This window comes from Sus scrofa, chromosome 13 (assembly GCF_000003025.6).
Source record: "Sus scrofa isolate TJ Tabasco breed Duroc chromosome 13, Sscrofa11.1, whole genome shotgun sequence".
NCBI classification, from domain to species: domain Eukaryota; kingdom Metazoa; phylum Chordata; class Mammalia; order Artiodactyla; family Suidae; genus Sus; species Sus scrofa.
In genome coordinates this window covers 161,270,270-161,342,358 of record NC_010455.5, presented here as the reverse complement: position 1 = coordinate 161,342,358, position 72,089 = coordinate 161,270,270, and the positions used below count along the sequence as shown (strand labels likewise).

The 72,089-nt window shown below is 36.1% G+C and overlaps 3 protein-coding genes and 1 pseudogene across 3 annotated transcripts; all 4 read left to right on the top strand.

Moving 5' to 3' along the window:
• On the top strand, positions 7,503–8,479 carry LOC110256350 (annotated as a pseudogene).
• On the top strand, positions 17,458–18,426 carry LOC100623013 (olfactory receptor 5H8-like). Its single transcript, XM_005657125.2, has one exon. The coding sequence runs from the start codon at positions 17,497–17,499 to the stop codon at positions 18,424–18,426; it is 930 nt and encodes a 309-aa protein (XP_005657182.2). The 5' UTR covers positions 17,458–17,496.
• Positions 31,788–32,762, top strand: LOC110256349 (olfactory receptor 5H8-like). The gene has a single exon (XM_021069831.1). The coding sequence runs from the start codon at positions 31,827–31,829 to the stop codon at positions 32,760–32,762; it is 936 nt and encodes a 311-aa protein (XP_020925490.1). The 5' UTR covers positions 31,788–31,826.
• On the top strand, positions 46,746–59,420 carry LOC110256348 (olfactory receptor 5H8-like). The gene is made up of 3 exons (XM_021069830.1): positions 46,746–46,815; positions 58,437–58,884; positions 59,012–59,420. The coding sequence occupies exons 1-3, from the start codon at positions 46,746–46,748 to the stop codon at positions 59,418–59,420; spliced, it is 927 nt and encodes a 308-aa protein (XP_020925489.1).

Sequence of the window (72,089 nt, the reverse complement as noted above, 5' to 3'; positions counted from 1 at the left end):
GCTACATGTAAAAGAAACTAGAAAATGTTCTTACACTATCAACAAAAATAAACAAACAGTACCTAATTAAACTTAAAAGCTTTTGTGCAGCAAAGAAGCCATCAATCATATTAAAAGATGGCAGAGGACATGAATATCACTTTTCCAAAGAAGTCAACAGGGATATGAAAAGACACTCAACTCTGATAATCATCAGAGAAATGCAAATCAAATCACAATGAGCTATCAACTCACACCTGTCAGAATAACCATCATCAGAAAGACCACAAATAATGTTAGTGACAGTGTGGAGAAAACAGAATCCTTTTACACTGTTAATGGGAGTATATATTGGTGCAGCCACTGTGGAAAATAGTAGGGAGTCTCCTGAAAAAAAAATCAAAAATCAAAAAACAAAAAACAAATAAAGACTACTATATGACTCAGCAATTCTCCATTTGGATATATATCCAAAGAAAAGTAAAACTCTACTTTTAAAAACACATAGTTCATAGCAGCATAATTTATAAATGCCAACATTAAGAAGCAACATAGGGCATATCTTCTTTAGTTGTCTACTCTCCGATGGTATTGGATGTGGTACAGAAGCATTGGTAAATCAGGTCCAGGTAAAAACTTCCTCTATTTATTATAGAGAATGCTCCCCACACCACTATGAGCCCATAGTACAGGCTGGGATAGAGAAGCCAGTGTGGCAGGTATGGGGACCATGGGCATTTCAACCACTGCTTCAAGAAACTTACTGGTACCCTCAGGGCTTGCTCAGACCAGAGCATGTCCATACCACTGCCACTTGAGAAAGGTGTGGCCTTGTCCTGCCAATTTTATAGCTTGGTGGGTCATATACCAAGTTCATGAAAGGCACCTCTGATCCCATGGAAAACTGGTGGCCCATAGTTAAGCATTCAGTCTCTAATAAGTCCAGTAGTGGCTCAATAGTTGTTTCTCACACAGGGAATAGTGAATTATCTGCAGTGTATGGTAGGGCATTGGTCCAGATCTAAGAGTATACCCTTTTTTTTTTTTTAACTTATATGGACCTGTCCAAGGCACTAAGCAGCATCCATACATGCCACTAACATTCTTAGCACCACTGTCTGTGTTGGATCCTGTGGCTCAAGTGGCTGAACGGCTTGCACAGCAGCCTAGACTACTGGCAAACCATTCTCCTCTTTGAGCTCCACTTAAAACTACCAGACCTCCTGGATACATTGTACATGGGTTGGAATGGCACACCCAAATGCAGATGGTGTTGCTCTAAAATCCACAGGGGATCATTAGATGTTGTGCCTCCTTCTGGTTGTAAGATGGACCAGATACAAATTCTTATCCTTCCCCTTAGAAGGTATATCTCCCCATGACCCAGACTAGTGGACCCCTAGAAATTTCACTGAGTTAAATGGCCCTGGAGTTTGGATAGATACATTTTTCACCTTCTTGCTGCAAATGTCTACCAATAAGCCTACAGGAGTTGCTACTTCTTGCTCACCAGGTCCAGCAGGCACGGTGAACCAGAGTGATAACAAATCAAAATCCTAGACAAAATATTTGCAACTCCTATATTTTTACAAAAGCTGTGAATTTAGGACATATGGAAAATTTCAAAACCCTGTCATAAGAAACTATATAACTACATTAAAAATGGGCACACACTTTGAACAGATTTTACTAAATAAGGTATATCACATATGCCAAATAACAGAAAACTATGCTCACTATAATAATACCAGGGAAAGGCAAAGGAAGAACACAATGTGACAACATGAGGCACCTATTAAAATAACTAAAATTGAAAAGGCTACTCATACACAGAATTCCCATGTGGCAAGGTGGAAATGAATCCAATTAGGAACCATGAGGTTGCAGGTTTGATTCCTGGCCTTGCTTAGTGGCTTGAAGATCTGGTATTGCCTTGAGGTTGATGTAGGTCACAGATGCTAATCAGATCTGGTGTTACTGTGGCTGTGGCTAGGCTGACAGCTTATCTCTAATTAGGCCCCTTGCCTGGAAACCTCCCTGTACCATGGGTACAGTCCTTAATAAAAGGAAAAGAAAAGACTAGTTATACTGAAAGCAGCAATGCAGACCTTTGTACTCATCCATAGGCAGGAAAATAATTACACAAAATTGACAGGGATAGTAAATTTATGTCAGGTTTGGGTTATGTCAAAGCTACTAATAGACATTCCATTACTTACACCACCCATCTGCTGAGGTTTCAGTGACTTGTCTTTGGTCTACAGAGTTTTTTCATGCCTTTTTTAGTTTTCACTAGAACACAGGATAATGAATTAATGAGTGTACCAAAGTTGATGTCCTTTGCCTTTTCCCCATCTGACAAGATAGTTCCAAATACAGATGAAATATTTTCCTATTTTCAGAATCAAAACAAAACATTACCATTTCTGTGTTATACTATTTTGACCCAAATAATGTCATTATTTATATTTCTTAATGAAAGTTCAATGGCAAAGTCTCTGTTGATAGTAAAGTCAAATAGGAACATGAGGCTACTATGTTTAACATCCCTCAATAGTTTTCCTTTAAGTTGGGATAAAGAACAAAGTCTCTGATTTGGCCTCTAGCTTTTCTGAGGTCCAATCCATGTTGGCCTTCATTGTCTATTCTGTCTCCACTTTGCCTCTCTCTTTGCACACCAGCTGTACTTGCCATGTTTTTGTTGTTGTTGTTGTTGTTTTTTCTGCAATAATCTAGCTCTTACTAAGCTGGCTTGCAAATAAAGGAAGATCTTGGGGATGGCAAATGTCCAGAGGCATCATCTTGTTGGAAATTAAGAGCTTCAGACCCCACCCTGACCTAGTGAAACAGAATGTGAATTTTAAGAAAATCACCAGGAGAGTCACAGGAACAGAAGTCTGAGGAACATTCATCTTGGCTACCTCCTACTGTGTTCTTTCCTTTTGTATTTTCCTTTGTTCCTTCCCTTGATTGATACCAAATAAGATTCCTCAACAGTTTTCAGTGGAAAGTGGAAAGTTAGGTGTAAGTCTGGATGTGAGCTACAGTTTCCATGAGGAGGACAACCTTCTTGGGGCTGGCTCCTGAGGAGAATTTAGAACTTTGATGTCATGAAAATCAAGCATGATTAGCTAAGGCAGACCATCCTGAACAAAGCACTCAGAGTATCACAGTTCATAGATTAATTTGGAGTTTGCATAAACATGTTAGAAATGTCATGTCTGTTGGAATCCAGTGCAATTTCTTTTAAAAAAATTTTATTGTTATTTCCCCAATACAATTTTGTTACTACTGTAAAGCATGGTGATACAGTTACACATATGTGTATACATTCTTTTTTTCTCACATAATCATGCTCCATCAGAAGTGACCAGTCCTAGTTCCCAGTGCGACACAGCAGAATCCCATTGCTTATCCATACTAAAGGCGACATTCTGCATCTATTAACCCCAAGCTCACAATCCCTTCCCCTCCCTCCCCCTGTCCCTTGGCAACCACAAGTCTATTCTCCAAGTCCATGATTTTCATTTCTGTGGAAAGGTTCATTTGTGCCTGATATTAGATTCCAGACATAAGTGATATCATATGGTATTTTTTGTTCTCCTTCTGACTTACTTCACTCAGTATGAGAGTCTCTAGTTCCATCCATGTTGCTGCAAATAGCATTATTTCATTTTTTATGGCTGAATAGTATTCCATTGTGTATATATACCACATCTTCCTAATCTAATCATCTGTTGATGGACATTTGGGTTGTTTCCATATCTTGACTATTGTGAATTGTGCTGCAAAGAATTGTAAGCTGATACAACCACTATTGAGAACAGTATGGAGGTACTTTAGAAAACTATACACGGAACTATCATATGACCCAACCTGTATATCCAGACAAAACTTTCCTTAAGGAAAGGCACATGCACTCGCATGTTCATTGCAGCAATTTTAATTGTTAAAACTGGCACTGTCAACAGTGACTTGATATTTATAGCTTCAGAGTCTGTGATGCCTTATTAAATAGCCTGAATTCCTCATATATTGCCTGGTGCATAATGCCCAGTAGAAAAGCTTAATTTTGTCCTAAAAGGAATCCAATGGCATAATCAGGGGAATTTCAGTTCTTCTCCCCTTCCTCTTCTGGGAAAAGCACACAGTTGTACAACTGGATGACTCTGTATTCAAAACAAATTCATATAAACAACATTTTCCTGAGCTTGGAAAATAAAGCTTCCAAAATGAATCAGTGTGGAAAATACTGTTGCTGTGCCCTTATTAAATTCTACTTCATAAAACTGAACACTGAATATTTCTCAACAATTACTTAACATATATTGGTAAGAGAAAGTTATTTCTATGATATTCTTATTTTAATATGAAGTAAATTAGTAGTAAATTATAATTAATTTGTTTTACATGTTATCAAAATACCCAGGTTAAAACAGAAAATAGTGAATAATTTGTGTATTTGATTATTGCAAATAAAACCTGGATAAGTAACTAGCTCTAAGACTATACTGTAATCTTTAATGATATATAATGATCTCATTAAAATAATTATAATGACTCCATAGGATATATTTTGGTGAATTAGAATGTTAAACAATTAAAGTTTAGGGATTTATGTCATAATATTTCCTACATTAGAAATCTTTCTGATAATTGTCTTTAAAATCCTTATTCCATTGAGTTACTAACATTCTATGATAAAATTTTAAGTTAGTTTACTTAAATAGTACCTCTCTATCTCCTTTCACCCACTTCTGACAATAAGGTTGTTGAAAAAAATACTTATATGGAAAATATCAGAAAATATTTCCCTCTTTTCATCTTCATGACTTAATAAGTACTCTCATATTGAATGGAAAAATTTGATTGTTTAATTTTGGAAGAGTATGAAAGAAAGCTTATTCCAAATAAATGTAAAGTAACAATGCAGTTATTGATATTGTTTATTTAAACTGCTTGTATTCAGTTGCAGTCTTTGGCTCAATTATTTTCTGCTGTCAAACTGCTGGAAAGGCAAAATCTGTCCAGTAAATTCAGCAGGATTTCTAGGGAGAGTCAGCTCTCATCACAGTAATAGCAAAGATAGGAGGCGGTGGTAGTATATTTAATAACAATACAAATTTATTAAGTAAAATTAAAATGAAAGTCTTTATTTCATATAAAAATTCCATGGAAAAATAATCTTAGAATTTTGAAAAAAGGAAAAAGGAAGGATTCCTATTGCTGACAACTTTTTAATGAAAACCAAAGTTAAGATGAATATTTGAGCCCTACTGCACAGTGTTTTCTCTTATCTCATCTAAGCATTTCTCTGGTACCTCACTCCCTCCCTCTTCAATGCCTTCTCTGTCCTGTAAGTATCCATCAATGTCCTTTCATCTCTTCCTGCTTCTTGATTTCTCCTTTCCTACCCCAATTTCACATTTCACTGCTTATCCTCTTTCCTATCAATGCTGGCCCCCCTCTCTTTTGACACATTAACTGACATTGTTCCTCAAGACAAGAAATTCACCTCTGTTCTCCACATCTCAGATGCTCTGTTTCATTCTCCACCCTGCTGTGCCACTTGCTTCCCATTCACTTTTCATTATTCTCTGGCTCATCTATATAAAAATTGGAAGCTGCTCTTACTAAAACCACTAAAATCTCCTAAATCCTACTCTCAGTGATCTCTGTTAACTCCTTACCCTATCAGAGCATTTGTTTTGCTTTAAGCATGGCATTCTCTTTGTCCTTCAGATTATTTTCCTTTCTTTGAGTTTCCGACACTGAGAATTCCAATTCCCTCCCTCTTTCTTCTCTGATCATTCTGTTCAGTAGACTTTTCTGGTCTTTCCTTTCCTTTCCTTTTCTTTCTTTCCTTCCTTCATTCTTTCTTTTTTTCTTTCTACATAATTCTGGGTAGAAGAGGTTTCTTGGTAGAAGATACAATGAATTAACTGGATGGAAATGCCTCTAAAAAAATTAATGCTAAAGAAGTTAGAAAAATTCATTGGAGAAATGTACTGAAACACATACAAAAAAAAATCTATTTAAACAGCCAAAAACCAAAAGCATGTCTCAGCTCTGGCTTATTAGGTGTTGCTGTTATTGCTACTCAACTTGAATGCTACAGCTCACACTAATCAGACCATTTTTGTGGGCACAGCATGCTTTTTGGTGTCATGGTACTTGCTTGTAACCAAAAATCTCTTGTAACCGAAATATCTTTGGTCCAAATTTGACATTTTTCTCTCATGTTCATATTCCAAATCCAGTGTAGGTGATATTGACTGGTTAAACCTAGTTCTGGCCCTTCACTTGAGGATTAAGAGGAGTGATAAAGTCAGTATTCAGAATTTTAGTTCTAGTGTGAAATACAGCATATGTCTACCACCAAGAATTAGGTGGTAGAAAAGAATAGCAGAAGTTATCCATCTAAAAAATGATGTGTATACATTTTAATTTAATATAACTGTCGCTCATTTATTTTCATTAATTCATTTTTAACCTCATGCACATTGTCTACTGGGTAGGTCATACATACTATGCTTTCAGACACCTCAGTGGCTTCCAGCCATTATTTCTATTAAGCATTTGTACAATCATATTGTGAAGTTTACATCATTTTGATGTTTACAAGATGTTCTTTGCAAAAAGTGGCTGCTGTATCTGAGTTCTCAACCTCCATTTTCCACGATCATCTACCCAGACACCAAGTGAATGTTTCACCTTTAGGAACCAACCCTTCACATTTAAGATGTCACCGAATTCTAGGGGGTCTACATTTTGATTTATTTTGATCTATCTCTTTGCCTTCCTCAGAACTCCTAATGTCCTATCACACATGGACTAAGAAGCTCACATGCATTTTAATCACCTGGGGAGCATTTGGAAAATACATATTACTAGATACCACTTATGACCTACTCAATCAAATTCCATAGTTATACCTCAGAATCTATATTTTATACCACGACTCCCCCAGAAAACTCTGATATGTAATCTGAATTTGGAATAATTGGACAATGGTCCCAGCTTCTTGTTAGAATTTCTGAGCCCAAGTTCGTCAACCTCCAGCCTGTATTCTACAAGCAATTATTTATTTTAAAAAGCAAGTACTGATTCCCCTATTAAAATTTTCACAGTTTTCCTGCTTCATGAAAAATAAAATTAAAGTTTCTTCACATCTAATTCAATTCACTTAAAAATCCAGGCCCGTCTAACATTTTCTTTTGATGCTACTTCCATGAACTAAACAAAGGATTTCACTACCTCATGCAATAATTTCCCCATACATTTGCTCATGTTCAGAACGGCTTTCTTCTCTTCTACATATGTTCATTCCTATGCATATTTGAAATACAACAAATGCATGTTTTCAATATAACAATTTCCATAATACCCTCATGTTTAGTAAGAATAAATAACATAAAGGCATTTAGGCTGGTGTAGGTTTTATTTAAATTATCCCCACCAAATTTTAATTGTTAAATTCTTAATAATTGTCTTTTCGCATTTCCTTCATTTTATTTCAGAGGCCATTCATTAAGGATATGGGAACCAAGAATGCAACAGAACTGACAGAGTTTGTTCTCACAGGACTGACATATCCACCAGCTTGGCAAATCCTACTGTTCCTGCTTTTCCTGATGCTGTATCTTGTCACGATCATGGGGAACCTCGGTCTGATTACTCTCATTTATAATGACCCTCACCTTCACATCCCCATGTATTTATTTCTTGCGAACTTGGCATTTGTGGATACTTGGTTGTCCTCCACAGTGACCCCCAAGATGCTGGTCAACATCATTACCAAGAACAAGATGATATCTCTCCATGAATGCATGGTACAATTTTTTTTTCCTTTGTAGTCAGTGCAACCACAGAATGTTTTCTGCTGGCAACAATGGCATATGATCGTTATGTAGCCATATGCAACCCGTTATTTTATCCAGTGGTTATGACTAACAGACTATGCCTGAGAATGCTGGTCTCATCATTTGTAGGTGGTCTTAGTCATGCCTTAATTCATACAGGATTTTTATTCAGATTAACCTTCTGTAATTACAACATAATTCATCATTTTTATTGTGACATCATGCCATTGTTGAAAATTTCTTGTACTGATCCTTCCGTTAATGTTCTGATGATATTTATTTTCTCTGGCTCAATTCAGGTGTTCACAATTCTCATTGTTCTTGTCTCTTATACATGCGTACTCTTTACGATCTTAAGAAAGAGGTCTGCACAAGGTATAAGGAAGGCCTTCTCCACCTGTGGAGCCCACCTCCTATCTGTCTCTTTATACTATGGGTCTCTTCTCTTCATGTCTGTGCGCCCTGGGTCTGCACAAGCAGATGATCAAGATACAGTTGACTCTCTATTTTACACTGTCATAATCCCTTTCTTAAACCCAATTATCTACAGCCTGAGAAACAAGAAAGTCATAGATTTGGTGAGAAAAGTTTTTGAGGGAAAATTTAGATGGAGGAAGAATATGTGTTCCTTTACATGAAAAGAAAACAAACTTGAACAGATTACATATTGTTATGTGTAGATTAGTGCTTAACATTTTCTTTCATCATACTTGTCCTGTTACCTTAACGACTTCAAATGTCAATGCCTCATAAATTCTTTAAAATACTTGTGTATGTTTTGCAAAACAGAGAGGCCATTTAATCAAGTGTTCATGCCACACTAAATTAACTTCAGCAGAAATTAAGTTGAAAATATTTTATGTGTCTTTATATTTTTCATTGTGGCTTGATAAGTACAATTATTAAACAGTTGTGAAGCATTAAAATAGTCCTGTGCCAATGAAAACTACTTGAGTTTGAGGTGCTTAATAGTAATATAGGTGTACAGCCTGAAGAGTCATACCTCATTTAGCTCCACAGAGTGGGCATGTTTGTAGTTGAGTGAACAAACATAAATTCTAGAAATTTTGCCAACCATCCAAAGATCTTATATTTGGTTCATGGTGAATCCACTTCCCAGAGATCCATCTCTCATGTCCAACAGAGAAATAAACAGAATAGGAAAGCAATGAGGAATACATGATAAGGGGTTCAAGACAGTGAAGGTCAGGCCAAATCATAAGAGGATGCTCTTAACTCTGTGTGCTTCTATGAGGAGATAGAAGCCTAGCGTTCCATCTCATTGTCTGTGATGCCTTCTGAGGCCCTTTCTGCCTATGTTGTTTGTTGCTGGTATTCTCAACATCTTCACTAATTCTGAGGGCCAAAAGTTTAGCTCAAAGAACTAAGTAGCAATGGGCATGGGGAAAAGATAAATGGCAGAACAGGAAGGAAATGGGTTCACTCTTCTAAGAACTAAAAAAAAAGGGGATATAACATGTACTATCACATTATTGATTGATTGATTTAAACTTCACTCCGCATTTGTTCCCTCTGACATTATTTGAAATCCTTTCAAAGAAAATCTTTTTTTTTTTTCTTTTGTCTTTTGTTGTTGTTGTTGTTGTTGTTGCTATTTCTTGGGCCGCTCCCATGGCATATGGAGCTTCCCAGGCTAGGGGTCGAATCGGAGCTGTAGCCACCATCCTACGCCAGAGCCACAGCAACGCAGGATCCGAGCCATGTCTGCAACCTACACCACAGCTCACTGGCAATGCCAGATCGTTAACCCACCAAGCAAGGGCAGGGACCAAACACACAACCTCATGGTTCCTAGTCGGATTCGTTAACTACTGCGCCACGACGGGAACTCCCTTTCTTTTTTTTTTTTTTTTTTTTTTTTTTTTAGAAAATCTTGATTTAACTTAGTTTAACCTGGAATGCCCTTCCTCCACAATTCTCCTGTGGACTCTACATTATACCCAAACTGAGTTACTGAAAGCCTTCTGGACAAACCTCTCTCTCTGACTGGTTCAAGCTTTTGTTCACAGAGGTCCCTCCACAGAGAATCCTCTCCACTCAAATGCTCCATCTTCATTTAACTTTGACCTGGTATCATTTTCTCAATCTCTCTCTCAAATGTTCCAACTTCCAAGATACATTCACAGATCCTCTCAAAGAAGATAGGAGTGCTCACTGATTTCAAGCATTTGCCAGTATATTTATTCTTCTTGGCCCCACTTGACCATGTGTGATAATATGATCATATTTTGGTCCATAAGCTCCTTTATATGACAATCCATTAGGCTTCTGTGTTTTGCAGTAGGTAGCACAGTAGCTTACAGACTTGAGCTCCTAAATAGGAATTTGTAAAATATGTATAATATGAAAATGATTGAAGGCACAAATACATAGCATGTGTAAGTGGCTATCTCTCTAATTTCATCCTTTTACACGTGCTGTCTGGTTTTTGCTGCACCACTTATTAAAGCTATTATCTTTCTTCAACTTTATATTCCTTCTCCTTTCTCAAATTTTAGATGACCATACGTGCTTGGATTTATTTCTGGGCTTTCTATCCTGTCCCATTGACTATATTTCTGTTTTTGTGCTATTACTGTATGGTTTGGATGACTATAACTTTGTAGTACAGTCTGAAATCAGGAAGCTTGTTTCTTCCAGTTCCATTTTTCTTTTTCAATAGTGCTTTGGCCCTTTTGGATCTTTCATGTTTCCATACAAATTTTAAAGTTGTTTGTTGTAGTCTGTGAAGAAGAATGTCCTTGGTATTTTTATATGGACTGCAATGAATCTGTAGATGGTTTGGGTTAATAGCCTTTTTGACAATATTGATTCTTCAAATATAAAGAGACATTTCTCCAAAGACAACATATGATTGGCCAGTAGGCATATGAAAAATGCTCAACATCACTCATTATTAGAGAAAAGCAAATCAAAATGACAATGAATGATGTATCACTTCACCTTAGTCAGAATGGTCATCACTTACAAGTCAACAAATAACAAGTTCTGGAGACTGTGTGGAGAAAAAGAAACTTTCCTTCACTGTTGGTTGAAATGTAAATTGGAACCACCACCAGGGGAAGATTCTTCAGAAAACTAAATATAGAACTACCATACAATCCAGCAATCCCACTCCTGGTCATATATCTGGACAAAACTTTCCTTCAAAGAATACGTGTAACTCTATATTAAGTGCAGCACTATTCACATTTGCCAAGACATGGAAACTACTTAAATGTCCTGTTGGGAGACATGTTTCTAAGACATTTTTTTTAAATAATTTTTTTTATTTTCCCACTGTACAGCAAGGGGGTCAGGTTATCCTTACATGTATACATTACAATTACATTTTTCCCCCACCCTTTGTTCTGTTGCAACATGAGTATCTAGACAAAGTTCTCAATGCTATTCAGCAGGATTTCCTTGTGAACCTGACTAGCATCCATGAGGATGTGGGTTCGATACTACCTGGCCTCTCTCAGTGGGTAAAGGATCCAGCGTGGCTGCAGCTCCAATTTGACACTTGGCCTGGGAACTTCCATATGCTGCAGGTGTGGCCCTAAAAAGGGGGAAAAAAAAAGTCACATCTAAGAAATTTTTAAAGCTTCTTTGCTTCTATTTTCTATGATGAAATCTCCATCTTTTCCTGTTACTTTACCCCATATTCCTGCTTGAAAAACAGTCACAGTGCTGGTAAAGACTTAAGCTTAAGAAGAAAGACCAAAAGGTATAAGTTATTCATATGGTCAGCTGAATGAGGACATAATGCATTGGTCTAGCCATGCTGGACCTATGCAGAATGGCACACCATTTGCACAGCATGATATGTCCTGTAAATCAAAGAAAGAGGAACCTCATAGCTCCAAGTGGTTTATGAGCATTCGTTAGGAGAATATGCATCAGCAAAGAGACCTGAGATGCAGACCTAGGCATACCCAGTTTCCCTTAGATAGGCATGCCATTTGCAGAAGCACAATGATGAGTCTATAGATGCTGTACATAGATAGCTGACACCAAGCTTCCTCAATGCCAAGGATTGTTAAATGCCTAAATGTCAGAATAAAAGCTTAACCATCTACCAGCTATGTGACTTTTAAAATAATAAAATAACTTTTTAAATAATAAAAAGAACCATATCCTGCATTGGCAACACACTGATCAATTAACATGATCCTAATAAGCACAATAAAAGCAGTGTAGTTTGTTGAGGCAGGGTTCTTAGTCCTCCAGAACTGGAGTTCCCCCAGTTCCCATCTTTAATTAAGATAAATGTCTCTGTGTCTTGTTTTATGTTAACTTTGCTTTTAGCCACCTCAATGATTACCAAATGATTATTCTTATTAAGCATTTGTGGAATCATAACACCAAGTATGTATCATGTGGATGTCAAGACTGCTCTGTGCAAAAACTGGCCATTGCATCTGAGTTTTCATCTCCATATTTTGTAACTTTCTTCTGAGCCATCATGTGATTCTCTCTGTAGTAGCACCCATTCATATCTAATATCTCACCAGTGCATGTGACTCTGTTCTCATTTGTTTGAATGATTATCTTTAATTCCTCCACATCCCCCAAAAATCACACAGAGAGTAAGAGTTTTGCATACAGTTTAATCACCTAGGAAACATTTTAAAAATGCACACTACTAGGTGACATTCATGATCTACTAAATCAATTTTTTACAGCACCTCTGAATCTATATTTTGTTCCAGAACCTCCCCCAGAAGATTCTGATATGTAATCTGAATTGAGAATCATGGGACAATAGTCACAGCTTCCTGATTAGTATTTCTGAAACCATGTTATGGTCTGCAAACACCTATTTAATTAAAAAAAAATACTTGATGATGCCACCTCCTATTTCAAAAACGTTCAGTGTTCGTATATGCCAAAGGGATAAAATTCAGTAAAGTTTCATGTAGACTGCCCCTATTGGAAGCAACAACACAGACCTTTTGGCTCACAGATAAGCAACCAGATGATTTAGGTGGTAAATGCACAAAATTTAAGGTGACAGTTAATTTACATTAAATGTTGGTTATGCTAAAGCAGCTGCTGTATATCACATTCCCCTACTCCACACTCATGTGTACTTTTCCCAGGATCTCCTCTCTCCTATGTTACTTTTCTTTTACAGTTTGGGTTCCCCCAACAAAATTGTAAGGAACCAGATGAGTGTTTAATCAGTCTACTGAAATGGCATAGTTGCTCTACTCTTATCCAGCCAAGGATATCCCAAGTGGAGAGTTCACATTTTTTTTTTCTATTCAAATATGACCTCAAAATACCAAAAACTAAATTATTGTTTCATTTTTTGAACAAGTGTTCACTGACAACTTCATTATTGCACAAAAGTCAAATCTAAGTATGTTAAAAATCCTTCTATAGTTTTCCTCTAAATTGAGGTGAAGTATGAACTCCATGACCCAGCCTCCAGACCCTGTGTTACTCACATATGCCACCTTCCCTGACCCCATCTGGCTCCTCCCTCATCCCTCTTTGCAAGTCACATTTACCATACTGTGCTTTTCCAATAATCTAGAATTTCTGTGATCATTTAGATCTGGAACAGAGATACATTTACAAGGGAAACTCAAATTTCTTAGAGTCACCACCTAAGGGAGTCTAGAATATTGGTCTCATTAAAATCATGTATGATTAGCTCAGACAAGATCATACTGAACAAAGTATGGTGCCAGGTACCATAAATACCTTGTAGTGTACCTAAAGATGTCAGAGTGTCCTCTGTGGTGGAACGTAATGGCATGAGGTAAAATTCCAGCTGTTAAAACTGGAGCTGTTTACAGTTTCTGATGTTTATGATTTCAGAGCCTGTGATGTCCTGGGAAACAAGCTGCATTTCTCATAAATGTCCAAGTCCAAAACGCCCAGGAGAATAGCTTAGTCTTTTGCTAATGGGAGGCCATGAGTGCTATCAGGGGAGTTTCAATTTGTTACTTCTCCCTCTTCTGCAAAAGCATATAGTTGTACTATTGGTTGAATCCTATGTTCAAAACAAGTTTTCTTTAGCTTGAATAATGAAGCCTCCAAAATTTATCACTGTGTAAATTATTGCTGCCTGTGTTATTGTCAATGCAGTGATGTTATTTTATTTTTGATTTCACAAAGCAAACACTAAAAGGATCTCAACAATTTAGTAATTATTGGTAAGAGAATTATTTATTTCTATAACATTCATTATATTTTTAGAGAAAGTTAAAATGCTGTTAAATTTATAATAATTTTGATTTGGTTTACAATATACCAAATTAACCAGTTAATGAAAACATAGTGAATAATCTGTATATTTTATTATTATGCATAAAACAGCTTTAAGACTATGCTGTGCTCTTTAATTGTATACACTTATCTAATTAGAATAATCATAATGACTCCAGAGGATATGTTTTGGTGAATTAGAATGTTAAACATTTCAAAAGTAAGTTTAGAGAGTTAGGTCATAATATTTCCTGTGTAAGAAATCTTTTGATAATTCTGTTGTAAATACATATTCCTTTAAATTAAACACATGCTGATTAAATTTTAAGATAAATCACTTAAATTGTCATCTCTCTATCCTTTAACCTAATTCCTTCAGTAATTTCTTTGGAAATTAAAATAACTTCATTGACATTTAGTGTCATACAAAGATACATATGTATACACACACACACACACACACATATATATATACATATATATATATATATACACAAAACCACAGAAAGGTTGTATATATATGTGTGTATAAATATATAAATCAATGTATTCATGAAATGTTTCTCAAGTGCTCTTTAAAGCTTTATTACCTAATAAGTTCTCACATGTTAAATTGATATTTTGATTACCTAGGTATCTGGGACTGTATGGGAGGAAGCCAATTCCAAGAAATATACATACAATAACTGCAGCTTTTGCCATAATTTATACTGTCTGTATTAATATTCTAGCTTGGGCTCAATTTTTTCACCTATACAACTAGTGGAGAGGCAAAAGCTATCAAGTAAAACCAGTAGGATTCTAGAGAAAGTCGGCTCTAATCATAGTGATAACAAAGATACTAGGTAGCAGTAGCACATACATCAACAATACACAGGTATCAAGTAAAGTTAAAAGGAAAGCCTGTATTCCATAGGAAAATAAACTTGGGATTTTTAGGAAAAGAAAGCATTCCTAGTGCTGATGACTTTCAATGAAAATTAGAGTGAAGACAAATATTTATGCCCTACCTTTAAGCCTTTCCCTTTATTTCCTCTTTATCCTTTCTCTGGTAATTCCTCTCTCCCTCTTCATTACCTTGTCCTTCCTACACTTATGCATCTATGTCCCTTTGTCTCTTTTGGCTTCTCTTTTCACCCTCCAAAGTTCCAGTTACTCTTCTTTATCCCCTTTCCTCTCAAACCGAGCTCTCTCTTTTCTGACAACTTTCATGACATCATCCTACAAGACAAATTCACATCTCTTCTCCACATCTTTGATACTTTATTTCATTCTCATAGTGCTGGGTCACTTTCTTCCTATTCATTTCTCATTATTCTAGAACTTCAACTCTATCACAAAATGGACACTGCTCTCACTAAAGCCACTGAAAGTCTCCTAATTCCTGCACTCAGTTATCTTGTTCAGTTGTTATCCCATCAGAAGATTCATTATGCTTTAGGCGCTGTACTTTCCTTTGTCTTTTCTGAGCATTTCTCTCTTTAAGTGACCATGTCTCAGCTTTCCAACTCCCTCCTGCTTTTCGGACCTCTCTGCTCAGCAGCCTTTTCTGGTTTTTTATTTTCTCCTTTTGAGCGAGCCAGAGCTCTGGGTTATAAGACACAATGGATTAACTGAATGGAAATTGGTTCAAACCTAGAATTGCTAGGGTAGTTAGAGAAGTTCATTGGTGAAATGGGTAGAAAACAGAGAATGAAGCTGACGCCCAAAACCATGTTCCAACTGTAGTTCAGTTAGAGTTGACCTTGAATGTCACAATTCACACTGACAATGCCACTGATGTGGGCACAGAATGCATTCTGGTGTCTTGCACCTCTGGTTCACTTGCAACCAAAAATCTCTTCCGTCCACTTTTGACTTCTTTCTCCCCTCTTCATATTGTCATTCCAGTATAGGTGAGTTTGAGTTGCTAACCCTGTATCTAGTCCCTTCCCTCTCAGGGCAAGATTAAAGTCAGTTTCTAGCCTTTTTGGCATCCTAGAATGGATGACAGCTTTTTTCCACTACTAACACTCATATGATAGAAAAGATGATCAGAGGTTATCCATCTAATAAATAATGTATCTCCATTTGTAATGTCTTTACTACAATGTTCCCATGCTAATTTTCATGGTTTACTTCTCTTTAGGCACATTGTCAAATGGAGAGGAATACATATTTTGATTTTAGCCACCTCAATGATTCCCAAATCATTATTGCTATTAAACACTTGTCCGCACCATAATGCTAAGTATGTATCACCTGGAGGTTGAGATTGTCCCTTGTAAAAACTAGCCACTGCATTTGATTCTCAATCTCAACTTCTGATTACTCTTCCAAGCTACCCAGTTACACTCTCTCCTTTACTAACCACCCTTCATAACTCATATGTCATCTGATCCTAATTACTTCATACTCTAATTTATTTTGATCTCTTTGTCTTCCTCAAAACTAAATATCCTATTACACAAAGAATTTAAAATACATTTTAATCACCTGAGAAGTATTTATAACATGAATATTAGCAGACAATTTTCATAACCTACTGAATCAGTTTCTATGCTAATACTTCAGAATCTATATTTTGACCAAAACTCCCCCAGACAATTCTGATGTGTAATCTGGTTTAGAAATCACTAGACAAAATCCCAGTCCTGATTAGTGTTTCTGACAGCAGGTTCTTCTCCCTGCAGCCTATTTCTACAACCAAATACTTAATTTCAAAAACAAGTGATGCCAGAGTACCCATCATGGCTTGGTGGTTAACAAATCCTACTAGGAATCATGAGGTCGTGTTTTGATATCTGGCCTTGCTCAGTGGGTTAAGGATCTGGCATTGCCATGAGCTGTGTTGTAGGTTTCAGACATGGCTTATATCCTGTGTCGCTGCGCCTCTGGCATAGGCCAGCAGCTACAGCTTTATTTAGACCCCTAGCATAGGAACCTCCATATGCTGTGGGAGTGGCCCTAAAAAAGACAAAAACAAAACAAAACAAAATGAACAAAATAAGTGATGCTGCTGTTCTCTGTTTTAGTTTTCAGTGAATGGTTATCCTTAAAGAATAACGTTTGAGATTGTTCATATGGCATTTGATTTATTTTTTAATCCAGGCTCCTCTAAACTCTTACTTTTGACACAGAATTCATGTCTTAAAAATAAGACTTCTCTACCTAGTTCAACAATTTTACCATAAATTTGCTCACTTTCAGAATGTCTCTTCTCTTCTACATCTGTCCATCCTGTACATATTTTGAATTAAAATAATCACATTTTTCCAGTGTAGCAATTTCTGCAAATACTTTTTATATTTTTGGTAAGAGTAAATTGAATAAAATGCATACAGGCTCTTCTATGCTTTTATTTATTTTAGCCTCATCAATTTTTCTTTAAATTATAGATAAATTTTCAGTTTCCATTTATTGCATTGTATTTCAGAGGCCATCTATTAAGCATATGGAAACAAAAAATGCAACAGAACTGACAGAGTTTGTTCTCACGGGACTAAAGTATCAGTCAGAGTGGCAAATCCCCCTGTTCCTGCTCTTCTTGATAATATACCTCATCACTCTCCTTGGAAACCTTGGTCTGATTGCTCTCATCTGCAATGACCCTCACCTTCATATCCCCATGTACTTATTCCTTGGGAACTTGGCCTTTGTGGATACTTGGTTATCATCCACAGTGACCCCCAACATGCTGGTCAACTTCTTTGCCAAGAGCAAAATGATCTCTTTCTCTGAATGCGTTGTACAGTTTTTTTCCTTTACACTCTGTGTAACCACAGAATGTTTTCTGTTGGCAACTATGGCATATGATCGCTATGTCGCCATATGCAAACCATTACTGTATCCAGTGATTATGACCAATAGACTATGCATGTGGCTGTTAGTTCTATCGTTTTTAGGTGACCTTTTCCATGCCACACTTCATAATTATTTTTTATTCAGATTAACCTTTTGTGATTCTATCATCCTACATCACTTTTACTGTGACATTATGCCACTGCTTAAGATATCCTGTACTGACCCTTCCATTAACTATCTGATGGTATTCATCTTCCCTGGGATAATACAGGTATTCACCATTTATGTTGTTCTTGTCTCTTATACACTTATTCTCTTTACAATCTTAAAAAGGAGGTCTTTACAAGGCATAAATAAAGCCTTCTCCACCTGTGGAGCCCACCTCCTATCTGTCTCTTTATACTATGGCCCTCTTCTCTTCATGTATGTGCTGCCTGGATCTGCACAAGAAAATGATCGAGATATGATGGACTCTCTATTTTACACTGTCATAATTCCTTTCTTAAATCCAGTTATCTACAGCCTGAGAAACAAGAAAGTCAGAGATTCCCTAACAAAAATGTTAAAGAGAAATGTTTAGATTTCTTACTAACATGTTCTCCTTGAATTAAAACAACACAAAATTGTGCAGGTTAAATTTTGCTATGTGTTCACTATTGTTTAAAAATTTTGCATTTGTAATCACCTTATTCTTTTAATGATTTTAGACATTAGTATCTAATAAATTCCTAAAAATAACTGCATATCTCAACTGTTTATATCATACTAAAATGGAGAATAAAACAAGTATGAAAACATTTTAAATATTTGTATGTTATTCAACATGGCTTTATAAATGCATTAAGCACTGAAATAGTACTGTTCCTCTGAATAGGACTTTCTGATATGCTTGATATTACTACAGTTATAGAGCTGAGAGACTGGTTCTGGTAGCCATCAAAAGGTTCACATGATTTGGGGCATGGTAAATTGTACTTCTTGAGAGCAACTCCACACCATAGAAAGAAATGTACAGGAGTGGTAAAGCAATGGGGGGGGGAATGACATGGGAGATAAGACGATGAGGACACAGCTATAGTGTAACTGATGCCCTCAGTGTTATTTTTAGAGAAAAGGATAGAGGCGAGTTGCCTCTCACTGTATTTGATTTTTCTAACGTCCTTTTTAGCTGTGTTTGTTGTGTTGTAGGCCAACCTTAAAACATTCACTAAATCATAAACCTAACCAATTAGACTGAATATTTAATTTGGAGAGACATAGAGAAGAAAGAAATGGCAGAATAAGAGGAAAATGGTCAAGTCTCTTAGAATTAAAAAAAATGAAGATAGGAATATAAAAAGCTTACTAGAATGTGTGCTTGACAAGGAGGATCTGTAAATGCACATTACCAAAATTCAAATAATATTAAGATGAGATGATATCATAAGGGTCAGTGAGTGGATGGGGAGGACATAAAGAGGAAAAAGAGGTTGGAAGTCTGTATCTTAAAATCTTCAAATGTTAATCTTTGTCACACTACATTCTCTAAGTAGAATGAGGGGTGCATCTTCAGGCTCACCCATTTTGTCTTCTCACTACTGATTCTGTGTACATTCTTACTTTGCCACTGAGACCCTCACCCTTCTAACTACCTTCTTCTTCCATGATTTGCAAAACTCTAGCTATGTATCTCCTCTATTTGGTTGATGCTTACTTCCCAACAGTTGTCAGAGTGTTCTTTGTAAAAAGAACTCATATGAAATCAAATAGCTCTTGAATTTTTTTAATGGATTGTTATTCCTATTGTGATATATGGATGTATGGTATTGTATCTAGATCTTTATATATACTTAAGTAAATATTTATTTGTTCATGTGCATGCTCAGATAACATGATTTATATCTACATCTCTATCTATCATCTATCTATCTAGATCTGTCTCAACTCTCTCATCTCTATCTGCATTTAACTCTATCTTCTTCACCCTACATTTTTTTTCTGGCATAATATGAGATTCTTTCAGATGGAAAAAGTGTTTTTACTCTAAAGTCTATTCCTTCACATTTCTCCTAATAAACTCTATCTTATACTCAAAATGAATTACTGAAAGCATCCTGGGTACATTTCACTACTCAGGTTCATCCTATTGCTTATACAGGTCTCTCCAAAGAGAATCAACCCACACCTCTGCAAATACACTGTATCCATTTAAATTGAAATCGTGCCCTTTCTTCAAGGTCTAATTTAGAAGTTAAAATTTCAATGATACATTCACACATCTCCAGATTACCCTAAAGGGAATCAGAGTGTGCACTCATTTGAAACATTGCTGGTATATTTATTCTCCTTAGATCACAAATGGATATGTCTAATACTTATTTCAGCCAACAAACTCTTTCAGACTATAACTGAGAAGTTCTAGTACTCTTTCTAGCTTTTGAGTTATGTAGCAGAGTGGCTTATACACATGAGGGTCTAGATAAGTATTTGAGAGTACCAACAGAATTTAAATAAATGTAACAGTACAAATACAGAGAATTCAGTAAGAGTGTCTCAGCTTTTTCCAATATTTTAATGAGCCCAGGGAGATTCCTGGGCCTGGCATGGCTGCTGAATGCAGTTCACCTTATTAAGACTATTTTGTGACAATTTCAAGTATTATACAGTCAAAGTGAATAGTTCCTATTGTTCTTATTACTAGGATTCGCTCCTTGGAGAGAATGTGATGAAAAAATAAGGAGAAATAGTTTAACTTGATGTTTGTTTCAAAGATACAAAATAAATAAATACTTAAATATCATTATTATGTATGTTTGAGGGTACATATTTGAGGGAAATAACTAACAGTAGTATCATGATATTTTCTTCTAGTTTTCAATATAAAGCCAGAAACTCACCAACTGTACAATGATTATTTGATTAGCATAGGGTTGGCCAGGGTAGAACCAATATGATATGCAGATATATATGTTATGTATGTATTACACACACAAAAAAACACATATACAGTAAACCTTAACTATGGAAAAGTTTTTATTATAAGATATAGGCTGATACAATTATGGAGCATGAGAATCTTCCCTCTGTAATCAGGAGACCCAGGACAGTAGGTGTCATAGATCAAAGGCCTGAGACATTAGAGCCAAAAGTAGTTTCCTGTTTGAGTCTGAAGTCTTGAGAAAAAAGATCACCAAAGTCATCAGGATAGTGTGTCTACCAGTCAAGCAGAAAGCAAATTCAAATATCCATTGCCTTTTCTGCTCAGTTTAGCTCCTCAGCACATTGGATGATGCCCACTTACATTGAAGAGGGCCACATGCTTAATTAAGTCTACCAATTCTATACTAGTTACTTCTGGAAACACCTTCATAGACACACCAGAAATTATCTTTTTCAAAATATTGGGACATTCCATGGCTACCCAAGTGGACACATAAACCCAACCATCAAAAATCTATTATTGTCAACTTGGTACACATATACAATTCCTTATCCATATTTAATCCCCATATAACGACAACAGTAAGCTCATAACTCCACCTAACATGAAATAACTATAATGTATACATAAGAAAGTGTATTAAATCTTTCCCCAGAGGAGAAGGTAAAATCTTTGAGTGATTTTTATTCTTCTTCTTGATATCTGGTAATTTGAATATTATGATGTCAAATGCACATGCTTAAATACTGTGATACATAATCAATACATCTTAAGTTATATGGTAACGGAAGGGAATAATAGTGGAAAGAAAATATATGCATTAGCTGTACACAAACCTTCACCCCCGCCCAACATCCAGATATACAAAACATACCCTTACCAAACTAAGAAGAAAATTCACATGGCTTTACTATCCTCATATCCCGTAAATGAACACATGGTATTTTTAACTACCTTCTTCCACTACCAATCCATATACCCATTGCCTTCAGGAAGCACCACTGCTAGCCATTGTTCTTTACCTGGTGGGGTGAGGCAAATCTTCATTCCCAAAGAGTCTAGGCCACAAATATTCCTGCTCAATGAGTTTGTTAAAGTTTGCCATTGACCTTAGTTATAGCGAATTGCACAACTAAGAGATATCCAAAGTAATATGTATTTGAGACTTGCTGATCCTTATCTCCATTGTGGAGTAGCATTCCAATTTCTCCTTAGTAGGAAGGATCAGTCATCTAGTCCACGCAATAACTCCCTTCCTTCAATATGATTCAGAGGAATGAGAAGCTCATGGGCAGTCTTAACTTCCACCTCACACACACAATGAGCTGCACAATGAACTTGCTGTGCTACCTGGTGGAAGTATTCCTACCTCTGGCTCTAAGACTTCTAAGCCTTCAAAGCATAAGAGCAAGGGAACATAAAAAAAAAACATGCTAGTATGTTACTGAGTGTACTAGTGAGCGCTGCCGTTCATATTTCCACTTCTTGATTCCTGGACCCTTGAAACCTGGCTATTGAAGACAAAGTAACCTATAGTAAACACTGATTTATAAAATATAAAGCCTTCTAGAGAATCTTGTCCTAGATCTGCAAGGTATTTACATCTTTTCCAAAGGATGAAGTATTGAGGATCATTTTTATAAATTTTTCTTGGGAAGCATAGATGATAATGATGATAGCTAATCAAAATTCGATTGCATCTTGGCAATAACGTGAATGAGAGATACATCTGTTAATCAGAAAAAAAACTTGTATTGGGTTGGATCAATTTTTGGATCATTATTTCAAAGAAATTTCATATACACGGTATTCCTTGAGCTATAATAATAAGATGAAAAATTGTTTGAAAAGGCACCTTCTAAGTCAGCCTTATTTGATGGTAACAGTTAACAACTGCATCATAATACTTCCCATCTTTTTTCAATATAAAGAAAGAAATACACTAAATGAACTGTGAGGGTTTGTATTAGGAACCAGGATTGTTCAGACACAGGATACACTGGGGTGTGTGTGTGTGTACATGCACATTTGTTAATTTCTTTCTATCTCTACCTATATATCTCCCCATCCATTCACCATCCATCCATCAATACAGAGATCAACCCATATACATAGTATACATCTATTTACATATATATCTACATCTCTAAATCTAGACATTTAAGATATTCGCTCCTATGATTATGGAGGCTGAGACGATTCACAATCCGCTTTCTGCAAAGCAGAGACCCAGGAATGCTGATGATAGCTCTAAGCTTTGAGAATAGGGAAGCCAATGGCATAGATTTCAGTCTAAGACTGAAAACATGAGAACCAAGAGCACTGAGGGCAAAATAAGATTCATGTTCCTGAACAATCAGTGTCCTTCTACCTTTTTGTTCCATTCAGGCCCACTATGGATTAAATGATTGTCATCCAGAAAGGGTCTGGCCATCATCTTGACATAGTCCATTAAATCAATACTAATCTTTCCCCAAAGACACAAACAAAATAATGTCCAACAAGAAATCTGGACATACCTAAGCTGAATAAATTTAACACATAAAATGAATGATTTCTGGTCCACTTGTTGTCAACACGGCACCTCTACACAATTCCTTATGTTTTGCTTACACTTAAATGAAGACAATAGCACCCCTGAGCCAAGATGGCAGAGTAGGAAGAGCATGAGTTCACCTCCTATCCTAGGCATATCAACATTACAACTATTTAGAGAACAACCATTAATGAGAAAGACCTGAATCAGTAAGAATAGACCTTCTACCACTAAAGATATCAAGAAGGAACTTCAAAAATACAGGTGGCAGGGGCAGAGTCACTATAATAAAGCCCATACCCTCAAGTGGGTGACCCACAAATGGAAGAATCACTATAAGCACAGAGGTTCTCTGCAAGTTGCAATGAGTCTGAGCTCCACATTGGACTCATCAGTCCAGGGGTCCTGCATCAGAATGTCAAGGTCTGAAATCAGTTGTTCTCACAGGCCAGCAGGGCTTACTTTCCTGAGACCCAGATTACTTTGGAAAATAGAGATTCTACTCTTAAAAGGCATCTACTAAATCCCACATGCTCCAGATTCAGGGCAGAAGCCATAATTTGAAAGGAGCCTGTGTGAGACCCTCCTACAGATCCTGAAGGCTTTCCTGGAGATGCACGAGGAAACTGGAGTTCACCTTGGGGACATAGACACTGATGGAACTCCTTATTGGGAGCCTGCTCTAGTATGTGGAAAATGTTGCATGGTCCTATTTTCAGGGGGACCCAGAATCCAGTCCTGTACCAGCATGCAGGAACTAGACCCAAAAATCCTGGGACCCTGTGGCCAGAGACCTCAAGACACAGCTACACCCACCAGGGATCAGGCACCAGCCCTAGAACATGCTGAGCCCTGGCCACACCCACGAGAAGGCCAAGCATTAATATTATTACTAAATGACCATATTACCTAAGGCAATCTACATATTCTGGGTCATACCGATCTAAATACCAATGATATTTTTCACAGAATTAGAATAAATTTTAAATTTGTATGGAAACATAAAAGATCCTGAATAGCCAAAATGCTCTCAAAAAAAAAAAAAAAAAAAAAAACAGGAGAAATGACAGTAACACACTTCTTGACTTCAGATTATACTAGAAAGCTACAGTCGTCAAAAGAGTATGGTACTGACAAAAAAACAGACAAAAAGATCAACAGAACAGAGAGCCAGGCAATAGGCCTCTGCACTTAAGGACAACAATTAATCTGTTGGAGACAACAATACATGATGGGAAAAAGATAGTCACTTCAGTAAGCTGGGCTCAGAAAACTGGACATCTATCTGTAAAAGAAAATTACAGCTATATGTAAAAGAAACTAGAAAATATTCCTACACTATCAACAAAATAAACAAATGATATATAATTAAGCTTAAACACTTTGGTGCAGCAAAAGAAACCATCAACCACATTAAAAAAATGGCAAGAGGACTTAAATAGTCACTTTTCCAAAGAAGATGTACAAATGGTCAACAGTGATATGAAAAGATGCTCATCATTGCTAATTATCAGAGATATGCAAATCAAACCACAATGAGATAACACTTCACACCTGTCAGAATGACCATCATCAAAAAGATCAAAAACAACATCTGTGAGAATGTGGAGGAAAGGGAACCCTTTTGCACTGTTAATGAGAAAGTAAATTGGTATAGCCACTGTGGAAAACACTATGAGGTTTCCTGAAGAAAAAACAGAAAAACAAAAAACAAATATAGACTACTACATGACTTAGAAACTCTACTTTTGGGTATACATCCAAGGAAAAGTAAAACACTACACTATTTTGAAGGACACATGAACTCCATAGTTCCTAGAAGCATAATTTATAAATGTCAAGATTAAGAAGCAACCTAGGAGTCCATCTACAGAGGAATGAATAAAGAAGATAGAGTGCATCTTCTTTAGTTGTCCACTCTCAGATGGTGTTGGATGTGATACAGAATCATTGGTAAATCAGGTCCAGGTAAAAACTTCCTCTAACTATTTATTATAGAGAATGCTCCCAACTCCACTATGAGCCCATAGTACAGGCTGGGATAGAGAAGCCAGTGTAGTAGGTATGGAGACCGTGGGCATTTCAATCATGCTTCAAGAAACTTACTGGTACCCTCAGACCAGAGCGTGTCCATATCACTCCCACTTGGTAAAGGTGTGGCCCTGTCCTTCCAATTTTATAGCTTGGTGGGTCATACAACACCAAGTTCATGAAAGGCAGCTCTGATCCCATGGAAAACTGGTGGCCCATAGTTAAGCATTTGGTCTCTAAGAAGCCCAGTAGCAGGTCAATAGTTTCTCACACAGGGAATAGTGAGTTATCTGCAGTGGATGGTAGCGCTTTGCTCCAGTCCTAAGAGTGTGTCAGGTTTTTTACTTATACAGACCTGACCAAGGCACCAAACAGCATCCCTACCTGCCACTACCACTCTGAGCACCATTCTCTGTGCTGGATCCTGTGGCTCAAGTGGCAGAACAACTTGAACTGCAGCCTAGACTTTTGGCAAATCTTTCTCCTCTTTTGAGCCCCACTTAAAACTAGCTACTTCTCTGGATACTTGATAAATGGTTGGAATGGCACACCCAAATGCAGATGGTGTTACCCTAAAATCCACAAGGGCTCACCAGATGTTGTGGTTCTTTTTAGTTGTAGGAGGGGCAAGATGCAAAATATGCCCCTTCCCCTTAGAAGGTATATATCCCCATGACCCAGACTGGTGAACCCCTAGAAATGTTAATGAGTTAAATGGCCCTGAATTTTTGATAGAAGCATTTTTTACCTTCTTGCTGCAAATGCCTAAGTCTACAGGTGTTGCTATTTTGCCCACTAGGTCCAGTCAACTGGTGAATCAGTGTGATATCTTATGGGAGGGAAAGAAATAAAAATCCTAGAGAAAATATCTGCAACTCACATATTTTATAAAAGCATTATATCAGGATGTATGGAACATTCTCAAAACTCTATAATAAGAAATATACAACTGGATTAAAAATGGGCAAAGCCTTTGAACAAATTTCACTAAACAAGCTATATTGTATATGTTAAATAACAGAAAACTATGCTCTATATAATTGTACTGGGGAAAGGCAAAGGAACAGCACAATGTGTCAATGTGACCCACCTATTAAAATGACTAAAATTGAAGAGGCTACTCATACTGAAAGCAGCAATGCAGGCTTCTGTACTCATCCATAGGCAGCAAAATAAATTAAAAGATAATTACACAAAACTGACAGGAACAGTACAATTTACATCATGTTTGGGTTATGTTGAATCTACTATAATACACATTACTTACTCCGTCCATTTGATGAATTTTCAGTGACTTATCTTTCATCTGCAGTGGGTTTTTTTCTTGCCTTTTTTTTCAGTTTCACTAACACAATTCTAAGAACACAGAATAATTGATCAGCGAGTGTACCAAAGTCTATGTCCTGTGCTTTCCCCCTTCTGACAATAGACCAAAGTATAAACATTTCTCTGTTTTTCAGAATCAAACAAAAATATTACTTTTTTCATATTACACTAGTTTTACATAAATAATGCCATTATATTTCTCAATGAATGTTCAATGACAACTTCTCTCTTAATAATTAAAGTCAAATCTGAACATGTGGCCACTATGTTCAAAATTTCTCAATCGATTACCTTTCAGTTGGAGTAAAGAAAAACATTCCTGATATAGCCTCCAGACCCTATGTAATTGCATGCATGCTGGCCTCCCTTGTTCAAACTGGCTCCTCTTTGCATGCCAACTACATTTTCATTTTTTTTTTTTGGTTGGTTTCTTTAATGACCTTGCTCTCTGATAAGCTGGGTCTGACAATGATGGAAGACCCTGAGGATGGCAAATGTCCAGAGGTATCACTTTGTTGGAAATGAAGACCTTGAATCTCACTCTTGGCTTAATGAAACGATCTGCATCTTAAGAAAATCTCCAAGCAAGTCACATGGATTAAAGTTTGAGAAGCACTAATTTAGCCTCTCTCCTACTGTGTCCCTTGTTTTGTGTTTTCCTTTGCTCCTCTCCCTGATTTTTGCCTAGTAATATTACTCATAGGATTTCATTGTAAAGTGGGAGTTATGTGTAGGTCTGCATGTGAGCTACAGTTTCCATGAAGAGAACAACTTCCTTGGGGTTGGCTCCTGAAGGGTGTTTAGAACTTTAACCTCATGAAAATCAAGCATGATTAGCTAAACCAGACCATCCTGAGAAAAGCACTGAGAAGTATCAAAATTGAGAGATATAATGGAGTTTGAATAAATATGCCGTAATTTCCATCTGTGGTGGAAAGCACTCCAATTTCAATTGTTAAAGCCAATTATGTCAACAACAATTTGATGTTTATAATTTCAGAGTCTGTAATGCCCTGTGGAATAGCCTGGATTCCTCATCTATGTCCAAGTACATAATGCCCAGTAGACAAGTTTAGGATTGTCCTAAAAGGAGTCTTCAGGCATTATCAGGGGACTTTCCGTTCTTTCCTCCTTCCTTTTCTGGCAAAAGAACACAGTTGTACAACTGACTCTGTAGTCAAAACAAATTCATATAAACAACATTTTCCCAAGCTTGGAAAATAAAGCCTCCAAAATGAATCAGTCTGAAAAATAACACAGTGTGCCTGTGTTACTGTCATTGCTGTGCTCTCGTACTATTTTCTACTTCAGACAACTGAACACTGAAAAGATCTCAATGATTTCTTACCAGATATTGGTAAGAGAGAATTATTTGTATAATATTTATTATTTTTATAGAATGTTAAGATACTATATACTATTAAAATACTATATAAAAGCAAAAATTCTATTAGGTACATAATAATATGATTTAGTTTATATGATATTGAAAATAGGAAACAAGTAATGAATCATCCGTGTATTGTAGGATTGTGAGTAAAATCTGGATAAGCAAAATAACTGTAAGAATACACTGTATTCTTTAATGATATATAGTTATCTGGTTAGAATAATTATAGTGCCTCTATAGGATACTTTTTGGTGAACTGGATTGTTAAAGAAATTAAAAGTGGGCTTTGTGATTTAGGTCTTGTTTCCTGGAAAATAAATATTTCTGATAATTGTGTTCAAAATACTTATTCCATTTAATTAACTACACTCTCTGATTAAATTTTAAGATAAATCAACTAAATAATAATGTCTATTTAATAACCCACTTCTGACAATAATTTCACTGAAAATAATACATACTGAAAAATTCAAAAAATGTTTCTCCAGTGCTCTGGTCACCATTATGACTTAATAAGTACTTACACATCAAATTGAAAAATTTTATTTAGTTTTGGGAATGCATGGAAGAAAGCTGATTCCAAATAAATGTAAATTTAATAACTACAATTATTGGCACTGGTTATTTCTATTGCCTGTATCAAGTTCCAGTCTTTGGCTCAATTGTTTTCTGCTATCACACTGGTAGAAAAGCAAAAGCTGTCCAGTAAACACAGCAACATTTCTAGAGAAAGTCAGCTCTCATCACAGTTACAACAAAGATACTAGGCAATTGTAGTGTATTTAATAACAATCCAAATGTATAAAGTAAAATTAAAATGAAAGTCTCTATTCCATATACAATTTTCATGTAAAAAATAAACTGGATTTTTAATAAAATAAAAAGAAAGGATTCCCAGTGCTGATGATTTTTAGTGAAAACCAGAGTTAAGACAAATATTTGAGCCCCCACTTCTAAGTCTTTCCCCTTATTTCATTTAAGCCCTTCTCTGGTACTTCCTCCCCTGCTCTTCATTGCCTAATGTTTCCTACAATTATCTATGTCCTTTCTTTGCTTCTTGCTTCTTGCTTCATGCTTCCTTTTCATTCGTCATATTTCCCATTCTACTGGTTCATATTTTCTCTTCTCAATGCCCACCTCTTGCCCCATTGACAATTTTCATGACATTGTTTCTCAAGACAAGAAATTCACATCTGATCTCCACACCTCAGATATTCTTTCATTCTCCTCATTGCTGTAGTGCACTTCCTTCCCATTCACTTCTCATTATTCTCGGACCTCAACTCTATCACAAAACGGAAACCACTCTCACTAAAGCCACTAAAAGTCTCTTAAATCCTACACTTGGGTGTCTCTATTCACTTCTTATCCTCCCAGGGAATTTATTTTGCTTTAAGTACTGTGTTTTTCTTTGTCCTTCCAGAGTATATTCCTCTCTTTAAGTTCCCAAAACTCAGCTTTCCAATTCCCTTCTGCTTCTCTGGTCTCTCTTCTCAATGGCTTTTCTGGTTTTCTTTTTCTCCTCTCATGTGAGCCTGAGCTCTTGGTTTCAAGACAACATGAGTTAAAGAGAATTTTCTCTAGCAAAATAAAAAATGCTAGAGAAGCTTAAGAAACCCACTAGAGAAATGGGCAGAACACAAAGAAAAATATCAGACAGCCAACACCCAAAATTATGTCCAAGCTTTCACTCAATAACAGCTCTTATCATTGCTGCTAAACTTGAATGCCACAGCTCACACTCACAATGCCACTGCTGTGGGCACAGGATGCATTTTGGTGTTATGATATTGCCTGATTAGTTATCTTGCAACTCAAATCTCTTCATATTTCAAATCCACTGTAGTTGAGCTCGAGTGGCTAATCTTAGATCTGGTCTCCTCACTCTAGGTACAAGGGAATGGGAGAGTCAGTAATCAGAATTTTGGTTCTAGAGGAAATGACAGTGTATGTGTACACCCAAGGATCATGTGGCAGAAAAAAGGGGCAGATGTTATCCATCTAATAAATGATGTATATAAATTTTAACATAACATTTCCACTACTCACATTTATTTTCTTTACTTTCTTCTTTTTACCTTATTCACACTGTGCATTGCATATATCATACATACTACACGCTAGCCATTGCAATAATTTCCAAGTCATTATTTCTATTAAACACTTATAGAACTATATTGCTAATTGTGTCATTTTGATGTTTAGAGGATGTTCCTAGCTAAAAGTGGCCACTGCATCTGAGTTTTCAATCAAATATTGTCAGATCGTCTACCAGACACCAGGGGACTCTTTCACTTTTACCAACCAACCCTTCATATCTAATGCATCACCAGGTCCTAGTGACTCTAAATTCTGAATTATTTCGCTCTACCTCTTTGCCTTCCTCCAAAATCCCAATGTCTTACCATACATGTACTAAGAACATCAGATATATTTTAATTACCTGGGGATCATTTATAAATATATATTACTAGATGTCATTTATGACCTACTGAATCAATTACTATAATAAATACTCACAATTTATATTTTGTGCCCAAATTCCCCAAGATAATTCTTATATATACACTGATTTGGGAATCACTGTGTAAAAGTTCCAGCCTCCCAATTAATGTTTCTGATACTGGGTTCTTCACCTTGAAGGCTATATTCTATGATCAATATTTATTTTAACAAAATGAGTTGTTAAGCCACTACTTGTAAAAGTTTTCAGTGTTTATCTATTTCTTAAAGAATAAAATTCAAGATATTTCACTTGGCAGGCAATTCATTTTGTAATCCATGTCCCTCTAAAATCTCTTTTTTTGTTCTTTCTTTTATATAGGCTTTCAAATTACTCAATGCATTTTATCACATTTATAGGTGTAAAATGATCATCACAACCCAATTTTATAGCATTTCCATCCCAAACCCTCAGTGCATCCTCCCACCCCCCACAACTTGTCTCATTTGGAAACCATAAGTTTTTCAAAGTCTGAGTCAGTACCTGTTCTGCAAAGAAGTTCATTGTGTCCTTTTTTTTTTTAGATTCCACATGTAAGTGATAGCATTTGATGTTGGTGTCTCATTGTCTGAATGACTTCACCTAGCATGATAGTTTATAGGTCCATCCATGTTGCTGCAAATGCCATTATTTCTTTCCTTTTAATGGTTGAGTAATATTCCATTGTGTATATGTACTACCTCTTCTTGATCCACTCCTCTGTTGATGGACATTTAGGTTGTTTCCATGTGTTGGCTATTGTACATAGTGCTGCAATGAACATTGGAGTACATGTGTCTTGTTGAGTCATGGTTTCCTCTGGATAGATGCCCAGGAGTGGGATTGCTGGATCAAATGGTAGTTCTATTTTGGTTTTCTGAGGAATCTCCATACTGTTTTCCACAGGGGTTTCACCAATTTACATTCCCAACAACAGTGTAATAGGGTTCCTTTTTTAACCTATAGTTTTAACACCATATCCGCAACCTAGACAAGGATTTCTCTATATCCTTCAATAGTTTCCACAAAAATTTGCTCATGTTCATTATTTCTTTCTTCTCTGCAATACTTGTTAATTCCTGGACATATTTTGAAATAAAATAATTGTATTTTTCCAATACAATAATTTACACAAACACTTTTCATATTTTTCTAAGGGTAAATAAAATAGAGGGCAGTCAAGCTAGTGTATGGCTTTATTTCAATTATCCTTATCACATTTTCTCTCTTAAATGGTTGATGTCTGTACTATTTACACTTGTTACATTTTATTTCAGAGAACATTGTTTAAGAATATGGAAACAAAAAATGCAACAGAGCTGACAGAGTTTGTTCTCACAGGACTTACATATCAACAGGAATGTAAAATTCCTCTGTTCTTGTTGTTCTCAGTTATATACATCATCACCATCATGGGGAATCTTGGTCTGATTGCTCTCATCCACAATGACCTTCAACTTCATATTCCCATGTACTTATTTCTTGGGAACTTGGCTTTTGTGGATACTTGGTTATCCTCCACAGTGACCCCCAGGATGCTGGTCAACATCCTCACCAAGAGTAAGATGATCTCTCTCTCTGAATGCATGACACAATGTTTTTCCTTTTTAGTCAGTGGAACCACAGAATGTTTTCTGCTGGCAACAATGGCGTATGACCGCTGTGTAGCCATTTGCAACCCGTTACTTTATCCAATGATTATGACTAATAGGCAATGCCTGAGAATGCTCATCTCATCATTCGTAGGTGGTCTTCTTCATGCCTTAATTCATACAGGATTTTTATTCAGATTAACCTTCTGTAATTACAACATAATTCATCATTTTTATTGTGACATCATGCCATTGTTGAAAATTTCTTGTACTGATCCTTCTATTAATGTTCTGATGATATTTATTTTCTCTGGCTCAATTCAGGTGTTCACAATTCTCATTGTTCTTGTCTCTTATACACGCGTACTCCTTACGATCTTAAAAAAGAGGTCTGCACAAGGTATAAGGAAGGCCTTCTCCACCTGTGGATCCCACCTCCTATCTGTCTCTTTATACTATGGACCTCTTCTCTTCATGTATGTGCGCCCTGGGTCTGTGCAGGCAGGTGAACAAGATATGATTGACTCTCTATTTTATACTGTTATAATTCCTTTCATAAATCCAATTATCTACAGCCTGAGAAATAAGAGTGTCATAGATTCACTGAGAAAAACATTAAATAGAAATACTTGTATCTGATACTAATGTGTTCCCTTACATGAAAAAACACAGAATGAGGCCAATTAGATGTTGCTATGTGTTGACTATTGTGCAAAGTTTTCTTGGATTCATAATCAACTCATTGTTTTAATGAATTATCTTTAGTAATAAATGTTTTTTTTTTTTTTTTTTTGGCTTGTCTTTTTGTTGTTGTTGTTGTTGTTGTTGCTATCTCTTGGGCCACTTCCGCGGCATATGGAGGTTCCCAGGCTAGGGGTTGAATCGGAGCTGTAGCCACCGGCCTACGCCAGAGCCACAGCAACGCGGGATCCGAGCCGCATCTGCAACCTACACCACAGCTCACGGCAACGCCGGATCGTCGTTAACCCACTGAGCAAGGGCAAGGACCGAACCCGCAACCTCATGGTTCCTAGTCGGATTCGTTAACCACTGCACCACGACGGGAACTCCTAGTAATAAATGTTTTAAAATATTTATATCATAAATATACAGGGAATTTTAATCAAGTGTTCATATAATTCTAAATTAAAGCAGAAATTAAAATTAAAATATTTACATGTGTGCAAATTCCTCAATGTGGCTTTGTATATACATTTATTAAGCACCACAATAGTGTTGTAATCAGAAAGGCATTTGAGTTTAAGATACTTGATAGTAAAACTGCTATTCAGACTGGAGACTCATGTCACATTTACCTCCAAATAATAGGCATATTTGCATTTGAATAAACAGGGTCAAATCATAAGAACTCTGTCAACCATCAAAAGGCCTTTCATTTTACTTTATTTGGGACATGGTGAATCTCACTTCTTGCAGATTCAATTCTCATGTCACACAGAGGAATAAACAGAATAAGAAAGACATGAGGAAAACATGGTAAGGCCAAATGATAAGAGGATGCTCTTAACTCAGTGTGCTTATATGAGGATCTGGAAGGAGTGAGTTGCCTCTCACTCTCTATAGTGCCTTTTGAGGTCATTTCCACCTGATCTTTGTTGTTGGGTAATATGAATATCTGTACTAATTCTGTAAACTAAGAGTTTAGATTGAAGGACTAATTTGGAATGGGCATGGAGAAGAGAGAAATGGCAGAATACGGAGGACATGGTCTCACTCTTTTGAGAACTAAAAAAAAATTGTAAAATAAATAAATCAATAATATGTGTTACAATGTGTTATGGATAAGAGGTTTTAATGTGTATTCCCAAAGTTCACATTAATCTATGCCTTCCAAAATTCACTAAAGTCTCTTCTTTATTGATGTGTTCCCATTTTTATTTCTGTTAAAGATTTTTTGTATAGATGTATTTTTGTATATCATGTATATCATTTCAGTGGATGGTTGGGAAAGATATAAAATATAAACTGTATAAAGCCCACATTTTAGAAGATATTGTACAGATATATTTTTAAAATAGACACAAGGAAATGACATATAAACTATTTAATGTTAATAAGATGAAAAGAATGTTGTTTCAAAGGTACAATTATCTAACCATCCAGAACACCACTGATATTAGATGAAACCTCCCCTTTGTAATACTAGCAATAGAAATATTCTTTATTATGAAGGTGTATCAATGTTTTAACCTTGAGATTTAAGAGGATTCATAGTTCATCTCTCTTTATGCACATGGGTAAACCTTATTTTCTCATCATTTAACAATACCTTGTTCTATTAGGAGTTGCTAACAATATTAAACTCTGTCAAAGAATCAACAAACTTAGGAAGCAAGTGAAAACAAACACTAGTCAATACTAGAAGAGTATTCTAGATCTGTGTTGTGACCAGCTAGAGTAGAATATCATTAGCACATTCATTAGGTATCTGTGAACTCCTCTGTAGTCTAGACTTTTAAAAATTGTTATTTTTCTCTAATATAGTGGTTCTCAAAATATAGTGAGGCTCAGAATCACCTGGAGGGCCTAGGGAAAGAGATTAATAGGCTCTACCAATAGAATTTCTGTTTCAAATGCTAATGCCATAGGTTTTGGACCATACTAGAAAATTACTCTTCTAAATAATCAGATAAGTAAATATTTTAAAAATCAAGGTATTAGAGACCAGTCAACATGGAGTTTCTACACATTTACTCCCTACTTAAACAGTTCTGTGCACATATTTTAAAGATTTCCACTCTTGCTTATACTTTCCTCTATAAATTTGGCAGCGGGATTTAGATTTTAATGAAGCGTCTTTTCCAAAGGATGAAGTATTGTGCACATTTTTATAAAAGTGTCTTGGAAAACATGACCCACACTGATGAAAGCCAATCAAAATCCCATTGCATCATGTCAAGAAAGTTAATGGGAGATACATCTGTGAATTGTAAAAACTAATTAATTGATTGGATAAACTTTAAGACCATCATTCCAAAGAATTTTCATATACAAAGAATTCCTTGAGCTATAATATGATGATGCAGATCTTTATTAAGTACTGAATGTTGGATTCCCACAAAAATCTCATGTTGACACATTAACTCCCAATGTGGTAGTGTTTGGAGTGAACCCTTTGGGAGGATGTTAGGGCTAGATTAAGTCATGAGGGCAAGCCTTTTACAATGGGATATGTGCACTTATAAGAAGAAAAGGGACAAGAGGCTTTTTTTTTTACATGCATATTCAAACAGGAAAGGCCATGTACAATGGCAGTTACCTACTAGCCAGGAAGCAGCAAAATGATTATGTGTAATATCTACTGACCCCTTGTTCTTCAACATCCCATTCTTCAGAACATCAAAAAATAAATGTTTTGGTATAAAGCCAAATAATCTATGACATTCTATTATTGCAGCCTGTGCTATGGTGATTACTAACTCATCAGTGAATCAGAACTGTTACAATCTTAAGGTGTTTAGAGAAAAGACAGAATGGAGTTTCTACATATCTTCTATTCCTTACTTGATCAGCACTATGTAAATACTCTGAAAGTTTCCATTCTCTTATACTTTTCTCCCATTTCTGGATAGCAGGGCAACTCCATACATACATACATACTAATCAATCTGAAAAAATTAAATAAAAAGAAAAATATTAAAAGCAACAAGGGAAAATCAACAAATCATATGCAAGCTAACTCTCGTAAGGATAGCAGCTGATTTTTCAACATAAATTCTGCAGGCAAGAAGGGCGTGGAATGATATACTTAGGATTTTGTTTTCTTTTTAGGACTGCACCCATGGCATAAGGAAGTTCCCAGGCTAGGGGCTGAGTTAGAGCTACAGATACCAGCCTATGCCATAGCCACAGCAATGCAGGATCTGAGCCACATCTGTGACCTACACTGCAGCTCATGGCAATGCCAGATGCTTAACACACTGAGTGAAAGCAGGGAACAAACCCAAATCCTCACAGATCCTATTTGGGTTTGTTAACTGCTGAGCTGCAAAGGGAATGCCTATTTAGGATTTTCAAAGGGGTAAAACCTACAACTGTGAATATTCTAGCTAGCAAGCCTCTCATTTAGATTTGAAAGAGAAATCAAAATATTTACAGACAAGCAAAATCTAAGAGAATTCAGCACCACCAAACCAGCTTTACAACAAATGCTAAAGGAATATTTCTAGATTGAAAAGAAAAGCCCTAAACTATAAACAAGAATATTATGAATGGAAAAGATCATGAGTAAAGGTTAACATGAAATAAAAGTAGGAAATTATCCACAAATCTGTTATCAAAACCAGCAATCATGAGAAGAGGAGAGAACAAAGGCATAATATTAAAAATGCATTTGAAATTAAAGATTTTAAAAATATTTTAAACATAATTTTTATTTTTTCCATTATGTCTGGTTTACAGTGTTTTGTCAGTTTTCTATGGTACAGCAAAGTGACCCAGTTACACATACATATATATATTTTTACTAACAATTCAAAACAATCTGATATATGTATGGAATGCTATATCAAAAGCTCATGGAAACTGAAAATTAAAAAGCTACAATAGATGCACCCATAAAAAGAAAAGAGCAATCTGAGTGTAACACTAAAGATAGACATCAAATCACAAGAAAAGGAAAAAATCACAAGAGAAGAGAACAAAAGAAGAAAGGAAGAAAAAAAATCCAATAACAACAAAGCCAAAGAAATTCTACAAATTGCAATGAGTATATACATATCAATAATTACCTAGAATTTAAGTGGATTAAATGCTCCAACCAAAAAACACAGACTCACTGAATGGATACAAAAATAAGACCCACATGTATGCTATCTACATGAGACTGACTTCAGATCTTGGGAAACATACTGACTGAAGGTGAAGGGATGGCAGAAGGTATTCCATGCAAATAGAAAGAAAAAGAAAGCTGGAGTAGCATTATTCATATCAGACAAAATAACTAAAATAAGAAAAATGTTATGAGATAAAGAAGGGCACTTATTGATCAAGGGATAATTCCAAAAAAAAGACATGACAATTATAAATATATATGCACCCAACATAGGAATACCACAATATATAAGGTAACTGCTAACATCCATGAATGGAGAAGACAGTAACAACACAGTAATAGTGGCAGACTTTAATACCCACTTACAGCAATAGACAGATCATCCAAACAAAAAGTCAATAAAGAAACACAGGCCTTAAATGACACATTGGACCAGCTAAACTTAATGATATCTACAGAATATTCCATCCCAAAGCAGCAGGATACATTTTCTTCTCTTGTACACATGGAACATTCTTCAAGGACAGATCACATCTTAGGACATAAATCAACCCTCAGTAAATTTAAGAAAATTGAAATCATGCCAAGCATTTTTCTGACCACAACACTATGAGACTCTAAATCAACCACAAGGAAAAGGCTGCAAAAAAAAAAGCCAACAAACAAACAAAAAAACAAAACACAAACACATACAGGCTAAACAATATGCTACTAAACCACCAACAGATCACTAAAGAAATCAAAGAAGAAATTTAAAAAATGCCTAGAGACAAATGACAACGAAAACGTGAGGATAGAAAACATATGACATGAAGAAAAACAGTTCTAAGAGGGAAGTTTATAGCAATACAATCTTACCTCAGGAATCAAGCAAATCTCAAATAAAGAATTTAAACTTGAACTTAAAGCAATTAGACAAAGAAGAAAAAGAAAACCCAAAGTTAGTAGAAGGAACGAATTCATGAAGATCAGGGAAGAAATAAATGAGATAGAAATGAAGAAAACAATAGAAAATATCAATGAAATAAAAAGCTGTTTCTTTGGAAAGATGGAGAAAATTGATAAACCTATAGCCAGACCCATCAAGAAAAAAAGGGAGAGATCTCAAATCAGTAAAATTAGAAATGAAAAAGGAGAAACTAAAACTGACACCACAGAAATACAAAGGATATAAACGATTACTATGAGCCACTGTATGCCAATAAAATGGACAACCTCAAAGAGATGGAAAAATTATTACAAAGGTGCAACCTTGCCAGACCAAACCAGAAAAAAATAGAAAAATATGAATAGACAAATCACAAGTATGGAAATTGAAACAATGTTTTAAAAATTCCAAAAATCAAAAGTGCAGGATCACACAGCTTCAGAGGCAAATTCCCTCAAACATTTAGAGAGGAGTTAGCACCTATCCTTCTGAAACTCTTTGAAAAAATAGCAGAAGGAGCACTTCCAAGCTCATACTATGAGGTAACCATCACCAAAACCAAAGATGCCAAAGAAAGTGAAATTAAGACCAATATCACTGATGAACACAGAGGCAAAATCCTCAACAAAATATTAGCAAACTGAATCCGACAATATATTAAAAGGATCATACACCATAATCATGTGGGATTTATCCCATGGATGCAAGAATCCTTCAGTTGATTGATGAATCAATCAATGTGATATATACCACATTAACAAAGTACAGAATAAAAATCATATAATCACATCAATTGATGCAGAAAAAGCTTTTTGACATAATTCAACACCATTTCTGATAAAAAAAAAAACTCGCCAAATGAATGAGTTCCAATTGCAGCTCAACAAGTTAAGATCCAACATTGTCTCTGTGAGGATGTGGGATTAACCCTGGCCTGACTCAGTGGGTTAAGGATCTGGAAGCGCAGCAAGTTGTGGCATAGGTTGCAGATGGGGTACAGATCTAGTGTTACTATGGTTGTGGCACATGCCTCAGCTGTAGCTCTGAGAATTTCCATATCCCAAAGGTACAGCTGTAAAAGAAAAGAAAAAAATCTCTAAAATGTAGGCATAGAGGGAACCTACCTCAACATAATAAAGGCCATAGATGACAAACCCACAGCTAACATCATTCTCAATGGTGAAAAGTTGAATGCATTTCTACTAAGATAAGGAACAAGACAAGGCACTCCACTCTTGCCACTTTTATTCATTATAGTTTTTGAAGTCCTAGCCATGGAAATTAGAGAAGAAATAGAACTAAAAGGGTCCAAACTAGAAAATAAGTAGTAAAACATTCATTTTTGAAGATTAAATGATAGTATACATAGAAAATCCTAAAGATGCTACCAAAAACTACTAGATCCCACCAATGAATTTGGTAAAGTTGCAGGATACAAAATTAAACCCAGAAATATCTTGCATTTCTGTACACTAATAATGAAAGATCATAAAGCAAAATTAAGGAAATAATCCCATTTACCATTGGCATCAAAGAGAACAAAGTACCTAGGAATTAAGCTACCTTAGGAGACAAACTCCGAAAACTACAAGATGCTGATGAAGGAAATCAAAGATGACACAAACTGGAGTTCACACTGTGGTGCAGCAGAAATGAATCCAACTAGTATCCATGGGGATGTGGGTTCCATCCCTGGCCTTTCTCAGTGGGATGGGGATCTGGTGTTGGCATGGGCATGAGCTGTGGTGTACATTATAGACATGGCTTTGATCCCATGTTGATGTGGCTGTGGCATAGGCCAATAGCTATAGCTCCTAATTGACCGATATCCTGGGAACTTAAATATGCTGTGGATGCAGCCTTAAAATTAAAAAAAAAATACAAACAGAGAGAAAGATATATCTTGCTCTTGGATTGAAAGAATCAATATTGTCAAATACACTATAGTACCAAAGGGAATCTGTGGATTCAATGCAATCCCTATTAAATTACCAATGACACTTTTCATAAAACTAGAACAACAACAAAAAAAATTGTATGGAAACATCAAAGACCCTGAACAGCCAAAACAATACTGAGAAAGTCAAACAGAGTTGGGGAATTAGACTCCCCATCTTCAGAGTGTACTACAAATCTACAGTCATCAAAACCCCATGTTACTGACACAAAAACAGAAACACAGATCAATGGAACAGGATAGGAAGCCCCAAACTAAACTCATGCACCTATGGTCAATTAATCTACAGCAAAGGAGGCAAGAATATACAGTGGAGAAAAGATGGACTCTTCAATAAGTGGTGCTGGGAAAACTAGACATCTAAAGGTCAAAGAATGAAATTAGAACACTCTCTAACATCGTATGCAAAAATACACTCAAATGCATTAAATACCTAAATAAAAGACTGACTACTATAAAACTCTTAGAGGAAAACATAGGCAGACACTGTTTGATACAAATCACAGCAATACCTTTCTTGATCCACCTCCTAAAGTAATTAAAATATGAACAAAAATAAACCAATGGAACATAATTTAACTTAAAAACCTTCGCATCACAAAGGAAACTGTAAACAAAATTAAAAACAACCCACAGAATGGGAGAATATCTCTGCAAACAAAACAACTGACAAGGGATTCCTCTCCAAAATATGCAAACAACTCATATGGCTCAATATCAAATAAAAAAACAATCTAAGCAAAAAAAAGGTCATATGATCTAAGCAGACATTTCTCCGTAGAAGACAAAAAGATGAAAAAAAAAATACTCAACATTGCTAATTACTAGAGAAAGGCAAATCAAATCATATTGACTTATGACCTCACATCAATCAGAAATCCTTCTTCAAAAAGACTGTAAATAGTAAATGCTGGAGAGGGTGCAGAGAAAAAGGACTCTCATACACTATTGTCAGAATTATACATTTGTACAGCCACTATGGAAAACAGTGTAGAAGGGCCACAAAACACTAAAACTAGAACTACAACATGACCCAGCAATCCCACTCCTGGGCATATATGTGGAGAAAATAATAGTTCAATAAAATACAAGCACTCCAATCTTCATTGTAGCACTATTTGCAGTTAGCTAAGACATGGAAGCAACCTAAATGTACATTAATAGAGGAGTGGATAAAGAAGATGTGGCACATGTAAACAATGCAACATTACTTAGTAATTAAAAAAGGATGAGGAGTTCCCGTCGTGGCGCAGTGGTTAACGAATCTGACAAGGAACCATGAGGTTGCGGGTTCGGTCCCTGCCCTTGCTCAGTGGGTTAACGATCCGGCGTTGCCGTGAGCTGTGGTGTAGGTTGCAGATGCGGCTCGGATCCCGCGTTGCTGTGGCTCTGGCGTAGGCCGGTGGCTACAGCTCCGATTCAACCCCTAGCCTGGGAACCTCCATATGCCGCAGGAGCGGCCCAAGAAATAGCAACAACAACAAAAAGACAAAAGACAAAAAGACAAAAAAAAAAAAAAAAAAAGATGAAAAAAACTAGAGAGTTTTATACTTAATGATAGACAAAGGCAAATATCATAAGGTATCACTTATTTGTGGAACCTAATAGTGATACAAATAAACTTATTTAAAAAACAGAAACAGATTCACAATCTTTAAAATCAAACTTATGGTTACCAAAGGGGACAAGTTGAGGGGGGGAGAATGCTTTGGGGGTTTGTAATTGGCATATGCACACTATTGTATATGGAATGGATGGTCAATGGGACTTACTGTATAGCACAGGGAACTCTATCAAATTTCTGTGGTAACATACATAGGAAAAGAATCCGAAAAACATGGATATGTCTATATGTATAACTGAATCACTTTGTCATATAGCAGAAATTATCACAACATTGTAAATTCATACATTTCAATAAAACTTTAGAAAGAGAAAACCCAATGAAGAAATGGGCAGAAGATCTAAATAGACACTTATCCAAGGTAAACATGCAGATGGTCAAGCAACACATGAAAAGATGCTCAACATCACTAATTACTAGAGAAATGCAAATCAACACTAAATGAGGTACCACCTCACACTGGTTAGAATGGCCATCATCAATAAATCAAAAAATAACAAATGCTGGAGAGGGTGTGAGAAAAGGGAACACTCCTACACTGTTGCTGGGAATGTCAATTGGAAAACAGAATGTAAATATTTCAGAAAATGAAATATAGAACTATCATATGACCCAGCAATCCCACTCCTAGGCATACATCCTGACAAAACATTCATTCTAAAATTTACATGCTGAACTATACATGTGAATCTGGGATGAATCCCACCTGGTCATGCTGTACAATCTTTTTGATATGTTGTTACATTCGGTTGTCTAAAATTTTGTTGAGAATTTTTGTGTCTATATTCATCAAAGATATTGGCTGATAGTTTTCTTTTTTGAGGCTATCTTTGTCTGGTTTTGGAATTAGGGTGATGGTGGCACCATAGAATATCTTGGGAGTGTTCCTTCTTCCTCAACCTTTTGAAAAAGTTTAAGGAGAATGGGCACAAGCTCCTCTTTGTATGTTTGGAAGCATTTGCCTGTGAAGCCATCTGGTCCTGGACTTTTATTTGTAGGGAGTGTTTTTAATGACCTATTCAATTTTATTTCTAGTGATTGGTCTGTTCAGTTGATCTATTTCTTCTTGATTCAGTTTTGGCAGGCTGTAAGACTCTAGAAAATTATCCATTTCTTCCAGATTGTCAAATTTGTTGGCATAGAGTTGTTCATAGTATTCTCACTTTTTTTTTTAATTTCTTCAGTATCCATAGTGATTTCTATTTCATTTCTTATTTTGTCTCTTTGGGTTCTTTCTCTCCTATGCTTGGTGTGTCTAGCCAGAGGTTTGTCAATTTTGTTTACCTTCTCAAAGAACGAGCTCTTGGTTTTATTAATTTTGTCTATTGTTTTTTGAATCTATATTTTATTGATTTCCTCATTGATCTTTATGATTTAATTCCTTCTGCTGACATTAGATCTTTTTTGCTCTTCTTTTTCTAATACATTTAGGTGGTGTGTTAAGTTGTCAATTTGAGATTTGTCTTCTTTTGTCAGGAAAGCCTGTATTGCTCTGAATTTCCCTCTGAGCACTGCTTTTGTGGAGCCCCATAGATTTTGAGAGGTTGTGTCTAAATTATCCTTTGTCTCAAGGTAGTTTTTCATTTCTTTCTTCATTTCCCCATTTACCCATTGGATTTTTAGTAGCATGTTGTTTAGTCTCCATGTAGTGTGTTTTTCTCATTTCATTTTCAGTGGTTGATTTCTAATTTCATGCCATTGTGGTCAGAGAAGATACTTGGAATAATTTCTATACTCTTAAATTTCTTGAGGTTAGCTTTGTGCTCCAGTATGTGATCCATTCTTGAGAATGTTCCATGCACACTTGAGAAGAATGTGTATTCTGATTTTTGTGGATGTAGTATGCTGAAGATGTCAATTAAGTCTAATTTTTCTATTGTTTCCTTAGGGTCTCTGTTGCTTTATTGCTTTTCTGTCTAGAGGATCTGTCCATTGATGTGAGTGGGGTGTTAAAGTCTCCTACAATGATTGTATTTCCATCAATTCTCCTTTTATGTCTCTTAATATTTGTTTTATGTATCTGCTTGTTCCTATATTTGGGGCATATATATCGATGATTGTAATATCCTCTTCGTGGAGGGATCCCTTAATCGTTAAATAGTGTCCTTCTTTGTTTTTCTTTATGGCCTTCATTTTAAAGTCTATTTTGTCTGATATGAGTATTGCAACTCCTGCTTTCCTGTTTTGACCATTGGCATGGAATATCTTTTCCCACCCCCTCAATTTCATTCTATATGTGTCCTTTGTCCACAAGTGAGTTTCTTGTAGGAAGCAATTGAATGTTTCTGCTTTTTTATCCACTCAGCCCCTCTGTGGCTTTTGATTGTAGCATTCAGTCCATTGACATTTAAGGTGATAATTGATAGATGTTTACTTATTGCCATTTTTAACCTCGCTTTCCAGTTGACTCTATGATCTTCCCTTTTCCTTTCCTTTTTTGGTTGGATGGTCTCCATTATTTTCTGTTTGAGCACATTTCTTTTCATTTTTTTGAATGTAATATTCAGTTTTGTTTTGTGGTTGCCCCGTTTTTAAAGTATGTTAACCCCTTCCTATCATTGTGTGTTTTTGCCTGATAGTCCTGTAGGTTCAAACACTTCATTACCATAATACAATTTTTAAAAAAGAAAAAAATGATCTATATTTCCTCAATTCCCTTGCCCACATTTTACGTTTTTAATGTCTGGTTCACAAGGATGGTTTGACATACACAAGTCAAACAGTGTAATACACCACATTAACAAAAGAAAAGTCATAAACCGTATGATTCTCTCAATAGATGCAGAAAAAGCTTTTGACAAAATCCAACATCTATTAATTATAAAATCTCTCACCAAAGTGTGTATAGAGGGAACATTCCTTAACATAATCAAAGCCATTTATAACAAAACCACAGCAAATATAATACTCAAATGGAGAAAAACTGCAAGCATTCCCACTAAAATCTGGAATAAGACTAGCATGCCCACTCTCACCACTGCTATTCAACATAGTATTGGAAGTCCTAGCCATAGCAATCAGACAAACAAAAGAAAGAAAAGGCATCCAAATAGGAATAGAAGAGATAAAATTTTCACTGTATGCAGATGATATGATACTATACATAAAAAACCCTAAGGACTCAACGTAAAAAATACTTGAACTGATAAACAAATTCAGAAAGGTATCAGGATATAATATTAACACTCAAAAATCAGCCACATTTCTGTATACTAACAATGAAACTTTTCAAAAGGAGATATAAAAACACAATACCTTTTAAAAACCACCACAAAAAAATCAAATAACTGGGAATACACCTGACCAAGGAGGTTAAGGACTTACATGCCAAGAAGTATAAATCATTAATCAAGGAAATTAAAGAAGATGTAAAAAATGGCAAGGTATTCCATGTTCCTGGATTGGAAAAATTAATATTGTAAAAAGGGCCATACTCCCCAAAGCAATCTACAGATTCAATGCAATCCCTATCAAATTACCCATGACATTTCTGACAGAACTACAACAAACAATACAAAAATTTCTATGGAACCACAAAAAGACCAGAATTGCCAAAGCAATTGTGAACAATCAAAACCAAGCAGGAGGCATAATTCTCCCTGATCTGTGGCAATATTACAAAGACACAGTCATCAAGAGAGTGTGGTTACCAAAACAGATGGACAGACTAATGGAAACAGAGTAGAGAACCCATAAATAAGCCCAACACTTATGGTCAATTAAACTTTGACAAAGGAGGCAAGAACATAAAAAGGGGAAAAAGTCAGTCTTTTCAGCAAGAATTGCTGGGAAACCTGGACAGCTGTATGCAAATCAATGAAACTAGAGCACACCCTCATACCATGCATGAAAATGAACTTAAAATCGCCGAAAAACTTAAATATAAGACAAGATACCATCAAATTCCTGGAAGAGAACATAGGCAAAACACCCTCTGACATCAACCTTACACATGTTTTCATAGGTCAGTCTCCCAAAGCAACACATATAACAGCAAAAAAAATGAAAAAATGGGACTTAAGCAAACTAATAAGCTTTTGCACAGCAAAGGAAACCAGACAGAAAACCAAAAGACAACTTACAGAATGGGAGAAAATTGTTTCAAATGATGCAAAAGACAAGGGCTTCATCTCTAAAATATACAAATAACTTATACAACTCAACAGCAAAAAAGCCAACAACCCAATTGAGAAATGGTAAAAAGACCTGAACAGATATTTCTCCAAGGAAGATGTACAGATGGCCAACAAGCACATGAAAAAATGCTCAACATCCCTGATTATTAGAGAAATGCAAATCAAAACTACCATGAGATACTGCCTCACACCAGTCAGAATGGCCATCATTAATAAGTCCTCAAATCACAAATGCTAGAGTGGGTGTGGAGAAAAGTGAACCCTCCTACACTGTTGGTGGAATGTAAGCTGGTTCAACCATTATGGAAAACAGTGGAGGTACATTAGAAAACAATACATAGAACTACCATATGACCCTGAATTCCCACTCTTGGGCATATATCTGGACAAAACTTTTTTGTTGAAAAAGACACATGCACCTGCATGTTCATTGCAGCTCTATTCACAATAGCCAGGACATGGAAACAACCCAAATGTCCACCGACAGACGACTGGATTAGGAAGATGTGGTATATATACACAATGGAATACTACTCAGCCATCAAAAGAACAAAATAATGCCATTTGCAGCAACATGGATGGAACTAGAGACTCTCATACTGAGTGAAGTAATTCAGAAAGAGAAAGACAAATGCCATATGATATCACTTATATCTGGTATCTGATATATGACACAAAGGAATCTTTCCACAGAAAAGAAAATCATGTATTTGGAAAATAGACTTGTGGCTGCCAAGGGGGAGGGGAAGGAATGTGAGGGATTGGGAACTTGGTTAATGGATACAAACTATCAATTTTGGAATGGATTAACTATGAGATCCTGCTGTGTAGCACTGAGATCTATGTCTAGATACTTACAACAGAGCACGAAAATGTGAGGAAATAGAATGTATACATGCATGTGTAACTGGGTTGCTATCATGTAGAGTAGGAAATTTGATAGAACAGAGAAAACCAGATATAATGGAAAAAATCATTATATATATAAAGAATGAAATACATGCATTACCTGATGTGGGGAGTGGAAAAAAATGGCCATGAGCAAAAAGTCAACAAACAATAAACAGTGGAGAGGGTGTGGAGAAAAGAAAACCCTTCTACTCTATTCATGGGAAACTAAATTGGTGCAACCACTATGGAGAACAGTATCGAGGTTCCTGAAAATCTAAATATAGAACCACCATGTGGTCTGGAAATCCTATTTCTGGGCATATAACAAGAAAAGAGGCGGAGAAGGCAAGACGACTGAAGAGTAAGGGAACACGCTTGCCCTCTCCCACAAACACAGCAAAAAAAAAAAAAAAAATACATCTGCAGGATAAATGACTCATGCAGAACACCAATCAATCACTGGCAGAACTTAAACTCCAATAAAAGCAGGAATCTCATGACATTACTGGGTAAAACATGAGAAAAAAGGAGAGTGAGAGAAGGTGAATCCAAGCTGGACAGGCACTCCTGAAAGGGAACTGTGGAGGAGAACCCTTTCTCATGGAAAGTCTCCCACACCCTGGAAAGTCACCTACTCGATGGAAAGTTCAACCAAACTGGAGGAATCTCCAGATGCAGAGAAGAGTGTAGCAGTAAGTTGGAGTTCTGAAAAGCAGAGTGAGAATTGAAGAGATCATCTGAACTACTGGCACAGTCACCAAAAACTGAGATGCTTGGGTGGGGGCTAGGCACTGAGACCTCAGCTCCAGAGGATAGTCCCTGGGTAAGGGCTGGAGTGGAGACTGCTTGGGAGGTCTAGGAAGCGCTCTGTCAAGTTTGACAGGGCAGAGACTGCCTGGGAGACTAGAAAGCAGAGCTTCGCAGGGGGATGGAGCAATATGCTAAGGGTGGGGAAGTGGAAAGCCACATCAGAGGGAACATGGGAGAAGAGCTGGGTCTGTGCCAGTGTTGGGGAAGGGAGAGAAGAAGGGTGGGCCCCCATAGAATATTCCCCACAGCACACCGAGCTCACTGGCCTGCCAGCTATCAGAAAGCTGTGCTTCCCAGTGCATCCCCCCAGCTACCCCTTATGCATGCGCTGGATTGGGGCTGCCTGCCATCCGGGAGGGATGGCCTCAACAATTGCAAGAAGGCTACCACTGCAGGGGCTGTCCCTGCCATGGTCTGCTTGCCCTTTGGAGGGGCTACACCCCTGCGGAGCAGCACCAAACACCACCAGCCCTGGGAAAAGGCCTGCAGCTCAGAAAAGCTAGAACAATCTTGGCTGGGTTGTGAAAAGATCTGCCTACATTCTCGGACAGTCCTTGCAAGTCGGGCTGCCCTGGGGAATAGCCTCTTGGGTTCACAGTGGCCCAGCTAGCTGCTTCAGCCCTCAGAGGGTGCTGAACTCCCGGAGAACAGCTGCCTAGCACTGCCAGACCCCTGCAGGAGCCTCCACAGCCCAGAAAAGCTACAACAAGCTTGGCTGGGCCGTGAAAAGTTTTGCCTACATTCTCAGACAGTCCTCTGAGTCTGGCTGCCCTGGGGAAGAGCCTCTTGGATTCTCAGTGACTCAGTTAGATGCTCCAGCCTGTGGAGGGTGCTGCACTCCTGAGGAACAGCCCCCCAGCACTTCCAGGCCCCTGCAAGAGCCCCATAGCCCAAAAACACCAGAGCAAGCTCTGCATGACCAAGTGAAATTTGTTCCCATTGTGGTGTGGACCACCCAGTCCTGTCTGCCCTAATGAAGTCTTCCTTTGCTTCAGAGAGACCCTGTCCCCCTGCCCACTACACAGAAAGGCCAAACTGCCTCAAAGAATACTGACCAACAACACCAGCCCTCAGGAAACATTCCACGGCCGTGACAAGGCAAACACTGCCTGGCCACGGAGAGTACAACTCCCTCAGGAAAAAGAAAACAACAAGCAAGATGAAGAAGCTGAGAAACCACCCCCAGTCAAACCAACAGGAGAACTCACCTAAAGCAGTCAACAATGAAACAGATCTCTGCAGTCTGACAGACCTGGAGTTCAAAAGAGAAATAGTGAAAATACTGAAGGAATTAAGAGAAGATATGAACAGTAATACAGACACCCTCAGGAAGGAACTAGAAAATAATAATGAGTAGCCAAGAAAAACTAGAACATTCATTTGCAGAGATACAAACTGAACTACGGACAGTAAAAACCAGAATGAATAATGCAGAAGAATGAATCAGTGATATGGAAGATAGAATAATGGAAATCACCCAATCAGATCAGCAGACAGAAAACCAAATCAAAAAACAGGAAAGCAATATAAGAGACCTACAGGATAATATAAAGCGGGCCAATCTACACATGATAGGAATTCCAGAAGGAGTAGAAAAAGATAAGGGGATTGAAAATATAGTTGAAGAAATCATCGCTAGAAACTTCCCAAACCTAAAGGATACTGAGTTCAAGATACAGGAAGCACAGAGGGCCTCACACAAGTTGAACCCAAATACACCCCCACCAAGACACATCATAATAAAAATGGCAAAGTTAGTGATAAAGAGAGGATCCTAAAGGCAGCAAGAGAAAAGCAGAATGTTACCTACAAGGGAACCCCCATAAGATTATCAGCTGATTCCTCTACAGAAACACTACAGGCCAGGAGGGAATGGCAAGAGATATTTAAAGTGCTAAAAGGAAAAAAAATATGCAACCTAGAACTCTATTTAGCAAGAATATCATTTAAAATAGAAGGAGAAATAAAAATTTTTTCCAACAAACAAAAGCTAAAAGAATACAGCAATACAAAACCCAGGCTAAAAGAAATACTGAAAGGGCTTCTCTAAACCAAAAAGGAAGGAAGGAAAAAAAAAATAGGAAGAACTAGGACTGAGGAAAATGCAATCAGAGAGCAGTCACTCAAATAAGCCAGCATACAGATTTAATCATGAACATGTTTAAAACAAAATAAAATTAAAAAGAAAAAAAGAGTCATCAAAATCATAGAATGTGGGCAAGGGATGTTAGGAAATAAATAACCCTTTTGTGTTTTTTTGTATGTTTCTCATCTTAATTTTAATATAGTAATGAAGTGTTTGAACCTACAGGACTATCAGGTTAAAACACACAATGATAGGTAGGGGTTAGCATACATAAAAATCAGTGCACACACAAAACCAAACCAAACCTTGCATTCACAAAAAATGAAAAAAAAAAAAAAACAAAAAAAAGACAAAAAAAAAACACTCAAGCAGATAATAACTGGAGACCATCCAAACAAAAAAAGAAAGGAAGAATGGAGAACCATAGAATCAACTGGAACACGAGGTTCAAATTAGTAATAAATAATCTATCAATTATCACCTTAAATGTCAATGGACTGAATGCTCCAATCAAAAGCCACAGAGGGGCTGAGTGGATAAAAAGACAAAACCTTCAATATGCTGCCTACAAGAAACTCACCTTAGGGCAAAGGATACATATAGATTTAAAGTGAAGGGGTGGGAAAATATATTTAAGGCCAACAGACATGACAGGAAAGCAGGAGTTGCAATGCTCATATCAGACAAAATAGACTTTAAAATGAAGGCCATAAAGAAAGACAAAGAAGGACACTATTTAATGATTAAGGGATCCATCCAAGGAGAGGATGTTATTATCATCAACATGTATGCCCCAAATACAGGAGCACCAAGATACATAAAACAAATATTAAGACATAAGGGAGAAATTGATGGGAATACAATCATAGTAGGAGATGTTAATACCCCACTTACACCAATGGACAGATCCTCTATACAGAAAAGCAATAAAGCAACAGAGATCCTAAAGGAAACAGTAGAAAAGTTAGACTTAATTGACATCTTCAGGACACTACATCCAAAAAAAGCAGAATACACATTCTTCTCAAATGCTCATGGAACATTCTCAAGAATCAACCATATATTGGGACACAAAGCTAACCCCAACAAATTTAGGAGCATAGAAATTATCTCAAGTATCTTCCCTGACCACAATGGCATGAAATTAGAAATCAACCATGGGAAAAGGAAAGAGAAAAAACCTACTACATGGAGACTAAACAACATGCTACTAAAAAACCAATGGGTCAATGAGAAAATCAAGAATGAAATTTAAAAATACCTTCAAACAAATGCTAATGAGGATACAACCTCTCAAAATCTATGGGATGCTGCAAAAGCAGTGCTCAGAGGGAAATTCATAGTGATACAGGCCTTTCTCAAAAAAGAAGATCCCAAATTGACAAGTTAACACTCCACCTAAATGAACTAGAAAAAGAAGAACAAAAAAGACCTAAATTCAGCAAAAGGAAGGAAATTATGAAGATCAAAGAAGAAATCAATAAAATAGAAATTCAAAAAACAATAGAGAAAATTAATAAAACCAAGAGCTGGTTCTTTGAAAAGGTAAACAAAATTGACAAACCCTGGCTAGACTCACTAAGAAGAAGATAGAAAGAATGCAAATAAACAAAATTATGAATGAAAGAGGAGAAATCACAATGGATACTGCAGAAATACAAAAAACCATAAGAAAATTCTATGAACAACTCTATGCCAACAAATTTGACAATATGGAAGAAATGGACAATTTTCTAGAATCTTACAGCCTGCCAAAACTGAATCAAGAAGAAATAGACAAACTGAACAGACCGATCACCACAAATGAAATTGAGGAGGTCATAAAAACACTCCCTACAAATGAAAGTCTAGGACCAGATGGCTTCACAGGGGAATTCTATCAAACACATAAAGGTTGAAGAAGAAGGAACACTCCCAAAGACATTCTATGACTCCAACACGACCCTAATTCTAAAACCAGACAGAGATACCACCATAAAAGAAAACTATCGGCCAACATCTATGATGAATATAGATGCAAAAATTCTCAACAAAATCTTAGCCAACCGAATCCAACAACAAATCAAAACAATCATACACCATGACCAGGTAGGGTTCATCCCAGGTTCACAAGGATGGTTCAACATACACAAATCAATCAGCATCATACACCACATTAACAAAAAAAAAAGTAAAAAATCATATGATCATCTCAATAGATGGAGAAAAAGCATTTGATAAAGTCCAACATCCATTCATGATCAAGACCCTCGCCAAAGTGGGTATACAGGGAACATTCCTGAACATAATCAAAGCCATTTGTGATAAACCCACAGCAAATATAATACTCAATGGGGAAAAACTGAAAGCCTTCTCACTCAAATCTGGAACAAGACAGGGATGCCCACTCTCACCAGTGCTATATAGCATAGTATTGGAAGTCCTAGCCACAGCAATTAGACAAACAAAATAAATAAAAGTCATCCAAATAGGAAGAGAAGAGACAAAACTGTCACTGTATGCAGACGACATGATACTATACATAAAGAACCCTAAGGACTCAACCCAAAAATTGCTTGAACATTCATTCAGAAGACAGTCGCATTTCTGTATACCAGAAATGAAATATTAGAAAAGGAATACGAAAATACGATACCTTTTAAAATTGCAGCTCACAAAATCAAATACCTTGGAATACACCTGACCAAGGAGGTAAAGGACCTATATGCTAAGAACTATAAAGTTTTAATAAAAGAAATCAAGGAAGATGTTAAGAAATGGAAAGGTATTCTATGTTCCTGGATTGGAAAAATCAATATTGTAAAAATGGCCATACTACCCAAAGCAATCTACAGATTCAATGCAATCCCTATCAAATTACCCACAACAGTTTTCACAGAACTAGAACAAACAATACAATAAAATTTATATGGAACCACAAAAGACCCAGAATCTCCAAGGAAATCCTGAGAAACAAAAATCTAGCAGGAGGCATAACTCTCCCAGACTTCAAGAAATACTACAAAGCCACAGTCATCAAAACAGTGTGGTACTTGTATCAAAACAGACAGACCGACCAATGGAACAGAATAGAGAATCCGGAAATAAACCCTCACACATATGGTCAATTAATCTTTGACAAAGGAGGCAAGAACATAAAATGGGAAAAAGAAAGTCTATTCAGCAAGCATTGCTGGGAAACCTGGACAGCTGCATGTAAAGCAATGAAACTAGAACACACCCTCACACCATGCACAAAAATAAACTCCAAATGGCTGAAAGACTTAAATATAACACAAGACACCATCAAACTTCTAGAAGAGAACATAGGCAAAACACTCTGTGACATCAACATCATGAATATTTTCTCAAGTCCGTCTCCCCAAGCAATAAAAATAAGAGCAAAAATAAACCCATGGGACCTAATCAAACTGACAAGTTTTGCATAGTAAAGGAAACCAAAAAGAAAACAAAAAGATAACTTATAGAATGGGAGAAGATAGTTTCAAATGATGCAATGGACAAGGGCTTAATCTCTACAATATATAAGCAACTTATACAACTCAACAGCAAAAAAGTCAATCAAGCAATGGAAAAATGGGCAAAAGGCTTTAATAGACTGTTCTCCAAGGAAGATATACAGATGGCCAGCAAACACATGAAAAAATGCTCAACATCACTGATTATAAGAGAAATGCAAATCAAAACTACCATGACATACCACCTCACACCAATCAGAATGGCCATCCTTAAGAAGTCCACAAATAACAACTGTTGGAGGGGTTGTGGAGAAAAGAGAACTCTCCTGCACTGTTGGTGGGAATGTAAACTGGTATAGCCACTATGGAGGACAGTTTGGAGATACCTTAGAAATCTATACATAGAACTTCCATATGACCCTGCAATCCCACTCTTGGGCATCTATCCGGACAAAACTCTACTTAAAGGAGACACATGCACCCGCATGTTCACTGCAGCACTATTCACAATAGCTAGGACATGGAAACAACCCAAATGTCCATCAACAGATGATTGGATTAGGATGATGTCATTTATATATACACAATGGAATACTACTCAGCCATAAAAAGAATGACATAATGCTATTTGCAGCAACATGGATGGAACTAGAGACTCTCATACTGAGTGAAATGAGTCATAAAGACAAAGACAAATACCATATGATATCACTTATAACTGGAATCTAATATCCAGCACAAATGAACATCTCCACAGAAAGAAAATCATGGACTTGGAGAATAGATTTGTGGCTGCCTGATGGGAGAGGGAGGGAGTGGGAGGGATTGGGAGGGATCTGGGTTTATCAGATACAACTTAGAATAGAATTACAAGGAGATCCTGCATTGAGAACTATGTCTAGATATTCATGTTGCAACAGAACAAATGCTGGGGGAAAAATGTATACATGTAAGAATAATTTGATCCCCATGCTGTACAGCAGGAAAAAAATAGAAAAGAGCATACTTTTTGAAGATACATGCACTCAATGTTTATTGCAGCACTATTTACAATAGCCAAGACATGGAAGCAACCTGTGTGTTCATCAAAGAAGATTGAATAAAGAAGATATTTTATAAGATATTTAATAAGATAAAAGAAGGTATTATATGTATATTATATATAATGTAATATTACGAAGCCATAAAAAGAATGAAATAATGCTATTTTTAGCAACATGGATAGACCTAGAATTATCAAAGTGAATTAAATCAAAGACAAATATCCTGTGTTATATCTTGTATACTCTAATAAAAAATGATGCAAAAGTACTGATTCACAAAACAGAAACAGACTCACAGATTTCAAAACCCAACTTATGATTACCAAGGGAAAATGTCAGGGGTAGGGATAAATTAGGAGTTTTGGATTAATATATTCACACTACTACACATAAAATAGATTATTAACAAGCACCTACTGTATAGCACAGTGAAATCTGCTCAGTACTGTGTAATAACCTATACGGAAAAGAATCTGGAAATGAATGTGTATAACTGATACACTTTGCTGTACACCTTAACTAACACAACAGTTTAAGTCAATTATACTCTAATAAATTTATTTATTTATTTTTATTTTTTATTTTTTATGTCTTTTTGGCATTTCTTGGGCCACTCCCGTGGCATATAGAGGTTCCCAGGCTAGGGGTCTAATTGGAGCTGTAGCTGCCAGCCTACACCAGAGCCACAGCAATTTAAAACAAAAAATTAAGGATAAGATTGCCTCCAAAATCCACAGAAGCCCAATAAGTTTTGTGCCTCTCTTTTGAATAAGGAAGGGTCAGATGCAGCAACTTAATCTTCAGCTTAGAAAATTTAGCCTTATTTATTTATTTATTTTTTTTTTTTTTTTTTTTTGTCTTTTTGCCTTCTCTAGGTCCACTCCCACACGGCATATGGAATTTCCCAGCTGAGCAGTTGAATCTGAGCCATAGCCACTGGCCTATGCCAGAGCCACAGCAACGCGGGATCTGAGCTGCTTCTGCAACCTACACCACAGCTCACGGCAATGCCGGATCAATAACCCACTGAGCAGGGCCAGGGATAAAACCCGCAACCTCATGGTTCCTAGTCAGATTCGTTAACCACTGAGCCACAACGGGAACCCCAGAAGATTTATCTTGACCTTCCCTATATCAACGGACATTTAGAAATTTCACTAAACCAGAAGTCCTGCAAATTTTTATTTTTCTAAATCTCCTGAAAATATCTTACCAGTGAGTATTACTTCTTGCTCACTAAAACCAATCAGCATAATGTTATCAAATGTAACAGGCTAGTGTGGTATATTACAATATTTACAATTCATATATCTCATACAAGGCTTGTATCCAGGATGTATGGAAGCACTCCCAAAACTCAAAATAAAGAAACAAATAAGGTAATTAAAAACTGGGCAAAATATTTGAACAGAAACTCTACCAAAAAAAGATATACAGATTTCAAAACGATGCCAAAAATGATACTCTATATTATTAGTCACTAGGGAAATGCAAATGAAAGCACAGTGAGGTATTAACAATTAAAATACCTATAAAAAAGAACCTATACATGTATGTGCAACTGGGTCACCATGCAATACGGTAGAAAAAAATGTATTAAGGAAATAACAATTAAAAAAACTGTAGTCAGAGAATAAAAGCACATTACTTGAAAAGAAAAAAAAAAAGCCTAAAAATGAAAAGAATACCATATTGGACGTAGCAGCACAGGCCTTTGTACTCATAGATAGGCAGCCAAACATATCAACAGGCAATTACAAAAAATTGGAGGGGACAGTAAATTTTAGTGAAGTGTTGGTTATCTTGAAGCTATCTCTGCACACCACATTCCCCACTCCACTTTTCTATGCACTTGTCACAACAATCTCTCTTCTAAGTGAATTTCCTCTAATTTGGCTTTCATCAGAAAAATTGTAAGGATGCAGGGGAAGTGATTAATAAGTCTATCAAAATGATGCTGTTTGCTCACCTCCTATCTAACCAGGAAGTCTGAAGTAGAAGCTAAACACTTTTTTTTTTTTTTACTGAGATGTAACATGAAAATATCACAAGGAAGTAAATTAAATTTTATTTTTCTGAATTCATTGACAGTTTTCTCTGCTTTTATACAAAAGGAAAATCTGAATTTCTTACCACCATGCCCCAAATCCTTGAATAGTTTTCCTCTAAATGGGGGTAGTTACTGCGACATAACCTCCAGATCCTGTGTTATCCACCTATTCTCACCTCCCTGATCACATCTGGCTCCTCCTGCTTCTCTCTTTGCAAACCACATTTACCATGTTGTGCTTCACCAATGATATAGGCTTTTTGATGATACAGAACTGAAATGGGAGTTAACATGGGAAGGTCAACTTTCTTGCAGTTGGAGTTTAGAGGGAATCAAAACCATTGGCCTCACTAAAATCACATGTGATTAGCTTGGACAAGGTAATACTGATCAAAGTCCAAACAGTACAAAACTTTACAGATACACTGGAGCTTGCATAAACATATCAGATGTGCCATTTGCAGTACAAAGTGGAAGCATAAAATATAATTTCAATTGATAAGATGGAACTCTCTACAATGAATACTGATTATGATTTCAGAGCCTATAGTGCCCTGATGAACTACCTGGATTTCTCATACATGTTCAAGGCCTCAATGCCCAGAAGGACAGCTTAGCTTTGTCCTAATGGGAGTCCATGAGTGCTCTCAGGGGAATTTCAGTTCTTTACTCCTTTCTCTTCTGGCAAAATCACACAGTTGTACAATTGGTTGACTCATGTATTCAAAACAAATTCATGTAAACTTTTTCCTAAGCCTGGATAATGAAGCCTCCAAAATGAATTTGTGTATAAAATATTGCTGACTGTGTTACTGTTATTCCAGTGTTCTTGCATTATTTTCTACTTAAGAAAACAAATGCCAAAAGGATACCCACAAATTCTTAATATATATTGGTAAGAGGAAAAGATTTCTATAATATTCATTATTTTTAATGGAAAGTTAAAACACTGTTACATTTATAATATTGTGACCTGCTTTACAAGACATAAAAAGCCAAGTTGAAAATGGAAAATAGTGAATAATCTGTACATTTTATTATTATAAGTAAAATCTGGACAAGCAAAATATCTCTAAGACTATCTCTTTAATGATAAATAATTATCTGGTTAGATTAATCATAATGACTCCCTAGGAAATGTTTTGATGAACTAGAACATTAATCAAATTAAAGGGGTTCAGAGATTTAGGTCATAATATTTACTGTGTAAGAAACCATATATTTTCATTCAAAATATTTATTCAACTAAATTAACAACCTTCTCTGATTAAAATTTTTGGCCATGTCCAGGGTATGTGGAAGTTCCTGGGATCAAACCTTCACCACAGCAGTGGCAACAATGGATTCTTAACTGCTAGGCCACCAGGAAAATCCTCTGATTAAATTTTCAGTTACATCACTTAAATAGTAAACTTTCTATCCTTTTTCCAATTCTGACAATAATATCACTCGTGGTAGAAAAGATAATCAGATGTTCTTTATTTGATGAATTGTATATACCCATTTTCAATCTCTTTCGTATAACTTCCTCATCTTTATTTTCATGCCTCCTTGTTTTAACAATATGAACAGTTTACAGTGGGTTAGTCATATATACTGCATTTCAGCCACCTCAGTGACTTCCTAGTCATTATTTCTATTAAACACTTGTTGAATGATACTGCTAAGTTTATGTTATCTGATGGTTCATTGATTGCTCCTTGCAAAAACTGAATACTGCACCTGAGTTGTCAATCTCAACTTCTGATTACACTTCCAAGCTAACATGTTACACTCTCTCCCTTCCAAAACACCCTTCATATCTCATATGTCATCAGATCCTAGTGACTTCACATTCTAATTTATTTTGATCTCTTTGTCTTCCTCAAAACACTAAATGTGGTATTACACAAAGAACTTAAAATACCTTTTAGTCACCTGAGGAGTATTTATAACATGAATATTAGAAATCAACATTCACAACCTACTGAATCATTTTTACGGTAATACCTCAGAATCTACATTTTGACCAAAACTCCCCCAGACAATTCTGACGTGTAATATGGTTTAGAAATCACTAGACAAATCCCAGTCCTGATTAGTGTTTCTGACACCAGGTTCTTCTCCCTGCAGCCTGTTTCTACAAACAAATATGTAATTTCAAAAATAAGTGATGCTGCTGCTGTTTCAGTTTTCAGTGAACGGATATCCTTAAAGAGTAATGTTCAAGATCTTTCACATGGCATTCGGTATATTATACAATCCAGGTTCTTCTAACCTCTTACTTTTAACACTACATTCATGTCTTAAACATAAAACTTCTCTACCTAATTTAAAAAATTTCCCATAAATTTGCTCACATTCAGAATGTCTTCTTTTCTACATCTGTCCATCCCTGTACATATTTTGAAGCAAAATAATCACACTTTTCCAGTGTAGCAATTTCTGCAAATACTTTTTACATTTTTGGTAAGAGTAAATAGAATAAAACACATACAGGCTCTGCTATGCTTTTATTTATATTACCCTCGTGAAATTTTCTTTTTAAAATTATAGATAAATGTTATTTCTCCGTTTATTACATTGTATTTCAGAGGCCATCTATTAAGCATATGGAAACAAAAAATGCAACAGAACTGACAGAGTTTGTTCTCACAGGACTTAAGTATCAGTCAGAGTGGCAAATCCCCCTGTTCCTGCTCTTCTTGATTATATACCTCATCACTCTCATTGGAAACCTTGGTCTGATTGCTCTCATCTGCAATGACCCTCACCTTCATATCCCCATGTACTTATTCCTTGGGAACTTGGCCTTTGTGGATACTTGGTTATCATCCACAGTGACCCCCAACATGCTGGTCAACTTCTTTGCCAAGAGCAAAATGATCTCTTTCTCTGAATGTGTTGTACAGTTCTTTTCCTTTGCACTCTGTGTAACCACGGAATGTTTTCTGTTGGCAACTATGGCATATGATCGCTATGTCGCCATATGTAAACCATTACTGTATCCAGTGATTATGACCAATAGACTATTTATCCGGCTGTTAATTTTATCATTTTTAGGTGGTGTGTCTCATGCTATAATTCATAATTTTTTTTACTCAGATTAACTTTCTGTAATTCCGTCATAGTAATCACTTTTACTGTGACATTATACTATTGTTTAAGATATCCTGTACTGACCCTTCCATTAACTATCTGACGGTATTCATCTTTGCTGGGATAATACAGGTATTCACCATTTCTGTTGTTCTTATCTCTTATACACTTGTCCTCTTTACAATATTAAAAAAGAAGTCCAAGGAAGGCATAAGGAAGGCCTTCTCCACCTGTGGAGCCCACCTCCTATCTGTCTCTTTATACTGTGGGCCTCTTCTCTTCACATATGTGTTCTCTGGAACTGCACAAGAAAATGATGGAGATATGATGGACTCTCTATTGTATGCTGTCATAACTCCTTTCTTAAATCCAATTATCTACAGCCTGAGAAACCAGAAAGTCATAGATTCACTGACAAAATTGTTGAAGAGAAATTTTTAGACTTCATACTGATATATGTTCTCCTTTCATTAAAACAATGCAACATTGTGCAGATTAGATGTTGCTATGTGTTGATTATTGTCCAAAGTGTTTGAATTTATAGTCATCTTATTCTTTTATTGACTTAAGATATTAGTACCTAATAAATTCCTTAAAACAACTGCATCTTAAGTGTTTATATCATACTAAAATAATTAGAACATAACACACAAGAATGAAAATATTTTACAGACCGTCAATTTGGATTTATAAATACAATAAGTACTGAAATAGTGCTGTTCCTCTGAACAATACTTGTTTATGATGTATTTGATATTTCTACAGCCAAAGAGCCAAGAGACGATATAACTTTAACTCCACATGGAGGCAGTCTGTATTTAAATGGATAGAGGCAATTACCTGGAATTGTGCGACCCATCAAACAGTTTTATATTCAATGTTATTTGGGGAATGATAAATTTCACTTCTTGTGGGGATTACACCATACCACATAGAGAAATAAATACAAACAGGAAATCAATGAGGGAAAAATGACATGCAAGTTAAGACAATGAAAATAGCTACACTGTAAGAAATGCTCTTACTTTGGTGTGTTTCTTAGAGAAAAGGCAAGAGGTGAGTTGCCTCTCACTGTGTATGGTTTCTGTAATGTCCTTTCTAGCTGTGTTTGTATGTTGTAGGTCAATCTGACAAATTTCACTAATTCAGAAAGCCAACAGATTAGACTGAATATGTAAACTGAATAGGTATCAAGAAGAAAAAGGAAAAAAGATGAGAAACATGGTCAGTCTTCCTATAATTAACAAAACGAAGCTAGTAAGATAAAGAAATTAGTATTCAGTAAAGGTTATTGGAATGTGTGCTTGACAACAAGGTGCTTTAAATACACATTACCAAAGTTCAAATTATGTTAAGACGATACATCATGGTGCTCAGTGGGTGGCTGGGAAATACATGACAATGAAGAAGAGTTTGGAGGTTTCTTCCCTAAAGTCCTTAAATGTTAATTTTCATCACACGCTTTACTCTAAGGATAATGAGTAATGCATCTTCAGGTCTAAACTTTCTATTGTCTCACCACTGATTGTAGGTACATTCTTACTGTTACCACTGTGACCCTCACTTTCATACCTACCTACCTCTGTGATTTGAAGAATTATAGTTACTCATCCCCTTCATTTGGTTGATTCTTACTTCCCAACACAGCTGCCAGAATACTCCTTGTAAATAAATTCAGATTACATCAAATCACTCTTAAATAACTTTAAGTGGATTGTCATCATTTTCATTGCTACTGTGTCATGTGGATACACATTATATGCACATCTAGCTCTGTATCCATACATAAACATATGTTCATTTGTCCATGTGAATATTCATATTACATACATATATACCCTAAGTCTATCTCAATCTTCCACACCCAGCATTTGTTCACTCTTGCATAATTTGAGGTCCTTTCAAACAAACATCATCTTCACTCTGAAGTCTCTTCCCTCCTATTTCTCCTAATGAATTCTGCCCTATATTCAAAATGATCTACTGAAAGACACTGATCACATCTCACTCCTCAGCTTCATCCTTTCCTTTTCCTCATATGGGTCTCTCCACAGAGAATCTATCCACCATCTCCTTAGCCCCTGCAAATGTGCCATACCTGTTTACAACTCAAATGATGTCCTTTCATCAAAGTATATGTTTTAGAATTTCAGTGATGTATTTCTAGATTACCTAAAGTGTGGGAATGTGCACTGATGAAATATTTGTAAGGTTAGTTATTCTTCTTAGAGATCACAGATGGGCTTACATAATACTTATTTTTGCCTATAACCTCTTTTAGATTATAAATTAGAAATCCTAGTACTATTCCTATTTTTGCTATACATAGCAGAGTGGCTTTAACACATTAGGTTCTAAATAGGTGCTTGTGAAATATTTATGAAATTTAAAAAATCTCACAGCACAAATACATAGAATGCAGTGAGATACATCAACATTTTATAATATTATAATGAATCCAGGAAGATTACTGGGCCTTGAATGGTTGCTGAAGCTCATCTTCTTAAGATTGTTTTATACAGTTACAAGTGTCATACAATCATAGTGAATAATTCTTGTTTCACTAGGTTTAGCTCCTTGTAGCAAATATGACAAAGTATTTCCAATCTCTGGGAAAGGGGTGATTGGATAAGAATCCACCTGCTCTTAATCTTTCATCCTCGAGAATTCATGTCCTAGAGAATTCATGTTATCCCTTATGTCTGTAGTTTGTTGATTTTTGGTTTTGTGTAACAATACCATTTTTTTCTAATAATTTCCTGTAAATTATCTAGATTTTCCTTGCTCATTTATTGCTATGACTAGATTGATAATATAAGCTATATTGCTATCTAAATTGATAATATAAGCTACTAGTTTGTATTTATTCTGCCATCATAAAGCCTGTAGTCCTAATTGGCTTTTTTTCTTTGAATGGTAACATTTAAGTCAAGCTCTGAGTGTATGAGTGAGGCTTGTTACTTGCCAAGTCTTACTTTAGGATGTGTTACACTAGAGCAGACCAGAGTGTGCCTCTCAGACACTCAGATCACTCTTCAGCCTACTCTTTTGCATGTCTGCTTCCTCTGCTCTGATTTGTCCTTCAGTAAAAACCCAACTACTTTACCCTTTCCAGAAATTCACCAAAATCCTTAGTTCATTCATGTGATCCCATTCTCACTTGTCTGATGGACTTATTCATTTTGTACATTATTTTTCCATTTTAGTCCATATTGGGAAAGAAGTAAAATGTACACCTGTGCAAAGCCCACTTTTTAGACAAGATGAATTCTAATTGCCCAATCCTTTAAAAAGAAACTATGAAAATACTTACGTATTATCTAATTGACATATGGATGTTCAGATGATATCACAATGCTAGATCCACTCATTGTCTGGAAGCCTGGTGATGTTGGATTAAACTACCCCATGGAATTACAAATAATATACCTGAAACACTCGTTTTTATGATGGTGCATTCATTTTCTTTACTTGGAGATCTTAAAAAAATACTTAGCTCCTATGTCTTTTCAGACATGTATATACATTTTTCTCATTACCCTACAATATATTTTTTTTACTCTTCATAAGGTTGGGAGTAGTATATCCAATCTCTTGGGAGAGAAGATGATGGAATGTAGGACAAAAAGAAAGTATACATGTGTATGACTGGGTCACTATACTGTGCAGCAGAAATTGATGTGACACTATAAACCAACTATACTTTAACACATAATAAATTTAAGAAAAGAAGACTGATGACAAAATTGCAAGATTGTGTTAAAAATAATTAGGTTTAGGAAAAAAAAAAACACCAATAGAACTTGAACTGTATTTCTTAAAATCTGACTTTGGAATAGCTAGGGCAAATTTTTTTCAAAGTTGTATATTAGAAATATGTTAATATCTAATATAAACTAAGTCATATAGCAATATTCACTGGAGTAATCAACCACCTACTTTGTAGCAAATGATTGTCTCGGACAATTTCCATCATAGAAGGAAAGTATTTTGTTCTCACTAGAACAAATACTCCAGTTATCGATTATTAGTCCATGAAGTAAATGCTCTGACAAAACAACCATCCTTGGACTTAACAGAACTCCTTATTAACTGTCTTTGTATTCTACACATCATTGCTATTAGATGCATATTAGAAAAATGTCACAATATCCTTGGTCCAGGTTTTCCTTTGCTGTTTTTGTTTTAAAGTTGTGGTTGTCAAACTTAAGAGAGAAAGTTATGAAAAGGTCTACAGTTCTTCATTCTTTGAAACAGATTTCCCATTGAAATCTACATTCACCTGCCCAAAATTGGGAGGAAAGGACAAAACAAAGGGTGGAAACCTTTGGAATATTTGGGCATTATAGTTTAAGTAGGGTATAGAGGATGCATTAAAACTCCATTTGACTGAGCTCTATATATCTCGATAATATAAAAAAAAAATTGACTATTTTAGAATGTTATTCTGAAAGTGTTGTCCCAACTTAACAGTATCAAAGTTGCTGAATCAGAAACTCTAAAGACGGAGGTAGCAATGTTTCCACAAGCCCTCCAGTCATTCTGACTCTCCCTTAAAATTCAGGGCCACATTGATTTGCATTTCTCTAAAAATCAGGGATGTTGAGCATTTTTTCATGTGCTTGTTGGCCATCTGTACATCTTTCTTGGAGAAATATCTGTTCAGGTCTTTTTACCATTTCTCAATTGGGTTGTTGGCTTTTTTGCTGTTGAGTTGTATAAGTTGTTTGAATATTTTAGAGATGAAGCCCTTTTCTGTTGCATCATTTGAAACTACTTTCTCCCATTCTGTAAGTTTATCCCATTCTTTTTGGTTTGTTTTGTTTTTGGTTTCCTTTGCTGTGCAAAAGCTTGTCAGTTTGATTAGGTCCCACTGGTTTATTTTGCTCTCATTTCTGTTGCCTTGGGAGAATGACTTGAGAAAATATGTGTAAGGCTCATATCAGAGAATATTTTGCCTATGTTCTCTTCCAGGAGTTTGATGATATCGTGTCTTATATTTAAGTCTCTCAGAAATTTTGAGTTTATTTTCATGCATGGTGTGAGGGTGTGTTCTAGTTTCATTGATTTGCATGCAGCTGTCCAGGTTTCCCAGCAATTCTTGCTGAATAGATTTTCTTTTTCCCATTTTATGTTCTTGCCTCCCTTGTCAAAGATTAATTGACTATAGTTGTTGGGGTTTATTTATGGGTTCTCTACTCTGTTTCCTTTGGTCTGTCTGTCTGTTTTGGTACCAGTATCACACTGTCTTGATGACTGTGGCATTTTGATATTGTCTGAGGTCCGGGAGAGTTATGCCTCCTGCTTGTTTTTGATTGTTCACAATTGCTTTGGCAATTCTGGTCTTTTTGTGGTTCCATACAAATTTTTGGATTGATTGTTCTATTTCTGTGAAAAATGTCATGGGTAATTTGATAGGGATTGCATTGAATCTGTAGATTGCTTTGAGTACTATGGCACTTTTTACAATACTAATTTTTCCAATCTAGGAACATGGAATACCTTGTCATTTTTTACATCTTCTTTAATTTCCTTAATTAATGTTTTCTTTTAGTTTTCAGCTATAAGTCTTTTCCCTCCTTGGTCAGGTGTATTCACAGGTATGTGATTTTTGGGGGTGCAATTTTAAAAGGTGATGTATTTTGGTATTCCTTTTCTAATATTTTATGGTTGGTATACATAAATGCAACTGATTTCTGAATGATAATCTTATATCCTGCTACTTTGCTGAATTTTTTGATCAGTTCAGGTAGTTCATGTGTTTTTCTATATATAGTATCATGCCATCTGCATACAGTGACAGTGTTACCTCTTCTCTTCCTATTTGGATGCCTTTAGTCAACACAGTCGATAAATGATGCATTAGACCAGATGGACCTAACAGATATTTATAGAATATTCTATCCAAAATCAGCAAAATAAATATTCTTTTCAAGTGCACACATAATAATCTCTAGGACTGATCACATTCTGGGCCACAAATCAAGACTTGGTAACTTTACGAAAAAGGAAATCATAGCAAGCATCCTTTCTGACCACAAAACTGTACAACTGGAAATCAACAGCAAGAAAAAAACTGCAAAGCACAAACACGTGGAGACTAAACAACATGCTACTAAGCAACCAATGGATCACTGAAGAAATCAAAGAGGAAATTTAAAGATACCTAGAATCTAATTACAACAAAGATAAAACACTCCAAAACCTATGGGATGCAGCAAAAGCCGTTCTAAGAAGGAAGTTTATAGCAATACAAGCCTATATCAGGAAACAAGAAAAAGCTCAAATAAACAAGCTAACTTTACATCTAAAGCAGCTAGAGAGAGAAGAACAGACAAGACCCAAAGTTAGCAGAAGGAAAGAAATCATAAAGATCAGAGCAGAAATCAATGAAATAGAAAAGAAGAAAACCATAGAACCAATCAATGAAATTAAAGCTGGTTCTTTGAAAAGATCAACAAAATTGATAAATATTTAATCAAGAAAAAAAGAAAGAGGACTAATATAAGTAAAATTAGAAATGAAAACGGAGAATTAAATGAAGAGAGACTTCTACATGCAACTATACACCAATAAATGGAAAACCTAGAAGAAATCGACAAATTCTTAGAAAAGTACAATCTTCCAAAACTAAACCAGATGAAACAAAAAAGATGAATGGATCAATCACAAGAACTGAAATTGAAACTGTGATTAATAAACTTCCAAGAAACAAAAGTCCAGCACCAGATGGCTTTGCAGGTGGATTCTATCAAACATTTAGAGAAGAGCTAACACCTCTCCTTCTGAAACTATTCCAGATAATTTCAGAGGAAGGGACACACCCAAACCCATTCTATGAGGCAATCATCATACCAAAACCAGACTAAGATTCCCCCAAAAAAAGAGAATTACAGGCCAATTTCACTGAAGAACAGAGATGCAAAAATCCTCAACAAAATACTAGCAAACCACATCCAACAATACATTCAAAGGATTGTACATCATGACCAAGTGGTATTTATCCCAGGGATGCAAGGATTCTTCAACATCCACAAAATCAATCAGTGTGATACACCACATTAACAAACAGAAGAATAAAAACCATATGATCCTCTCCATAGATCTATAAAAAGCCTTTGACAAAATCCAACACCCACTTCTGATAAAAACCCTTCAGAAAGTGGGCATATGGGGAAATTACCTCAACATAATAAAGTATATATCTGACAAGCCTCAATTTAATAAAGTATATATCTGACAAACCTATATCATTCTCAATGGTGAAAAGCTGAAGGAATTCCTGCTGAGATCAGGAACAAGACAAGGATGTTTACTCTTGCCGCTACAATTCAACATAGTTTTGGAGGTCCTAGTCACACTAATCAGAGAAGTAAAAGAAAGAAGAGGAATACAAATTGGAAAAGAAGAAGTAAAACTATCACTATGTGCAGATGACATGATACTATACCTAGAGAATCCTAAAGACATTATACCTAAAAAATCCTAAATTTTTCTACCAGAAATATGTTAGAGCTCGTCAATAAATTTGTCAAAGTTGCAGGATACAAAATTAATACACAGAAATTGACTGCATTTCTATATACTAACAACAAAAAATCAAGAAGTCAAATTAGGGAAACAATTCCATTTACCATCACATCAAGAAGAATAAAATACTTTGGAATAAACCTACCTAAAGAGACAAAAGACCTGCACTCTGAAAACTATATAGACCCTGATGAAAGAAATCAAAGATGACACAAATAGATGGAAAGACACACCATGCTTTTGCATTGGAAGAATCAATATTGTCAAAATGATTATACTGTCTAAGGCAATCTACAAATTCAATGCAATCCCTATCAAATTACCAAGGACATTTTTCACAGACGTCAAACAAAATATCTCAAGGTTTGTTTGGAAGCACAAAAGACCCAGAATAGCCAAAGACATCCTGAGAAAGCAAAATGGAGCTGGAGGAATCAGTCTCCCGACCTCAGACCATACTAAAAAGCTACAGTCACAAAACTGTTTGGTACTGGCACAAAGACAGAAAAATAGATCAGTGGAACAGGATAGAAAGCCCAGAATTAAACCCACACACCTACAGTCAACTAATCTATGACAAAGGAGGCAAGAATATACAATGGAGAAAAGAAAGCCCCTTCAATAACTGGTGCTGGGAAAACTGGACCAGTCACATGGAAAAGAAAGAAATTAGAACACTTCCTAATATCATACACAAAAATAAACTCAAAATGGATTAAAGACCTAGATATAAGACCAGATAGCATAAAATTCTTAGAGGAAAACATAGGCCAAACACTCTCTGACATAAATGACAGCAACATCTTCTCAGATTCACCTCGCAGAGTAATGATAGTAAAAACAGTAATGAACAAATAGGACTTAAGTAAACCTAAATTTTCAGCACAGCAAAGGAAACCCTAAAAAATATGAAAAGACAACCCACAGAATGGGAGAAAATATCTGCAAATGAAGCAACTGACAAGTGATTAATCTCCACAAATTATAAACTCCTTCTGTAGCTCAATACCAAAAAAACAAACCCCATCAAAAAATGGGCAGAAGATCTAAACATACAATTCTCCAAAGAAGACATATAGATGGCCAAAAAACACATGAAAAGATGTTCAACATCACTCATCATTAGAGAAATGCAAATCAAAACCATTATGAGGTGCCACCTTATACCAGCCAGAATGGCCATCACCAAAGTCTACAAACAAAAAGTGCTGGAGAGGGTGTGGAGAAAAAGGAACCCTTAATAGGTTGATGCGAATGTAAATTGGTGCAACCTCTGTGGAAAACAGTATGGAGATTCCTCAGAAAACTCAAAATAGAATTACCATTTGATCCAGCAATCCCACTCCTGGGCATCTATCCAAATAAAAACATGACTTGATAAGATACACGTACTCCAGTGTTCATTACAGTACCATATACAATAGTCAGGACATGAAAACCACTTAAATGTCCATGGACAGAGGAGTGGATCAAGAAGAGTGGTACATATACACAGTGGAATATTACTCAGCCATTAAAAAGAATGAAATAATGGCATTTGCAGCAACATAAATGGACTTGGATATTATCATGAAGTCAGACAGTGAGACACCAACGTCAAATGCTATCCCTTACATGAGTGGAATATAAAAAATGACACTATGAAGTTCTTTGCAGAACAGATACTGACTCACAGACTTTGAAAAACTAAAACAAAAAGACAACTTACAGAAGGGGAGAAAATAGTTTCAAATGATGCAACTGACAAGGACTTAATCTCTAGAATATATAAGCAACTTATACAATTCAACAGCAAAAAACCAATCAATCAATGGAAAAATGGGCAAAAGACCTGAATAGACATTTCTCCAAAGAAGATATACAGATGGCCAACAAACACATGAAAAAATGCTCAACATCGCTGATTATAAGAGAAATGCAAATCAAAACTATCATGAGATACCACCTCACACCAGTCAGAATGGCCATCATTAATAAATCCACAAATAACAAGTGCTGGAGGGGCTGTGGAGAAAAGGGAACCCTCCTGCACTGCTGGTGGGAATGTCAACTGGTACAGCCACCATGGAGAACAGTTTGGAAATACCTTAGAAATCTATACATAGAACTTCCATATGACCCCACAGTCCCACTCTTGGGCATATATCTGGACAAAACTCTACTTAAAAGAGACACTTGCACCTACATGTTCATTGCAGCACTATTCACAATAGCCAGGACATGGAAACAATCCAAATGTCCATCGACAGATGATTGGATTCAGAAGATGTGGTATATATACACAATGGAATACTAGTCAGCCATAAAAAAGGATGACATAATGCCATTTGCAGCAACATGGATGGAACTAGAGACTCTCATACTGAGTGAAATGAGCCAGAAAGACAAAGACAAATACCATATGATATCACTTATAACTGGAATCTAATATCCAGCACAAATGAACATCTCCTCAGAAAAGAAAATCATGGACTTGGAGAAGAGACTTGTGGCTGCCTGATGGGAGGGGGAGGGAGTGGGAGGGATCAGGAGCTTGGGCTTATCAGACACAACTTAGAATAGATTTACAAGGAGATCCCGCTGAATAGCATTGAGAACTATGTCTAGATACTCATGTTGCAACAGAACAAAGGGTGGGGGAAAAACTGTAATTGCAATGTGTACATGTAAAGATAACCTGACCCCCTTGCTGTACAGTGGGAAAATAAAAAAAAAAAAAGAAAAACTTATGGTTTCCAAATGAGACAGGTTAGGGGGTGGAGGGATGTGCTTGGGGTTTGGGTTGGAAATGCAATAAAATTTGGTCATCATGATCATTGTACAACTATAAAGGTAACTGAGTAATAAAAAATGCTGTAAAAATTAAAAAATTAAAAATTAAAATAATTGAATGAATACAAAATATAAACCATAACATAATTAAATTAGAAATCAATAACAGAAGGTATCAATAAAACCTGTATTTAGCAATACAAAAACCTTCTTATTTATTTTTATTTTTTTATCTTTTTTTTTTTTTTTTTTTTTGCTATTTCTTGGGCCACTTCCGCGGCATGTGGAGATTCCCAGGCTCGGGGTCCAATCAGAGCTGTAGCCACCGGCCTACACCAGAGCCACAGCAATGCGGGATCCAAGCCGCGTCTGCAATCTACACCACAGCTCACAGCAATGCCGGATCCTTAACCCACTGAGCAAGGTCAGGGACTGAACCCTCAACCTCGTGGTTCCTAGTCAGATTCATTAACCACTGCGCCATGACAGGAACTCCCAAAAAATCTTTTTAAATATTCACGGATCAAGGAAATAGCCACAAGGCAAAAAATAACATATTATCAATTCAATTTAAGTGAAAATACAAATAATTAAATACATGGGGTATAGTTAAAAGAGAGTTTATGGAGAAATCTATAGCATTAAATACATTAGAAAAGAGGAAAGGATTGAATCAATGTTCTCAGCTTTCACATTAATACATCATAAAAATAAGAGCAAATTTACCCCCAAATACACAGAAATAAATAATAAATATGAGCAGAAACCAATTAAATTGAAATAAAAATAATAGAGAAAAATCAATACAGGAAAAGCTGGTTATTTGAAAAGGTTAATTAAATTGACAAACTTGTAGCCAAAGTGGCCAAGAAAAGAGAGAAAAAATTTCAATCATTAAATGACAGAAAAGGCAGACATCAGAATAGAAAGAGGAACATCATTACATATGCTATAGTGTTTAAAGGACAACAAATAACTATCTTGACCATTTTTATGTCTGAAAATTTGTCAGTCTAGATGAACCCAGAAAATTCCCTGGACAAAACATGAACTATCAAAGCTTATTTAAGAATAAATAGATAACTTGAATACTCACATGCTTCTTAAAAAATCTTGTCCAAGCCCATGGCATATGGGTGTTTCCAGGCAAGGGATCAAACCCACACCACAGCAGTAACCAGAACCACAGTAGTGACAACACTCTATCTGAAACCCACTCAACCCACCAGGGCACTCCTCATATGCTTTTTTAAAGTTTGAATTTTTAATTCAATTTTTCAAATGAAAAAAAAAATAAAGCCCAGTCCATATACTTTATATAAAACAGATAAGCAGAAAGATCTAAATCATCTTCTAGGAGTTTTTTGGGAAAAGTACCTAAATACTCTTTTAGATGTCTCAGAGAAAGATATGAGTTCAGGGAAAAGAAAGCAAAGTACAATATATTGCTACTTAAACTTTGGTCAAAATACGACAGAAAATTGTGACCTAGACAAGAAGTCCAAGGAACTTTCTCTCCATTAAGCCTAATCTGAATTTTGATTTTTCCAGTATTATAAGAGATGGAGCCAAAGTTACCCAAATTGTAGCAAAGGATAAAATTTAACCTTTGGTGAACAAAGCCAGCGTGCATTGGCAGACCTGGTGGCTAGTTTGAAAATGAAAGAGTGAGGCAGAGCTAGCCATGTTTGGAAGGAAAGTCTCTGGGTAGCCTTATTTCTCTGGTTAGGAAGAAGAGATGACTGGCCTATTTCAAGGGAGCATGCCTTGGGGATACTTAGTACTTCTGTTAAAAGAAGAGACAAATCCAGTAAATCAAAGCCACAATATGACCTTTAGATGTGCATTATGCCCACCCATGTGGTCCCAGCAAAATCTTGTCATTTCACACATCACATTAATATCTCCTTACTTTGGGTGAAGGAAAAAGGGAAGTGCAAAAGGGATCAGAATAGGAACTTGAATTCCATTCTCTAGAATTATCACCTCCAACATATTAAGCAGGAACAGCAGGTTATGAAACTATGTATATTGCATAATGTCCTTATCTGCAAACATGTGGATGTCTGTATATTTACACAGTAAATGATAGAAAAGTTTAAAAGATACATATGAAACTATTAGTAGTATATATTTCTAGACGATTATAAGCACTTTTATTTTCCTGGTATTTACCAATATTTTCAAATTTTTATGCAATGGCCAGTTTTATTTGTGAAATAAAATATTTTTAGAGTGGAAGATATTGACAAAGCTTCTATCATTAACCAAACTCTACTCAGTTTCCTTTGAGTTCTTTTGGAAACGGGCCTGATTTTTGGATTAGCATTTATGTCCTTGAATTGTCCAATTTTAGCAAGAATCTTATTAGGTCAGTTTGACCAGTACCCCTACCCTTGATATCTGATGATCTTTGATACATAATTATGTTCCTTCTTATCCACCATCCTCCAGGTGATATGTGATCACCCTGGCCTGCCTTCAGCCATATTGTCAGGTGGGTTTAGCAAGAATTCCCCTCATGCTTGATGTTTCCTCTTGGTAATTTTTCATCCACTGCACCCTCTCTGCTCCTTCGTTGTAAGTACCCACTTTTTTATGCTATATTCAGAGTTGACCTCAATGTCTCTCCCCTATTGCAAGATCCTGTAGAGGAGGTCCTCAAAATAGCCTCCCCTTGAATGAAGTCTTTCTTACTATCTTTAATAAGTGTTATTGAATGCTTTTTCCTTAATAGCATCCACATTAGAAAAATAAATAAATATATTTTAAACAGATAATATTATCATCCATGCAGAAAAGTCTACT

What these genes read in the sequence shown, in the direction of transcription:
- LOC100623013 (XM_005657125.2), top strand. Translation starts at nt 17,497, where the DNA reads ATGGAAACAAAAAATGCAACAGAACTGACAGAGTTTGTTCTCACGGGA.
- LOC110256349 (XM_021069831.1), top strand. Translation starts at nt 31,827, where the DNA reads ATGGAAACAAAAAATGCAACAGAGCTGACAGAGTTTGTTCTCACAGGA.
- LOC110256348 (XM_021069830.1), top strand. Translation starts at nt 46,746, where the DNA reads ATGTGGTCTGGAAATCCTATTTCTGGGCATATAACAAGAAAAGAGGCG. An exon ending in GAAGGCAAGACGACTGAAGA is followed by an intron (nt 46,816 to 58,436) that starts GTAAGGGAACAC and finishes TTAAAATTATAG; the next exon opens with ATAAATGTTATTTCTCCGTT. An exon ending in GCCATATGTAAACCATTACT is followed by an intron (nt 58,885 to 59,011) that starts GTATCCAGTGAT and finishes ATTCCGTCATAG; the next exon opens with TAATCACTTTTACTGTGACA.